This window comes from Arachis stenosperma, chromosome 9, assembly GCF_014773155.1.
Source record: "Arachis stenosperma cultivar V10309 chromosome 9, arast.V10309.gnm1.PFL2, whole genome shotgun sequence".
In the NCBI taxonomy this organism is placed as follows: Eukaryota; Viridiplantae; Streptophyta; class Magnoliopsida; order Fabales; family Fabaceae; genus Arachis; species Arachis stenosperma.
In genome coordinates, this window is record NC_080385.1 from 123,591,699 (window position 1) to 123,648,964 (window position 57,266).

A 57,266-nucleotide genomic window follows, 5' to 3' on the forward strand; every position below is an offset into this window, starting at 1 on the left:
AGCTTGTGCGCGCGCACAACAAAGGAAAAATTGCAACCTGTGCGTACGCACAGACCTGTGCGCACGCACACGTTGGGGAGGCCAGTTTCTTGGGACACTCACACTTGTTGTGCGAGTGAACATATCCTTTTATGTTTTGATACCTGTGCGTACGCACAACCCTGCACACTCCCTGTTTCTCAAATTTTATTTTGTTTTCAACTATTTCACCTTCCCGACGAGGTTCTAAGCTTCTATAACACCTTTTTAAGACTTTTGGGCATATTTTTGGGTGCTCTAACATGGGAAGATGGGCTAAGGGTCTTAGACACTACTATTTGAGAAAATTTAGCAAATGGAGTACTAGGTTTCTATTGTACTGGGGAAGGTTGATGATCTGTGATGAAGGGTTGATGAATGAGATGCGAGATCAAGGAACTGAAATGTAAATGAACAATGGTTGGAAAGAGTCGAGGACTCTGAATGAAGTGATGGATCCATCTTGTGCTATAAATGTTTTGAAAACCATTGTACCACTTTTCATTGAGATTATGAGACGCTATGCGCGCGGCAGGGGCCGAGGTTGGATCCTGTCTGTCGAGGTAGCGGCGGCAGTGTAAGGGCGGTGGTTCGTCCCGCTTGCGCTTAGATGTGAGGTCGGTGGCAATAGATCCCGCTCGCATCCCTTTGGATTATCAGAGCGTACAGGCGCAAAACCCTGGATAGTGATCTGAATACTATATATCGGGGTTTTCCACACCATGAATCCGAAGGGCAACATCTCCATGGAGATGTGTCGGGTTGGCAGTTGAACCGACAATGTGATATCACAGCCAGTAGGGCAGGTATTCATCATATGCATTTTCTATCTGTTTGTATGCTTTGATTACTTGTAATGGCTTGCCTAATTGAATAACATTCTTACCTACTTTTTCATTTAATTACCTTATATGCTTCTACTTGTGCTTTACTTGTATTGTATATACTTGTGCTTTACTGGAGCTGAGGAGGTTCAGAAGGTGGTGGCGATGGGATCGCATAGAGGATCGGGTGGTAAATGCTGTGGGACAGCGGTGTTTGAATAGAGTAGAAATTTCCTAAGATAGATTACCCTTTTATGGTACTATGACTTAAGATGTATTAAGGAATTATCTATTATGCTTATCTGTTTTAGAATGCTTTAATCTTGAATCTTGTGATGGACATGGAGTCTAGGATTGTCTTTGGCGTTCCGGGGTCTTATATCCTACATCATTGGAAACTGTTATCATACTGAGAACCTCCGGTTCTCATACCATATTTGTTGTGTTTTTCAGATGCAGGTCGCAACCCACCTCGGTGAGTTGTCTGGTTGGTGACAGAAGCGGAGGATCCAGATACTTCTTTTGAGTCTTTGATGTATTTTGAATATGTCTCTCACTTTTGTACTTTGTTTTGCCTAGTGGCGTGTATTTGAGAGAACAAAACTTGTATAAGCTATTTTTACTGTCTGGTTTCATACATGGTCTGTATATGGTTAGCCGGCTTAAACTCCACGAGTCGTGGCTAGCGTCTTATGATACTATACTATTATACTATGATGTTTGGTTATTCCATACCTGTTCCTTATGCTTCAAGTTAGTAGCTTGGTTAGTACGTTTTGCGCTTTGAAATCATGTTTTTGAGCTATATCCTTCATCAGGCTTCTAGATTATACTATTCTTTCTATATATATTATATGTATGAGCTTGGAACTGTTGTAATCTCTGATTAACTTTAGCTTTACAATGCGAGGTAAGGCTTAGGCTAATTAGGGTGTTACATTTAGTGGTATCAGAGCGGTTCGTCCTCGTGAGCCTGAGGGATGGACCGATTGTGCTTCATTGCATACTCTGTGTGTCTTTTCTTTGATGCTATTAGGTTATCTGTTTGATATATGCATAGCATGGTTGTTTGTGGGTGCCTGTTTGGGATAAATTGAAGCACTAGGCTTTTAATATTGAGACAGATCACCTTGATATCGATTGTTTGGTGTATACAGAAATCCTACATGGCTACTCGCAGACAAGGTCGAGCATGTTCATGTGAGAGTAGGAACGAACAACCGGCGGACAACCATGCCGAGTTCATGGCAGAAATGGCGAATCTGGCCAACACTATAGAGGCGAATGCTGCTGCGACTCTACAGGCTGTGCAGAGGCTAGGACAGCTGATGAGCGAAAAATTTATACACTTTTTGGCATTGTTTTTAGATAGTTTTTAGTATAATCTAGCTACTTTTAAAGATGTTTTCATTAGTTTTTATGATAAATTAACATTTCTAGACTTTACTATGAGTTTGTGTGTTTTTCTATGATTTCAGGTAATTTCTGGCTGAAATTGAGGGACCTGAGCAAAACTCTGATAAGAAGGCTGACAAAGGACTGCTGATGCTGTTGGATTCTGACCTCCCTTCACTCGAAATAGATTTTCTGGAGCTACAGAACTTCAAATGGCGTGCTCTCAACGGCGTTGGAAAGTAGACATCCAAAGATTTCCAGCAATATATAATAGTTTATACTTTATTCGTGATTAAACGATGTAAACTGGCGCTCAACGCCAGTTCCATGCTGCATTCTGGAGTCAAACGGCAGAAACACGTTACGAACCAGAGTTGAACGCCAAAAACACGTCACAACTTGGCGTTCAACTCCAAAAGAAGCCTCAGCTCGTGTAAAGATCAAACTCAGCCCAAACACACACCAAGTGGGCCCCGAAAGTGGATTTCTGCATCAATTACTTACTTCTGTAAACCCTAGTAGCTAGTCTAGTATAAATAGGACTTTTTACTATCATATTAGACATCCTGGATCTAGAATTGTATTTTTTTGATCCTGTGATCAGGTTTTGGGGGCTGGCCATTCGGCCATGCTTGAACCTTCATCACTTATGTATTCTCAACGGTGGAGTTTCTACACACCATAGATTAAGGGTGTGGAGCTCTACTGTACCTCGAGTTTCAATGCAATTACTACTATTTTCTGTTCAATTCCACTTGTTCTTATTCTAAGATATTCGTTGCACTTCAACATGATGAATGTGATGATCCATGACACTCATCATCATTCTCACCTATGAACGCGTGACTGACAACCACTTCCGTTCTACCCTAGACCGGGCGTATATCTCTTGGATTCTTTAATCAGAATCTTCGTGGTATAAGCTAGATTGATGGCGGCATTCATGAGAATCCGGAAAGTCTAAACCTTGTCTGTGGTATTTCGAGTAGGATTCAGGGAATGAATGACTGTGACGAGCTTCAAACTCGCGATTGTTGGGCGTGATGACAAATGCAAAAAGAATCAAGGGATTCTATTCCAACATGATCGAGAACCGACAGATGATTAGTCGTGCCGTGACAGAGCATTTGGACCTTTTTCACTGAGAGGATGGGATGTAGCCATTGACAACGGTGATGCCCTACATACAGCTTGCCATGAAAAGGAGTAAGAAGGATTGGATAAAAGCAGTAGAAAAGCAGAGATTCAGAAGGAACACAGCACCTCCATGCACTTATCTGAAATTCCCACCATTGAATTACATGAGTAACTCTATCTTTATTTTCTGTTAATTATTTATTATTATTCGAAAACCCAATAATCAATTATTATCCGCTTGACTGAGATTTACAAGGTGACCATAGCTTGCTTCATACCAACAATCTCTGTGGGATCGACCTTTACTCACGTAAGGTTTATTACTTGGACGACCCAGTACACTTGCTGGTTAGTTGTGCGGAGTTGTGACAAAGTGTGATTTATGTTTGAGAGCACCAAGTCTTTGGAGCCATTGTTGATGATCACAATTTCGTGTACCAAGTTTTTGGCGCCGTTGCCGGGGATTGTTCGAGTTTGGACAACTAACGGTTCATCTTGTTGCTCAGATTAGGTAATTTTCTTTTCAAAAAGTTTTAAAAAATTTTTCAAAATTTTTCTTTGTTTTCGTTTTTCCCAAAAATTATTTTCGAAAAAAATAATAATATTTTGAAAATAAATCATTCTATGGCATCGGAATTTTTAAGAATGAATTCTAGAGTTTCATGGTAACAGGTTGAAGCCTGACTGGCTGCAAAGCCATATCCAAATCCTTTTGGATTGAGGCTTCCACTTGTCAACATAACGGGCATGTATATGGAGTTGGATGAAATATCAGCTATTGCATGCCTGATTTATATCTTCTAAAGCTGGCTGGCTATTAAGCCATGCCCAACCCTTAGATTGGAGCTTTAGACTAACATTGAAAGATTCCTGGAATTCTTATTAAAAATTTTGAATCTCTTATTTTCTTTTTCCTATATGTTTTTCGAAAAAAAATAAAAGAAAATACAAAAAAAATCATAAAATCATAAAAACCAAAAATATTTTGTGTTTCTTGTTAGAGTCTTGAGTCAATTTTTAAGTTTGGTGTCAATTGCATATTCATATTGTTCTTGCATTTTTTTGAAAAATTCATGCATTCATGGTGTTCTTCATGATCTTAAAGTTGTTCTTGATAAGTCTTCTTGTTTGATCTTGATGTTTTCTTGTTTTGTGTCTTTTGTTGTTTTTCATGTGCATCTTTGCATTCATATTTTCTAAGCATTAAAGATTTCAAAGTTTGGTGTCTTGCATGTTTTCTTTGCATAAAAAAATTTTTCAAAAATATGTTCTTGATGTTCATCATAATCTTCAAAGTGTTCTTGGTGTTCATCTTGACATTCATAGTGTTCTTGCATGCATCATGTGTTTTGATTCATAATTTTCATGTTGTGGGTCATTTTTATGTTTTTCTCTCTCATAATTTAAAATTCAAAAATGTTTTTCAAAAACCAAATCTTTTTCATTTTTCTTACTAATTTTCGAAAACTTCTTTTTAAAAATGTTTTTCAAAAATTTTTTTCTTAATTTTATCTTAATTTTCGAAAATTATGCTAACAATTAATGTGATTGGTTCAAAAATTTGAAGTTGTTACTTTCTTGTTAAGAAAGGTTCAATCTTTAAATTCTAGAATCTTATCTTTTAGTTTCTTGTTAGTTAAATAATTAATTTTAATTTTAAAAATTAAATCTATCTTATCTTATCTTTTATATCATATCTTTTTCAAAAATTTTATCTTTTTCAAAAAATTGATTTTAAAATATCTTTTCCAACTTCTTATCTTCTTATCTGTTCAAATTTGATTTTCAAATCTTTTTCAACTAACTATTTGACTTTTTGTTTGTTTCTTATCTTTTTCAAAACCACCTAACAACTTTTCTCTCTCTAATTTTCGAAAATACTCCCCTCTTTTTCAAAAATTCTTTTTTTAATTAATTAATTATTTTAAATTTAAATTTAAATTTTATTTCTTATTTTTATTTTCGAAAATCATTTAACTCTTTTTCAAAATTTATTTTCGAAAATTTCTCTCTCTCATCTTATTATATTTATTTATTTATTTACTAACACTTCTCTTCACCTCAGTTCACTGCCTCTACCGTTACCCTTTATTCAGACTATTCATTCTTCTTCACCCATATTCCCTTCCTTCTTCTACTAACATAAAGGAATCTCTATATTGTGACATAGAGGATTCCTCTTCTTTTTCTGTTCTCTTCTCTTTCATATGAGCAGGAATAAGGAAAAAGGCATTCTTGTTGAAGCTGATCCAGAACCTGAAAGGACTCTGAAGAGGAAACTAAGAAAAGCTAAATTACAACAATCCAGAGACAACCTTGCTGAATTTTTTGAACAAGAAAAGGAGATGGCAGCCGAACCTAACAACAATAATGCAAGAAGGATGCTTGGTGATTATACCACACCTACGTCCAAGTTTGATGGAAGAAGCATCTCAATTCCTACCATAGGAGCAAACAATTTTGAGCTGAAACCTCAATTAGTTGCTCTAATGCAATAGAACTGCAAGTTTCATGGAATTCCATCAAAAGACCCTTACCAGTTCTTAACTGAGTTCTTACAGATCTGCGAGACTGTTAAGACTAATGGAGTAGATCATGAAGTCTACAGGCTCATGCTTTTCCCTTTTGCTGTAAGAGACAGAGCTAGAGCATGGTTGGACTCTCAACCTAAAGATAGCCTGGACTTCTGGGATAAGCTGGTCACGGCCTTCTTGGCTAAGTTATTTTCTCCCCAAAAGCTGAGCAAGCTTAGAGTGGATGTTCAGACATTCAAACAAAAAGATGGTGAATCCCTCTATGAAGCTTGGGAAAGATACAAACAGATGACCAAAAGATGTCCTTCTGACATGTTTTCAGAATGGACCATGATAGATATATTCTATTATGGTCTATCTGAGTTCTCTAAGATGTCATTGGACCATTCTGCAGGTGGATCCATTCACCTAAAGAAAACGCCTGCAGAAGCTCAAGAACTTATTGACATGGTTGCAAATAACCAGTTCATGTACACTTCTGAGAGGAATTCCGTGAATAATGGAACGCCTCAAAGGAAGGGAGTTCTTGAAATTGATGCTCTGAATGCCATATTGGCTCAGAACAAAATGTTGACTCATCAAGTCAACATGATTTCTCAAAGTCTGAATGGATGGCAAAATGCATCCAACAGCACTAAAGAGGCATCTTCTGAAGAAGAAGCTTATGATCCTGAAAATCTTGCAATGGCAGAGGTAAATTACATGGGTGAACCTTATGGAAACACCTATAATTCATCATGGAGAAATCATCCGAATTTCTCATGGAAGGATCAACAAGAGCCTCAACAAGGCTTTAATAATGGTGGAAGAAATAAGCTCAGCAATATCAAGCCTTATCCATCATCTTCTCAGCAACAGACAGAGAATTATGAACAGAATACCTCTAACTTAGCAAATTTAGTCTCTGATCTGTCTAAGGCCACTTTAAGTTTCATCAATGAAACAAGGTCCTCCATCAGAAATCTGGAGGCACAAGTAGGCCAATTGAGTAAGAAAATCACTGAAACTCCTCCTAGTACTCTCCCAAGCAATACTGAAGAGAATCCAAAAAGAGAGTGCAAGGCCATTGATATAATCAATATGGCCGAATGCAAGGAGGAGGGAGAGGACACGAATCCCAATGAGGAAGATCTAATGGGACGTCTCTCAAGTAGGAAGGAGTTCCCTATTGAGGATCCAAAGGAATCTAAGGCTCATATAGAGACCATAGAGATTCCATTAAATCTCCTTCTGCCATTCATAAGCTCTGAAGACTATTCTTACTCTGAAGAAGATGAAGATGTAACTGGAGAGCAAGTTGCTCAATATCTAGGAGCTATCATGAAGCTGAATGCCAAGTTATTTGGTAATGAGACTTGGGAAGGTGAACCTCCCTTGCTCATCAGTGAACTAGATACATGGGTTCAGCAAACCTTACCTCAAAAGAGACAAGATCCTGGCAAATTCTTAATACCATGTACCATAGGCACCATGACCTTTGAAAAGGCTCTGTGTGACCTGGGGTCAAGCATAAATCTTATGCCACTCTCTGTAATGAAGAACTGAGGATCATTGAGGTACAGCCTGCCATATTTTTATTACAATTGGCAGACAAGTCAGTAAGACAAGCTTATGGATTGGTAGAGGACGTGTTGGTAAAGGTTGAAGGCCTTTACATCCCTGCTGATTTCATAATCTTAGACACTAGAAAGGAGGAGGATGAATGCATCATCCTTGGAAGACCTTTCCTAGCCACAGCAGGAGTTGTGATAGATGTTAACAGAGGAGAATTAGTCCTTCATTTGAATGGAGACTACCTTGTGTTTAAGGCTCAAGGATCTTCTTTAAAAATAGAGAGGAAGCATGAAAAGCTTCTCTCAGTACAGAGTCAAACAAAGCCCCCACAATCAAACTCTAAGTTTGGTGTTGAGAGGCCACAACCAAACTCTAAGTTTGGTGTTGGGATTATACAACATTGACTTGATCACCTGTGAGGCTCCATGAGGGCCCACTGTCAAGCTATTGACATTAAAGAAGCGCTTATTGGGAGGCAACCCAATTTTTATTTATCTAATTTTATTTTTTATTGTTCTTTTATGTTTTATTAGGTACATGATCATGTGGAGTGACGTTAGGATTTTTGCTAGTAAAGAATTTTATAAAAATAGTCACGTTGTAGATATAGTTTCTAAACCAACAAAAATCCTTTCGTACAAACGTTTTGGTTGTCACAAGTAACAAACCCCTTTAAAATTGATAACCGAGTATTTAAACCTCGGGTCGTCTTCTCAAGGAATTGCAGGGAGGTATGTTCTTATTATTGGCTATGAAAAAGGTAAAATTGGGGTTTTGAGAATGAGGAATAAATGTGGCAAATAATTTAAATGACAATTAAAATAAATAAATACTGTAAAACAAACCCTTTGGCAAGATAGGAGAAATTGGAAGTCCAGACTTAGTTATTCTTATCAATAATAATGAAAGTTGAATCTTAATTCCACTTAGTCAACCTTTGCTAAAGCAAAGGAAAGTTAAGGGACTAATTAGTTGACCTTTGAATCCTATTTATTTCCTAAGAAAAGGTTGGGATTATTGAAATTCAGTTCAATTAGCAAAGATAACAGTTATCAATTATGTTGAGCTAAGATAACTCCTGAGTTACTGATTTCTCAACCAAGACCAAAAGAAAAAGAAATTAAATCTGCTGGAATAAAAATTGTCTTGAGATTGGGAATAATCAATGGTATAAATAAAGAAAGCAATATTAAACTGAAATACCTCAAATAGCATTAAATAAGAAAATCATAACATGAATGTAGCATAAGCCAAATAGGCAACATAACTAATACAAGCAAGCATTAATGGTATCTGAAAATAAGAGATAATTATAAAGTAAAAGAACATTAAACCTGGGATCGAGAGTTACTCCTAAAACTAAGAGAAGTCCTAAATCCTAAATCCTAAAGAGAGAGAGGAGAGAACCTCTCTCAAAACTAGATCTAAATCATGGAAAGTGACTAAAAATTCCGAGACTCCCTGAATGGATGCATTCCCACACCTCATAACCTCTGGTCTATGCCTTCTGGACTTGGATTTGGGCCAAAAAGGGCTTCAGAATCCGCTATAAGCGTTTTCTGCAATTTCTGGTGCGTGGCCTCTGTCATGCGTCCGCGTGGGTCATGCGGTCGCGTCGATTGGAGTTTTCTTTGTCGCGCGGTCGCATCAGTCATGCGGCCGCGTCATAGGTGTTCTTCTTTAGGCAACCGCGTCGCTGCTTCTTCGCTCTTGGCACGCGGTCGCGTTGTCCATGCGGTCGCGTGGATGCCAGTTTCTCCAAAAACTCCGTTTTACGCTTTCCTTCCATTTTTGTATGTTCCCTTTTCCATCCGTTAAGTCATTCCTGCCTTAAAAGATCTGAAACTACTTAACACACTAATCATGGCATCGAATGAAAATAAAGGTAATTAAAATAATTAATTCTAAAGCATAGGAAACATGTTTTTCACATACATCACATAATAAGGAAGGGAAAGTAAAACCATGCAATTAATATGAATAAGTGGGTGAAGGATTGAATAAATCACTCAGATTAAGCACAAAATATATCATAAAATATGGGTTTATCAACCTCCCCACACTTAAGTAATAGCATGTCCTCATGCTATATCCAAGGTAAAAAGTAAGGTTTGAAGTGGTTGAATGCCATGCAATGCAATTCTAATCTAAATGCATGATGCAATTCTAATTTATTCACTCATATATAAAGCTTACATGTAGTTAAATCAATTCACATTCTCAAGGAATCATATATATATAGCCAACCTTAGATAATGGTAAAGCACTTTTACAATTGAGATGGGAGAGAAAAACATTTTATAAACTTGCAAGACAATTAGTAAATTAAGCATAGATATATGTTAATGAGTTATTGAACCCTCACTGGAATTTGTGTTTACTCTCTAATCACTCAGTGTTTATTGGGTTAATCACTCTTATTCTTCTTTTTATCCTTACTTTCTATAACGTTGTTCTTCATCTAATCAATCAACAATTATAAAATATAGACATACCAAAAATCATGAGGTCTTTAATTAAGGTTGTAATGGGGCCAAGGTAAAGGTAAGGGTATATGTATAAGGCTAAGTGAGCTGATAAGTGAATCCTTAATTAGTCTAAGATCTCACCTAACATACATAATTTCTAAAATAAAGCTTCTTTACCTATTTTCCCACATTTTTTTCACTTTTTATGTCACATGCTCATATTTTGTTCTTATACCATGTGCATTTGCTTTAATTTGCACTTTTTTTTAATGCACATGGTAATTAATTATTTTAATTTTACATGAGCATGCTTCCCAAAATGTCTTTATTCTTTTCAACTTTTCTACCTTTGTTTCTATCATCCATGTTCCCAAAAAGTTTCCCCACACTTAAACAATTACAATATTTCTATCTTAAGCTAACCAAGGATTCAACTTGGGATTTTTTTTAATTTGTTTTTCTGCTTAAGGTTAGTAATGTGGTTATAAAACAAAAGGGATTAAAAGGCTCAAGGGGGTTAACAAGGGTGATGTAAAAGGTAGGCTTTATTTGGGATAAGTGAGTTAAAATCAAACAAGACATCAATCACTCTCTTAGTATGTACCTATATTCTATAATCGGACATATAGATTAAAACAAAGCAAAGAACACCAGAATAAAAAAGAAGGGTGGAACACACAGGAATAAGATATTATGGTTTAAATGTAACCATACAATTAAGCTCAAAACTCACAGGCTGTATGTTCTCAAACTCATAAATCATATATCACTCATGTATGTCATGGAGGTTTAGTTAAAAATTCCCATTATTCTCAATGTAAAATATATTAGATGGCTAAAGTTTTAGTGTTCTTCCTTGATGAAATATTGTTAACTTAACTACATGATGTAATACTTCATATACAAACTGTGTGGATTGTTTTGATCTTGTTTAAATTTCCTAGTCTACTCCTTTTATTTTGATCAAATTAAACTATTATATGCCAAAAGGGTAAACTATATTAATTAATCCACCTACTCTATAGCTAATAAGTTAGAACTGCAAACTAAACTAAATGGCTAAAATATGAACTAAAGTGCAAAATGCAGAAATAGAGTAAAAATACATGAAAGTAGCAATGTATAAGTACTCAGAAAATAAAAATAAAAATAAAGAGAAAAATACAAAAAAAATAGCCAAAATAAAAAAAAGAAGGGTCTGTAGTGGTTCACCAAAATAGTATGCCAGAGATGGCGACCTTCCCACACTTAAAATAAAGCATCGTCCTCGATGCACACTCAAGCTGGGTGTGAAGGGGTGTCATCACTGGTAGGGTGGATAACTGGAGTCTCTGTGGTGGTGGTCTGAGGATCTGTTTGCTGCAGAGGAGGTGCTGACTGGATTGGGATCTCAGGATCTGCAGCCTCAATCTGATGTGGAACCTCTTCCTGGGAAGCAGCCTGCTCTGTGCCTGCCTGCGGATGGGTCTCCTCCTCGTACTCATCCGCCTCCTCCTCTGATGGCTCTGATGGTGTGTCAGGCTCGGAGGGGATGTCACTGCCCTGTCGGATCATCAGCTTCAGATGCTCATAGCGTCACTTGCTGCGACGCTCCGATCTCTCATACCGGCGCCGGTGACGGCGCTCCATCTGATCTAGCTGTTGGAACAAGCGGTGCACGAGGCGGTACACTAGCTCTGGGGCAGGTGGAGGTGCAGTGGTGGCAGCAGGGGCAGCTGTGGAGGAAGAGGGTCCGGCAGACGGTGGGGCTGTCTCATCAGTAGCAGTGAAAGGTGGTGGTGTGTAGCCCAAAGCTAGGAAGTTCCTACTGTGAGGAATGATCTTCCTACAGTCCGTGGTCTCTCATCGGCATCCTCCCATGGCACGTCAGCTCGACGGCCCAGCTGTGTCACCAAATAGGGAAAAGGGAGAATGCCTCGGACGTGGACCCTGGCCATATAATGCCGGATAAATCGTGGCAAGTACAGGTCCTTACCCTCCATCACACACCATAGGAGGGTGATCATAGAAGCCGGTATCTCTGTCTCATGGGTACTCGGCATAACATAGTTGCTCAAGATCTGGTGCCATAGTCGAGCCTCATCATTTAAGTAAATACGCTTAAGTCCCTTAGGCATGGTGGTATCCTGACCCATTTCCCACGGAACAGTCGAGTCAAGGGCTATCCTTGCCTTGACAGCATCCCAATCAAACCTCAAGAAACACATGTCCTCCTCAGCCTTTTTGTAACCATCAGGCTGAGCGGACTTAGGTGGGAGCTGTAGAATATCCTCTATGGCCTCTTCAGTGACCAGAATCTGCTTTTCCCTTAGGTGTACTGCATCCAGGGAAGTCAAGAAGTAGTTGCAGTAGAATTCCCTTACCCAAGATGCGTTCTGATGAGCGGATAATTTGTACGCTTTTTGGCATTGTTTTTAGTATGTTTTTAGTAGTTCTAGTTGAGTTCTTAGTATATTTTTATTAGTTTTTAGTTAAAATTCACTTTTCTGGACTTTACTATGAGTTTGTGTGTTTTTCTGTGATTTCAGGTATTTTCTGGCTGAAATTGAGGGACCTGAGCAAAAATCTGATTCAGAGACTGAAAAGGACTGCAGATGCTGTTGGATTCTGACCTCCCTGCACTCGAAGTAGATTTTCTGGAGTTACAGAAGCCCAATTGGCGCGCTCTCAACGGCGTTGGAAAGTAGACATCCTGGGCTTTCCAGCAATATATGATAGTCCATACTTTGCCCAAGATTTGATGGCCCAAACCGGCGTTCAAAGTCACCTACAGAAATTCCAGCGTTAAACGCCGGAACTGGCACCTAATTGGGAGTTAAACGCCCAAACTGGCATAAAAGCTGGCGTTTAACTCCAAGAGAAGTCTCTACACGAAAATGCTTCATTGCTCAGCCCAAGCACACACCAAGTGGGCCCGGAAGTGGATTTTTATGTCATTTACTCATCTTTGTACACCTTAGGCTACTAGTTTTCTATAAGTAGGACCTTTTACTATTGTAATGGATATAGAGAGTCTTTTGATCATGTTTTGATGATTGAACTCACTTTGGGAGGCTGGCCATTCGGCCATGCCTAGACCTTGTTCTTATGTATTTTCAACGGTGGAGTTTCTACACACCATAGATTAAGGTGTGGAGCTCTGCTGTACCTCGAGTATTAATGCAATTACTATTGTTCTTCTATTCAATTCCTCTTGTTCTTTGTCCAAGATATCACTTGTTCTTCAACTTGATGAATGTGATGATTCATGACACTCATCATCATTCTCACTCATGAACAAGGTGACTGACAACCATTCTTGTTCTACAAGCATCTGAGGCTTAGTGAATATCTCTTGGATTCTTTAATCGGAGTCTTCGTGGTATAGGCGAGAACTGATGGCAGCATTCAAGAGAATCCGGAAGGTCTAACCTTGTCTGTGGTATTCTGAGTAGGATTCAATGATTGAATGACTGTGACGTGCTTCAAACTCCTGAGGCCGGGGCGTTAGTGACAGACGCCAAAAGAATCACTGGATTCTATTCCGGTCTGATTGAGAACCGACAGATGATTAGCCTATGCTGTGACAGAGCATCAGGGACGTATTTTCACTGAGAGGATGGGAGGTAGCCACTGACAACGGTGAAACCCTTGCATAAGCTTGCCATGGAAAGGAGTAAGAAGGATTGGATGAAGACAGTAGGAAAGCAGAGAGACGGAAGGGAAGGCATCTTCATACACTTGTCTAAAGCTCTTACACCAATGATATACATAAGTATCTCTATCTTTATCTTTATGTTATTTTCGTTTATCACTATACCCATTTGAGTCTGCCTGACTGAGATTTACAAGATGACCATAGCTTGCTTCATACCACCAATCTCCGTGGGATCGACCCTTACTCGCGTAAGGTATTACTTGGACGACCCAGTGCACTTGCTGGTTAGTTGTGCGAAGTTGTAGTGATCACAATTTCGTGCACCAAGTTTTTGGCGCCGTTGCCGGGGAATTAAATGTCCTAACTACGGTTTCGCATTTGTTCCCTGCAATAACAGTGCCAAGTTTTGATCCGGCAACAACACCAAGTTTTTGGCGCCGTTGCCGGGGATTGTGTTTGTGTATGGACAACTGACGGTTCATCTTGTTGCTTAGATTAGGCATTTATTTTTTTTCGAAATTCTTGAAGATGAATTCTAGAGTTTCATGATGATTTGCTGAAATCTGACTGGCTGTAAAGCCAAGTCTAATTTCATTGGACCGAGGTTTCAACTTATCATCACAAGAGCTTGTTAATCTTGCTTTTGGAGTAGTGATCTGCTAAGGCTTGGCTGGCCTTTGGCCATGTCTAGTGTTTTGGACCGAAGCTTTCTTTGAAAGCTTGGCTGGCTGTGAAGCCATGTCTAATTCCTGGACCGGAGTCTTAGAATAGCATTGCATTGATTCCTGGAATTCTCATTAAGAATTTTGATATCTTTTTCCACTTAATTTTCGAAAATCACAAAAAAATTCACAAAATCATAAAAAACCAAAAATATTTGATGTTTCTTGTATGAGTCTAGAGTCTCATCTTAAGTTTAGTGTCAATTGCATGCATTCATTCATGTGTCTTAAGGATCTTCAAGTAATTCTTGATGATTTCTTACTCTGATCTTTGAACTCTTTTGACTTGAGTGTTTATGTGTCTCATGTAGTGTCAGTAGTATACAAACTGCTAAGTTTGGTGTCTTGCATGCATTGTTATTTGATTCTTGTTGCATTTTGATTATTAAAAATCCAAAAATATTTTTAATTTGTGTCTTTTCAAGTCAATAATACAAAGAATTGAAGATTCAGAACATACTGCAGAGGAATTATACAGAAAAAGCTGGGCGTTCAAAACGCCCAGTGAAGAAGGACAGACTGGCATTTAAACGCCAGCCAGGGTACCTGGTTGGGCGTTTAACGCCCAAAAAGGGTGCATTTTGGGCGTTAAACGCCAGAATGGATACCATTCTGGGCGTTTAACGCCAGGATGGTGCTAGGGGGAAGATTTTGTTTTCAAATCAATTTTTTTTCAAGTTTTCAAAGTTTTTCAAAATCAAATATTTTTCAAATCAAATCTTTTCAATCAAATGTTTTCAAAATCAATTTCTTTCCTTTTTAAAAGATACTTACTAACAATTAATGATTTGATTGAACATTTTTTGCCTTTTCTGTTGAGGAAGGTTTCATGTTTGAATCATATCTTTTCTTGTTAGGCAAGTCATCATTTTTTTTTTAAAAATCAAATCTTCTAAAATTATTTTCAAATCAAATCTTTTTAAAATGTTTTTCAAATCAAATCTTTTTAAAATTGTTTTCAAATCATATCTTTTCATCACATCTTTTTAAAACCAATCATATCTTCTTAACCACATCTTTTTCAAAATAGTTTTCAATCAAATCTTTTTTATTTCTAATTTAAAAATCTTTTTCAAAAATCACTTGGTTTCTTTTCCACTTTTATTTTCGAAAATCAATTAATGTTTTTCAAAAATGTTTTCAAAATATTTTAATTAATTTTCGAAAAATTGCTTCCCTCCTTCTCACATCCTTCTATTTATGGAGTACCACTCCTTCTCAATGCACAATTCGAACCTTATCCAATTAAAGTTCGAATTCTTCTTCTCCTTCTTCTTTCTATTTCTCTTTTCCTCTGACACCTCAAGGAATCTCTATACTGTGACATAGAGGATTCCATATTTTCTTGTTCTCTTCTCTTTCATATGAGCAGGAGCAGAGACAAAGGCATTCTTGTTGAAGCTGACCCTGAACCCGAAAGGACCTTGAAGAGAAAGCTAAGAGAAGCCAAAGCACAACTCTCTTTAGAGGACCTGACCGAATTCTTCAAAGAAGAAGAGGACATGGCAGCCGAAAACAACAATAATGCAAACAATGCAAGGAAGGTGCTGGGTGACTTTACTGCACCTACTCCTGATTTTTATGGGAGAAGCATCTCTATCCCTGCCATTGGAGCAAACAACTTTGAGCTTAAGCCTCAATTAGTTTCTCTAATGCAACAGAATTGCAAGTTCCATGGACTTCCAATGGAAGATCCTCATCAGTTCTTAGCTGAATTCTTGCAAATCTGTGACACAGTCAAGACTAATGGGGTAGACCCTGAGGTCTATAGACTGATGCTATTCCCTTTTGCTGTAAGAGACAGAGCTAGAATATGGTTGGACTCACAACCTAAAGAAAGCCTGGATTCTTGGGAAAAGCTAGTCAATGCCTTCTTGGCAAAGTTCTTTCCACCCCAAAGATGGAGTAAGCTTAGAGTGGAAGTCCAAACCTTCAGACAGAAGGATGGAGAATCCCTCTATGAAGCTTGGGAAAGATACAAACAATTAATCAGAAAATGTCCATCTGACATGCTTTCTGAATGGAGCATCATAGGTATTTTCTATGATGGTCTCTCTGAACTATCCAAGATGTCTTTGGATAGCTCTGCTGGAGGATCTCTTCATCTGAAGAAGACGCCTACAGAGGCTCAAGAGCTCATTGAGATGGTTGCAAATAACCAATTCATGTACACTTCTGAAAGGAATCCTGTGAACAATGGGACTAGTCAGAAGAAAGGAGTTCTTGAGATTGACACTCTGAACGCCATTTTGGCTCAGAATAAAATATTGACTCAACAAGTCAATTTGATTTCTCAAAGTCTGTCTGGAATGCAAAATGCACCAAGCAGTACTAAGGATGCTTCATTTGAGGAAGAAGCTTATGATCCTGAGAACCCTTCAATGGAAGAGGTGAATTACCTAGGAGAACCCTATGGTAACACCTATAATTCTTCATGGAGAAATCACCCAAATCTCTCATGGAAGAATCAAGAGAGACCTCAACAAGGTTTCAATAATAATGGTGGAAGAAACAGGTTTAACAATGGCAAACCTTTTCCATCATCCTCTCAGCAACAGACAGAGAATCCTAAGCAGAACCCCTCTGACTTAGCAACCATGGTCTCTGATTTAATTAAAACCACTCAAAGTTTCATGAATGAAACAAGGTCCTCCATTAGAAATTTGGAAGGACAAGTGGGACAGCTGAGCAAGAAAGTTACTGAACTCCCTCCAAGTACTCTCCCAAGCAACACAGAAGAAAATCCAAAAGGAGAGTGCAAAGCCATCAATATGGCCGAATTTGGAGAGGATAGAGAGGAAGTGGACGCCACTGAGGAAGGCCTCAATGGGCGTGCACCAACTTCCAATGAGTTCCCCAATGAGGAACCATGGGAATCTGAGGCTCAAAATGAGACCATAGAGATTCCATTGGACTTACTTCTGCCTTTCATGAGCTCTGATGAGTATTCTTCCTCTGAAGAGGATGAGTATGTCACTGAAGAGCAAGTTGCTAAATACCTTGGAGCAATCATGAAGCTAAATGACAAGTTATTTGGAAATGAGACTTGGGAGGATGAACCTCCTTTGCTCACCAAAGAGCTGGATGACTTGTCTAGGCAGAAATTACCTCAAAAGAGACAAGATCCTGGGAAATTTTCAATACCTTGTACCATAGGCACCATGACCTTCAAGAAGGCTCTGTGTGACTTAGGGTCAAGTGTAAACCTCATGCCTCTCTCTGTAATGGAGAAACTAGGGATCTTTGAGGTACAAGCTGCAAGAATCTCACTAGAGATGGCAGACAACTCAAGAAAACAAGCTTATGGACTTGTAGAGAATATTTTGGTTAAAATTGAAGACCATTACATCCCTACTGATTTCATAGTCCTAGAGACTGGGAAGTGCATGGATGAATCCATCATCCTTGGCAGACCCTTCCTAGCCACAGCAAAGGCTGTGATTGATGTTGATGGAGGTGAACTGATCATTCAAGTGAATGAAGAATCCTATGTGTTTAAGGCTCAAGGATATCCCTCTGTCATCATGGAGAGGAAGCATGAAGAGCTTCTCTCAAATCAGAGACAAACAGAGCCCCCACAGTCAAACTCTAAGTTTGGTGTTGGGAGGCCACAACCAAACTCTAAGTTTGGTGTTGAACCCCCACATTCAAACTCTAAGTTTGGTGTTGGGAGGTTCCAACATTGCTCTGAGTATCTGTGAGGCTCCATGAGAGCCCTCTGTCAAGCTACTGACATTAAAGAAGCGCTTGTTGGGAGGCAACCCAATGATTATAATTTATATATTTTCTTTTGTTATTTTATGTTTTTTGTAGGTTGATGATCATAAGAAGTCACAAAATCCATTGAAAAAGCAAAAACAGAATGAAAAACAGGAAGAAAAATAGCACACCCTGGAGGAAGAAGCTGCTGGCGTTTAAACGCCAGTAAGCCTAGCAGTTGGGCGTTTAACGCCCAGTCTGGCACCATTCTGGGCGTTTAACGCCAGAAAGGGGCACCAGACTGGCGTTAAACGCCAGAAAAGGGCTAGAACCTGGCGTTAAACGCCAGGAATGGGCATCAGCCCGGCATTTAACGCCAGAAATGGCTCAAAACGTGATTTTGAGCAACATTTGGTGCAGGGATGACTTTTCCTTGACACCACAGGATCTGTGGACCCCACAGGATCCCCACCAACCCCACCACCACTCTCTCTCTTCTTCCCCCATTCACCAATCACCTCAATACCTCTTCCCCAAAACCCCTTCACCTCTCAAATCCCATCTTTCTCTTCACCACTCACATCCATCCTTCATAAAACCCCACCAACCTCACCCTTCAAATTCAAACCACTTTCCCTCCCAAACCCACCCAATATGGCCGAACCCCATCTTCCCTCTCTCCTATAAATACCCTTCTTCACTCCTTCATTTTCACACAACCAAAACACCACTTCTCCCCCTCTTTGGCCGAATACACCACCATCTCCCTCCTCCTCATTTCTTCTTCTTCTACTCTCTTCTTTCTTCTTTTGCTCGAGGACGAGCAAACATTTTAAGTTTGGTGTGGTAAAAGCGTTGCTTTTTCGTTTTTCCATAACCATTTATGGCATCCAAGGCCGGAGAAACCTCTAGAAAGAGGAAAGAGAAGGCAAAAGCTTCCACCTCCGAGTCATGGGAGATGGATAGGTTCATCTCAAGGGTGCATCAAGACCACTTCTATGAAGTTGTGGCCTTGAAGAAGGTGATCCCCGAGGTCCTCTTTTCACTCAAAAAGGGTGAATATCCGGAGATCCGCCATGAGATCCAAAGAAGAGGTTGGGAAGTACTTACCAACCCCATTCAACAAGTTGGAATCTTGATGGTTCAAGAGTTCTATGCCAATGCATGGATCACCAAGAGCCATGATCAAAGTATGAACCCGAATCCAAAGAATTATCTTACTATGGTTCGGGGGAAATACTTGGATTTTAGTCCGGAAAGTGTGAGGGTGGCGTTCAACTTGCCTATGATGCAAGGAGATGAACATCCTTACACAAGAAGGGTCAACTTTGATCAAAGGTTGGACCAAGTCCTCACAATCATATGTGAAGAGGTCGCACAATGGAAGAGAGATTCAAGAGGCAAGCCGGTTCAATTGAGAAGGCATGACCTCAAACCCGTGGCTAGAGGATGGTTGGAGTTTATCCAACGCTCAATCATTCCCACTAGCAACCGGTCCGAAGTTACTTTAGACCGGGCCATCATGATCCATAGCATCATGATTGGAGAAGAAGTGGAAGTTCATGAGGTTATAGCCCAAGAACTCTACAAGGTGGCGGATAAGTCCTCTACCTTAGCAAGGTTAGCCTTTCCTCACCTCATTTGTCACCTCTGTTATTCAGTTGGAGTTGACATAGAGGGAGACATCACCATTGATGAGGATAAGCCCATTACCAAGAAAAGGATGGAGCACACAAGAGACCCCTCTCATCATGAGATCCCTGAGATGCCTCAAGGGATGCACTTTCCTCCACAAAACTATTGGGAGCAACTAAACACCTCCCTAGGAGAATTGAGTTCCAACATGGGACAACTAAGGGTGGAGCACCAAGAACACTCCATTCTCCTCCATGAAATAAGAGAAGATCAAAGAATCATGAAAGAGGAGCAACAAAGGCAAGGAAGAGACATTGAGGAGCTCAAGCACTCCATAGGACCTTCAAGAGGAAGGAAGAGCCGCCATCACTAAGGTGGACCCGTTCCTTGATTTCCTTGTTCTTTATTCTTCTGTTTTTCGAATTTTAGTGCTTGTGTTTATCCATGTTTGTGTCTTGTGATCATTAGTATCTATGCCTTAAAGTTATGAATGTCCTATGAATCCATCACCTTTCTTAAATAAAAACGTGCTTAATTGAAAAAGAAAAGAATTGCATGAATTTTGAATTTTATAACAGTTTAATTATTTTGATGTGGTGGCAACACTTTTGTTCTCTGAATGTATGCTTGAACAGTGCATATGTCTTTTGAATTTGTGATTCATGAATGTTGGCTCTTGAAAGAATGATGAAAAAGGAGACATGTTACTGAGGATCTGAAAAATCATAAAAATGATTCTTGAAGCAAAAAAAAGCAGTGAACAAAAAAAAAAAAGAAGCAGAAAGCAAACGAAAAAAAAGAGGGAAAAAAGAGAAAGAAAGAAATAAAGTTGTGATCCAAGGCAATAAGAGTGTGCTTAAGAACCCTGGACACCTCTAATTGGGGACTTTAGCAAAGCTGAGTCACAATCTGAAAAGGTTCACCCAATTATGTGTCTGTGGCATGTATGTATCCGGTGGTAATACTGGAAGACAGAGTGCTTTGGGCCACAGCCAAGACTCAATAAAATAGCTGTGTTCAAGAATCATCATACTTAACTAGGAGAATCAATAACACTATCTGGATTCTGAGTTCCTAAAGAAGCCAATCATTCTGAGTTCCAAAGGATAAAGTGAGATGCCAAAACTATTCAGAGGCAAAAAGCTAAAAGCCCCGCTCATCTAATTAATACTGATCTTCATAGATGTTTTTGGAGTTCATTGCATATTCTCTTCTTTTTATCTTATTTGATCTTTAGTTGCTTGGGGACAAGCAACAAATTAAGTTTGGTGTTGTGATGAGCGGATAATTTGTACGCTTTTTGGCATTGTTTTTAGTATGTTTTTAGTAGTTCTAGTTGAGTTCTTAGTATATTTTTATTAGTTTTTAGTTAAAATTCACTTTTCTGGACTTTACTATGAGTTTGTGTGTTTTTCTGTGATTTCAGGTATTTTCTGGCTGAAATTGAGGGACCTGAGCAAAAATCTGATTCAGAGACTGAAAAGGACTGCAGATGCTGTTGGATTCTGACCTCCCTGCACTCGAAGTGGATTTTCTGGAGCTACAGAAGCCCAATTGGCGCGCTCTCAACGGCGTTGGAAAGTAGACATCCTGGGCTTTCCAGCAATATATGATAGTCCATACTTTGCCCAAGATTTGATGGCCCAAACCGGCGTTCAAAGTCACCTATAGAAATTCCAGCGTTAAACGCCGGAACTGGCACCTAATTGGGAGTTAAACGCCCAAACTGGCATAAAAGCTGGCGTTTAACTCCAAGAGAAGTCTCTACACGAAAATGCTTCATTTCTCAGCCCAAGCACACACCAAGTGGGCCCGGAAGTGGATTTTTATGTCATTTACTCATCTTTGTACACCTTAGGCTACTAGTTTTCTATAAGTAGGACCTTTTACTATTGTAATGGATATAGAGAGTCTTTTGATCATGTTTTGATGATTGAACTCACTTTGGGAGGCTGGCCATTCGGCCATGCCTAGACCTTGTTCTTATGTATTTTCAACGGTGGAGTTTCTACACACCATAGATTAAGGTGTGGAGCTCTGCTGTACCTCGAGTATTAATGCAATTACTATTGTTCTTCTATTCAATTCCTCTTGTTCTTTGTCCAAGATATCACTTGTTCTTCAACTTGATGAATGTGATGATTCGTGACACTCATCATCATTCTCACTCATGAACAAGGTGACTGACAACCATTCTTGTTCTACAAGCATCTGAGGCTTAGTGAATATCTCTTGGATTCTTTAATCGGAGTGTTCGTGGTATAGGCGAGAACTGATGGCGGCATTCAAGAGAATCCGGAAGGTCTAACCTTGTCTGTGGTATTCTGAGTAGGATTCAATGATTGAATGACTGTGACGTGCTTCAAACTCCTGAGGGCGGGGCGTTAGTGACAGACGCCAAAAGAATCACTGGATTCTATTCCGGTCTGATTGAGAACCGACAGATGATTAGCCTATGCTGTGACAGAGCATCAGGGACGTATTTTCACTGAGAGGATGGGAGGTAGCCACTGACAACGGTGAAACCCTTGCATAAGCTTGCCATGGAAAGGAGTAAGAAGGATTGGATGAAGACAGTAGGAAAGCAGAGAGACGGAAGGGAAGGCATCTTCATACACTTGTCTGAAGCTCTTACACCAATGATATACATAAGTATCTCTATCTTTATCTTTATGTTATTTTCGTTTATCACTATACCCATTTGAGTCTGCCTGACTGAGATTTACAAGATGACCATAGCTTGCTTCATACCACCAATCTCCGTGGGATCGACCCTTACTCGCGTAAGGTATTACTTGGACGACCCAGTGCACTTGCTGGTTAGTTGTGCGAAGTTGTAGTGATCACAATTTCGTGCACCACGTTCACCTCAGCCAAATTTCTCTCCAGAAAGAACCAACCTCTTTGTTTGATTTGCTCAGTGGTGTATTGCTGGAGTTCTCCTGGGATCTTCAGAGTCCTCTCTAGGTATAGGTTCCTGGTGGTTGCAAACACCGGATACTTCAGCTCACAGTACCGGTTTGCGAATTTCACTGGATCATTGGCAGGGAGTAGCTGGTCAGCTTTCTCCTGTTGGGTAAAGTTCTTCTCCCTCCAGGAGGAGTCATGCATCAGATCGATGATGGACATGGAGGATTCTCTTCTTTTATGCTTGCCAGTAGTAGCATTACCTTTTCCTTTCCTCTGGGAGGCAGACATTCTGAAAAATGGAAAACCAGGATATATAAAAATAGGAAAGCAAATAGGCATATAATCAAAGAAAACACAAAGTGGCAAGGGAGAAATAAAATAAGGAAAATGAGTTTATTAAATGTGCATTAAGGATTGTATAGGAGTGAAAAGTTCAAAAGGAAAAATTCACAATCCAAAATGTAATTGAATTCATGTTAAATAGAAAAACTATCATTATGCCATGGTTAGAAGGTTAAAAGAAAGTGAAAAGCTAGAGAAAATGTTTTAAAAGGTTAGTTTGGTTAGTGTTGAAAAAGAGTTCAGAAAATTAGAATTAGTAAGTCAGTAGGATAAAAATTGGGTTAAGGTAAGTGACATAATGAAAAATTCCAAGTAACAAGTATTCACAGGTAGGAACTATAAGTAACTCATAACCAAACGAGGAAAACAGGTTGATGCTGATTCAAGTAGATATAAAGGAATTAAAAATTGGAATCAAACATCACAGATGCAGTTTATGAACCAGGGAATCAAAAAGGATAATGAAGCTTGCCTTGGCATTCATGAAATGGTTTGGGTAAAGCAGAGAAAAACAGAGTTCAAAATGCCAAACCAAAACATGAATGAGAACGTTTTATAGAAATTCGGGCAGCATTCCGGCTAAATTTGGATATTCCCGGAAAATAAACAACAATCAAATAGTTCATATGAATTAAAATTAAAGCTTGCAATTACATATAAGGAATATAATCATGAAAATTCAGTGTAAAGAGCAGCATAAAATAAGAATTTGTAGCATATGAACTAACATCAGAGCAGCAGCAGGATTGGAAAAACATAAAGCAATAAACACGAATGGTGCAAGTAAACAGACCTAAATCCACTAACCACAGCCTAAGCTACCTAACAACCTAAAAATCCACTACAGCATGCATATCTATCTATCCTAATGATGAACAGAAACAGAAGAAAATTTAAAATAACTGTGAAGGATAGAAAGGCGGCGTTCGTCGGAACCTGGTAGGCGTAAGAAGTAGAATGGGGCAAAAAAGCGGCTGGGTGATGGTTGCGGTGGCGTCCGGTGCGGTGGAGGGGGTGGTTTGGCAGTTCGGGCAGTGGCGGGATAGGGGGAATAAGGGGGAAAGGGAGGTGGTGCTGGTGGGACGCGGCGGTTGGTGGCGGCGGTGGGTGGTGGTGATTGCGGAGGGGGGAAGGGGTGGTGGAGGAAGAAGAAGAGGGAAGAAGAGGAAGAATGGGGGAGGGGGTAGTGCGGCGGCGGGGTCTGGGTGGTTGACGGCGTCGGGCGGTGGCAGTGGTGGTGGTTGGGTGGAGGTGGCTGGATTGGAGAAGAAGAGAGGGAGGAGAGGGTTTCGGGAGGGGGCGCGACTGATAGGGTTCGCGTGACAGGGGGATTATAATTCGAATCCACGCGATCGCGTGGAGCACCCGGTCGCGTGGCTGGGGTGAAATGGGGTTGACGCGATCGCTTGGATTGCGCAATCGCGTGGAACGGATAGAAGAGGGGGTGATGCGATCGCATGAGGCATGCGATCGTGTCGCTTGAAATTATGCTAAACGCACGATTTCAGCGTCGTGTCAGCGCAACTCTCTGTCTCCTTTGGGCTGGGGTGAAATGGGGTTGACGCGATCACGTCACTCACGCTGTCGCGTGGGATTAATGTATGTGCATGTGACGCGATCGCGTCAGGGACGCGATCGCGTGGGTCTTTTGTGCGAAACGCACAATAGCTGCACGATTCCAGCCCAACTTTTTGGGCGTTGGATCTTTACACCGATTTCCAAGTCACGCGACCGCGTGGATGACGCGGACGTGTGAAAGATGTTCTGTCGATCATGCGGTCGCGTCGCACGCCACGTTTTTTTTTGTGTGCAGAATAAGATGCAAATGCAGATGCCATGAATGTTATGCAAAATTCCAGGTTCAATCAAAACTCAAGAACAAACAAAATAGACAAAAGTGAAAACTGAAAAAGGGTCGATCATACCATGGTGGGTTGTCTCCCACCTAGCACTTTTAGTTAAAGTCCTTAAGTTGGACATTGGATGAGCTTCCTGCTATGGTGGCTTATGTTTGAATTCGTCCAGAAATCTCCACCAGTGTTTGGAATGCCAGCATCCTCCGGGGTCCCAAACAAAGTACGTAAAGCCCTTGTGTGAGTTCAAACAGGCTTGTAGGCACCCGGAGTATTGAATGTCAGAATAGACTCTAGGATCCCAAACTTTTCTTCTACACCCGTCTTTATCTTGATCTACATTGGTCCAGTCGGTTGATGAGTAATCTGAATTCCCACTGCAGTGACCAAACAGCTTCCGAGATCCTTTAAATTGAGCTTGACACCAATTCTTGCACCTCAAGTTGAAGTGCGAAACCTTATTGAATCTTGCATACCAGCGCTGAGTGCGAGTCATATCCCTTTTTCTCTTAAAACCGCAGAGAGCTCTAAGCTGGCCATCTGTATCAAATAAACCATATTCAAATGGAAAAGTAAAGATAAAAGGCAAAGGTGTTACCCACTTGTAGTTTTTAATTGGTGGTAATGGCCTTGGGATAGGTGTTTCCAATGGTTCTGTAAGTTCTACTCCCTTATAATCTTCTGTGAATTCTTCCACTTCAACCATATCTTGATCAGAGTCTTCAATTTCTCCCTCATCATTGCTCAAGTCATATATTGGAGGTTGAGAAAAATCTAATTTAGCATCATCTTCATATTCACTCAGGGGAGATTCTTCTACATCAGAGAAATCACTTGCGGATGCAAGGTCGTCACTAAGAGAACAGGACTCGTGATCATCATCATCAAGGAAACCTGCGTCCTGGGTTATTCCGTCCAGTTCTTCATAAGATATTTGCATTGGAGGTGTGCAAAATCCTCTTTAGCGTCAATTGTAACATCCTTGACAAAGTTCTCCACAACTCTGGATTCAAGTGGCGGTTCGGCATCTCCTAAATCTTCAACCAACTCTTCTTCTTCTGTAATGACAACTTTCTCTACTTGTTCTAGTACGAAGTTATGCTCTATGCTGTTCACTGGAGCTTCTAGCATCTTCTTTGTACTGCGTTCTTCATTGGATTCTCCACATAAAGCCATGGGAGTCTGTTGAGGGGCTGAACGTATGGAAGATAATTGATTTATCGCTTGCTCCAGTTGATGAAGGATTGCAGTAAGTTGTTTTATTGATTCTTCAAGGCGAACCTGTGATTTTGGCTTTGATGGATATGGGTATAGTGTATGGGGGAGTGGTGGTTCTTGGGAGTAATTGGATTGGTGTTGGGGTGGATAAGGATCGTATGGTGGCGAATGGTGAAAAGAAGCTTGCGAGTGTGGTGGTTCGAGGTTATGTTGAGAGGATGGTCTATAGGCGCGGGGTGGGGCTTGTTGGTAGTTACAAGGTTGTCCACCATATCTCTCAGCTGGGTATGCATTGTAGAATGGTCGTTGTCCATGATATCTTGGAGGGTGTTGTTGCCTAAAGGGTTGATTGGATCCTCTTGACTCCATCCATCCTTGATTGGTCTGACCTTGATGCATATTTCTGCTGTGGTTTCTATTTCCTTCAACAAAGTTAGAACCAAACTCAAAGCGAGAGGGGTGAGAATTCATAGTAGTTATCAGTAATAAGGGGGAAAAAGGAGAAACAAATAAACAAGTAAAAGAAAAAAATATATTTTTTATTTTTCATTTTTTTTTCAAAATATTTACAATAACCAATAATAAGGCACACGTTTGTAATTCCCCGGCAACGGCGCCATTTTGACGTTAGGATTTTTGCTAGTAAAGAATTTTATAAAAATAGTCGCGTTGTAGATATAGTTTCTAAACCAACAAAAATCCTTTCGTACAAACGTTTTGGTTGTCACAAGTAACAAACCCCTTTAAAATTGATAACCGAGTATTTAAACCTTGGGTCGTCTTCTCAAGGAATTGCAGGGAGGTATGTTCTTATTATTGGCTATGAAAAAAGTAAAATTGGGGTTTTGAGAATGAGGAATAAATGTGGCAAATAATTTAAATGACAATTAAAATAAATAAATACTGTAAAGCAAACCCTTTGGCAAGGTAGGAGAAATTGGAAGTCCAGACTTAGTTATTCTTATCAATAATAATGAAAGTTGAATCTTAATTCTACTTAGTTAACCTTTGCTAAAGCAAAGGAAAGTCAAGGGACTAATTAGTTGACCTTTGAATCCTATTTATTTCCTAAGAAAAGGTTGGGATTATTGAAGTTCAGTTCAATTAGCAAAGATAACAGTTATCAATTATGTTGAGCTAAGATAACTCCTGAGTTACTAATTTCTCAACCAAGACCAAAAGGAAAAGAAATTAAATCTACTGGAATAAAAATTGTCTTCAGATTGGGAATAATCAATGGCATAAATAAAGAAAGCAATATTAAACTGAAATACCTCAAATAGCATTAAATAAGAAAATCATAACATGAATGTAGCATAAGCCAAATATGCAACACAACTAATACAAGCAAGCATTAATGGTATCTGAAAATTCTCAAAACTAGATCTAAATCATGGAAAGTGACTAAAAATTCTGAGACTCCCTGAATGGATGCATTCCCACACCTCATAACCTCTGCTCTATGCCTTCTGGACTTAGATTTGGGCCAAAAAGGGCTTCAGAATCTGCTATGAGCGTTTTCTGCAATTTCTGGTGTGTGGCCTCTGTCACGCGTCCGCATGGGTCACGCGGTCGTCGATTGGAGTTTTCTTTGTCGCGCGGTCGCGTCAGTCATGCGGCCGCGTCATAGGTGTTCTTCTTTAGGTGCGCGGTCGCGTCAGTCATGCGGCCGCGTCGCTGCTTCTTCGCTCTTGGCATGCGGTCGTGTCATCCATGCGGTTGCGTGGATGCCAGTTTCTCCAAAAACTCTGTTTTACGCTTTCCTTCCATTTTTGTATGTTCCCTTTTCCATCCTTTAAGTCATTCTTGCCTTAGAAGATCTGAAACTACTCAACACACTAATCATGGCATCGAATGGAAATAAAGGTAATTAAAATAATTAATTCTAAAGCATAGGAAACATGTTTTTCACATACATCACATAATAAGAAAAGGAAAGTAAAACCATACAATTAATATGAATAAGTTGGTGAAGGATTGAATAAATCACTCAGATTAAGCACAAAATATATCATAAAATATGGGTTTATCATGGAGTCACGAAAAAATATTAAAATTAAAAATAGAATAAAAAACAACAGAAGAAAAATCACACCCTGGAGGAAGGACTTACTGGCGTTTAAACGCCAGTAAGGAGCATCTGGCTGGCGTTCAACGCTAGAACAGAGCATGGATCTGGCGTTGAACGCCAGAAACAAGCAACACCCTGGCGTTCAAACGCCAGGAATGCACCCTGAGGAGAGCTGGCGCTGAACGCCAGAAACAAGCATGGAACTGGCGTTCAACGCCATAAACATGCTGCAGATGGGCGTTGAATGCCCAGAACATGCATCACTTCGGCGTTTAAATGCCAGAATTGCATGCAAAGGCATTTTACATGCCTAATTGGTGCAGGGATGTAAATCCTTGACACCTCAGGATCTGTGGACCCCACAGGATCATCTCAGGATATCTGGACTCCACAGGATCCCCACCTACCATATTCTCCCCTCTTCTTAACATTCATCCTCTCTTCCCCATAAACACTCTTCCCCACCAATCACCTCAATCTCTCTTCCCAATTACCCCCTTCACCACTCACATCCATCCACTCTTCCCCATAAACCCCACCTACCTTCAAAATTCAAATTTCTTTCCCACCCAAACCCACCCTAAATAGCCGAACCCACTCCCTCTCCCCTCCCTATATAAACCCCTCCATTTTCCTTCATTTTCACACAATACAACCCCCTCTTCTATACCTAGGCCGAATACACCTCCCCCTCACTCTCCTCCATATTTTCTCTTCTTCTTCTTCTTTTCTTTCTTCTTTTGCTCGAGGGCGAGCAATATTTTAAGTTTGGTGTGGTAAAAGCATAGCTTTTTGTTTTTCCATAACCATTAATGGCACCCAAGGCCGGAGAAACCTCTAGAAAAAGGAAAGGAAAGACAAAAGCTTCCACCTCCGAGTCATGGGAGATGGAGAGATTCATCTCTAAAGCCCATCAAGACTACTTCTATGATGTTGTGACCAAGAAGAAGGTGATCCCCGAGGTCCCTTTCAAACTCAAGAAAAATGAGTATCCGGAGATCCGACATGAGATCCAAAGAAGAGGTTGGGAAGTTCTGACCAACCCCATGCAACAAGTCGGAATCCTAATGGTTCAAGAGTTCTATGCCAATGCATGGATCACTAGGAACCATGATCAAAGTATGAATCCAAACCCAAAGAATTATCTTATAATGGTTAGGGGAAAATACTTAAATTTTAGTCCGGAAAATGTGAGGTTGGCATTCAACTTGCCCATGATGCAAGGAGATGCACGCCCCTACACTAGAAGGGTCAACTTTAATCAAAGGTTGGACCAAGTCCTTAGGGACATATGTATGGAAAGAGCTCAATGGAAAAGAGACTCCAAAGGCAAGCCGGTTCAATTAAGAAGATTGGACCTCAAGCCTGTGGCTAGAGGATGGTTGGAGTTCATCCAACACTCCATCATCCCCACTAGCAACCAATCTGAAGTTACTGTGGATCGGGCCATCATGATTCATAGCATCATGAATGGAGAGGAAGTAGAAGTTCATGAAGTTATCTCTCATGAATTCTACAAAATAGCCGATAAGCCCTCTACTTTGGCAAGGCTAGCTTTTCCTCATCTTATTTGCCATCTATGTTACTCAGTTGGAGTTATCATAGAAGGAGACATCCCCATTGAGGAGGATAAGCCCATCACTAAGAAAAGGATGGAGCAAACAAGAGAGCCCACTCATGAATCCCAAGAGACGCATGAAGAAGCTCATCACCAAGAAATCCCGGAGATGCCTCAAGGGATGCACTTTCCTCCCAACAACTATTGGGAACAACGCAACACTTCTCTAGAAGAATTGAGTTATAATATGCATCAATTACGGGTGGAACATCAAGAGCACTCCATCATTCTCCATGAAATTAGAGAAGATCAAAGAGCAATGAGGGATGAGCAACAAAGACAAGGAAGAGACATAGAAGAACTCAAGGACATCATTAGTTCTTCAAGAAGAAAACGCCACCATCACTAAGGTGGACTCATTCCTTGTTCTTAAATTTTTCTGCTTTTCGGTTTTTTTATGTTAAATGTTTGTCTATGTTTGTGTCTTCATTACATGATCATTAGTATTTAGTAACTATGTCTTAAGGCTATGAATAAATTCCATAAATCCTTCACCTCTCTTAAATGAAATATGTTTTAATTCAAAAGAACAAGAAGTACATGAGTTTTGAATTTATCCTTGAAATTAGTTTAATTATATTGATGTGGTGACAATACTTTTTATTTTCTGAATGAATGCTTGAACAGTGCATATTTTTTATCTTGTTGTTTATGAATGTTAAAATTGTTGGCTCTTGAAAGAATGATGAACAAAGAGAAATGCTATTGATAATCTGAAAAATCATGAAATTGATTCTTGAAGCAAGAAAAAGCATTGAAAAAGCAAAAGCTTGCGGAAAAAAAAGTGGCGAAAAAAATAATAATAATAGAAAGAAAAAAAAGAAAAAGCAAGCAGAAAAAGCCAATAGCCCTTAAAACCAAAAGGCAAGGGTAAAAAGGATCCAAGGCTTTGAGTATCAATGGATAGGAGGGCCCAAGGAAATAAAATCCAGGCCTAAGCGGCTAAATCAAGCTGTCCTTAACCATGTGCTTGTGGCATGCAGGTCCAAGTGAAAAGCTTGAGACTGAGGGGTTAAAGTCGTGATCCAAAGTAAAAAGAGTGTGCTTAAGAGCTCTGGACACCTCCAACTGGGGACTTTAGCAAAGCTGAGTCACAATCTGAAAAGGTTCACCCAGTCATGTGTCTGTGACATTTATGTATCCGGTGGTAATACTGGAAAGCAAAGTGCTTAGGGCCACGGCCAAGACTCATAAAAGTAGCTGTGTTCAAGAATCAACAAACTTAACTAGGAGAATCAATAACACTATCTAAAATTCTAAGTTCCTAGAGATGCCAATCATTCTAAACTTCAAAGGATAAAGTGAGATGCCTACACTGTTTAGAAGCAAAAAGCTACAAGTCCCGCTCATCTAATTAGAACTAATATTCATTGATATTTTGGGATTTATAGTATATTCTCTTCTTTTTATCCTCATTGATTTTCAGTTGCTTGGGGACAAGCAACAATTTAAGTTTGGTGTTGTGATGAGCGGAAAATTTATACGCTTTTTGGCATTGTTTTTAGATAGTTTTTAGTATAATCTAGCTACTTTTAAAGATGTTTTCATTAGTTTTTATGATAAATTCACATTTTTGGACTTTACTATGAGTTTGTGTGTTTTTCTGTGATTTCAGGTAATTTCTGGCTGAAATTGAGGGACCTGAGCAAAACTCTGATAAGAAGGCTGACAAAGGACTGCTGATGCTGTTGAATTCTGACCTTCCTTCACTCGAAATGGATTTTCTAGAGCTACAAAACTCCAAATGAGGCGCTCTCAACGGCGTTGGAAAGTATACATCCAGAGATTTTCAACAATATATAATAGTTCATACTTTATTCGTGATTAAACGACGTAAACTGGCGCTCAACGCCAGTTTCATGCTGCATTCTAGAGTCAAACGCCAGAAACACGTCACGAACCAAAGTTGAACGCCAAAAACACGTTACAACTTGGCGTTCAACTCCAAAAGAAGCCTCAGCTCGTGTAAAGATCAAGCTCAGCCCAAACACACACCAAGTGGGCCCCGGAAGTAGATTTCTGCATCAATTACTTACTTTTGTAAACTCTAGTAGCTAGTCTAGTATAAATAGGACTTTTTACTATCATATTAGACATCCTGGATCCAGAATTGTATTTTTTTGATCCTGTGATGACGTTTTGGGGGCTGGCCATTCGGCCATGCCTGAACCTTCATCACTTATGTATTCTCAACGGTGGAGTTTCTACACACCATAGATTAAGGGTGTGGAGCTCTGCTGTACCTCGAGTTTTAATGCAATTACTACTATTTTCTGTTCAATTCCACTTGTTCTTATTCTAAGATATTCATTGCACTTCAACATGATGAATGTGATGATCCGTGACACTTATCATCATTCTCACCAATGAACGCGTGACTGACAACCACTTCCGTTCTACCCTAGACCGGGCACATATCTCTTGGATTCTTTAATCAGAATCTTCGTGGTATAAGCTAGATTGATGGCGACATTCATGAGAATCCAAAAAGTCTAAACCTTGTCTGTGGTATTCCGAGTAGGATTCAGGGATTGAATGACTGTGACGAGCTTCAAACTCGCGATTATTGGGCGTGATGACAAACGCAAAAGAATAAAGGGATTCTATTCCAACATGATCGAGAACCGACAGATGATTAGTCGTGCCGTGACAGAGCATTTGAACCTTTTTCACTGAGAGGATGAGATGTAGCCATTGACAACGGTGATGCCCTACTTACAGCTTGCCATGGAAAGGAGTAAGAAGGATTGGATGAAAGCAGTAGGAAAGCAGAAATTTAAAAGGAACACAGCACCTCCATGCACTTATCTGAAATTCCCACCATTGAATTACATGAGTAACTCTATCTTTATTTTCTGTTAATTATTTATTATTATTCGAAAACCCAATAATCAATTATTATCCACCTGATTGAGATTTACAAGGTGACCATAGCTTGCTTCATACCAACAATCTCTGTGGGATCGACCCTTACTCACGTAAGGTTTATTACTTGGATGACCCAGTACACTTGCTGGTTAGTTGTGCGAAGTTGTGACAAAGCGTGATTTATGTTTGAGAGCACCAAGTCTTTGGAGCCATTGTTGATGATCATAATTCCATCCACCAACAGCCGGCCGGGAACGGGAACGGGAACGTGAATGGCAACGGAAATGTGAACGGCAAAGGGAATGCTCATGCTAACGCTGAAGGAGACGGAGATAACATGGGAGGCATTCCAATGACTTTGGCAACCTTCCTCAAGGTTCATCCGCCAACATTCGGAGGATCAACTAATCCTACTGAAGTGGACCACTGGTTCCAAGCCAGGGAGCATGCCTTACAGGCACAACATGTTCCATACAATCAGTATGTGGAGTTTGTCGCTTATCAGCTTGCGGGAGAGACCCAGCCCTGGTAGCAAGTAGAGTGTCGCTTGCTACAGCTGCAGAATGCTGAAGTTCCATGGGATGTGTTCCGAACGACCTTTTACAAGAAGTACTTCCCTGAGTCTGCAAGGGAAGCGAAGGAGATGGAGCTAATGCAGCTGAAGCAAGGTTCCATGTCTGTGGCTGAGTACACCAACAAGTTTGAAGAGCTTTGTAGGTTTTCTCAGGTGTGTCAGGGTGACCCGGAGACCTTTGAGAGCTAGAGGTGTATTAAGTACCAAAGGGGTTTGAAGGATAGCATTATGACTGCTGTGGCTCCTATGGAGATCCGTGTCTTTTCTGACTTGGTGAACAAAGCAAGGGTGGTAGAGGAATATGCCAAGACAGTGGCTGCATCCAAGGACACTCAGGGAGGAGGCAGTAGCAAAGGGCGTGGCAAGTATTACCATCCGAGGGGTCAAAGCTTTAAGAGAGGAGGATATGCGCGTCAAGGTCCAGGAGGCTTCAGAAAGAATGCTCATAATCAATTTCAGCGTGGCAAGAGGAGAGGAAGTCAAAGTGGTTGCTTCAACTGTGGCTTGCCTGGTCATATTGCGAGGGATTACACTCGGGGAAAGAACCCGAATGCGGGTCAAAGTCAGCACCATGGGTGAGTTTTTGCTGTGAATGCCAAGGATGCTTCCAAGGCGGATCCGTTGATGAGAGGTAATTGTTTATTTGGTGATAAGACTTTAATTACATTATATGATACTGGGGCATCGCATTCATTTTTCTCGTTTGCTAAAGTTGAGGAACTAGGCTTGAAAGTGTCAGAGTTACCCTTTGATCTGCATGTACATACTCCGCATCAGACAGTTATGACTAGATCAAGTTATAGACAAGTAGATTTCAAACTTGAGGATATAGATTTTGTACATGATTTGGTCTGTTTACTTATGGTTGGGTTGGAGATGATTTTGGGGTTTGATTGGTTGTCAAAAAATCGGGTTTTGTTGGATTGCTTTGAACGGACAATTCGATTTATGCCAGAAGGAGAGAGTGGAGCAGTAGTAACTGCGGGATACTACCTGAACTCTATAGTGGTGTGCTGTAGTGGCAAAGAGTGTCAGAGTTACATCTTGTTAACTGCTAATGCTTCGGGCGATACCCAAGGCTTAGACCAGATTCCGGTGGTTAGGGATTTTTCGGAGGTATTTCCGGAAGATATTCCTGAATTTTCACCTCAAAGAGAGATCGAGTTTGCGATTGAATTGGTGCCGGGAGCCGGACCAGTGTCAATTGCACCGTATAGGATGGCTCCGAAAGAACTGGCCGAGTTAAAGGTTTAGCTGGAAGAGCTTCTGACCAAGAAGTTCATTCGACCGAGTGTATCACCGTGGGGAGCGCCAGTTTTATTGGTGAAGAAGAAGGATGGAGGGATGCGACTGTGTGTGGATTACCGTCAGTTGAATAAAGTGACGGTGAAGAATAAATACCCACTGCCAAGGATAGATGACTTGATGGATCAACTGCAAGGAGCTGGAGTGTTTTCCAAGATTGATTCGAGATCTGGTTACCATCAGATAAGGGTGAAAGAGGATGACATCCCTAAGACCACGTTTAGAACACGTTATGGACACTACGAATTTGCGGTGATGTCCTTTGGGTTAACGAATGCACCTGTTGTCTTCATGGATTATATGAACAGAGTCTTTCGTCCCTTTCTGGACAAGTTCGTGGTGGTTTTCATAGACGACATCTTAGTTTACTCCAAGATGGCAAAGGAACATGAGGAGCATTTGAGGATTGTGTTGCAAATCCTGAAAGAGCGAAAGTTGTATGCTAAGTAGTCGAAGTGCGAGTTTTGGAAGGAGGAAGTAAAGTTTCTAGGTCACGTGGTGAGTAGAGGAGGAATAGCAGTGGATCCCTCTAAGGTAGAAGCAGTGATGGAATGGGAAAGACCGACGACGGTGACAGAAGTTAGGAGTTTCTTGGGATTAGCCGGATATTACCGGAGATTTATCGAAGGATTCTCTCGAATTGCACTACCAATGATGAAGTTGACAAGAAAAGAAGTGCCTTTTGTTTGGACGTCAGAGTGTGAAGAGAGTTTTCAAACTTTGAAGCAAAAATTAACTTCAGCACCTATTTTGATCTTGCCGAAACCGCATGAACCGTTTAAAGTGTACTGTGACGCTTCCTTGAAGGGTTTGGGTTGCATGTTGATGCAACACCAGAACGTGGTGGCTTACGCATCGCGTCAGCTGAAACCGCATGAGGTGAATTATCCAACCCATGACTTGGAATTAGCGGCTATTGTGTTTGCATTGAAGATTTGGAGGCACCATTTGTACGGAGTGAAGTTTAGTGTCTTTTCTGATCATAAGAGTCTCAAGTACATCTTTGATCAGAAGGAGCTAAATATGCATCAAAGGAGGTGAATGGAATTGCTTAAGGATTATGATTTTGATTTGAGTTATCATCCCGGAAAGGCGAATGTGGTAGCAGATGCTTTGAGTCGGAAGTCCTTGACAATAGCCTGGATGAGAATCAAGGAAGAGGAGCTGATGGAGAAGTTTGGGGATCTAAAGCTGGATATGGATGAAGTTGCTAGAAGAGCTTGCCTGAATCAGTTACAAATCTCAAGTGGCTTTAAATCCAAACTTCTGAAGGCTCATCAGAACGATGACGTGTTACCAAAAGTATTGCCAGCTATCGAACAAGGGAAGCAGTGGAGAGTATCATGGGATCAAGACAGATTGTGGAGATTCAAGGGTAGAGTTATTGTGCCAGACGTGGGGACGTTACGGCAGGATATATTGAGAGAAGTGCACAAGAGCGGATTCTCCATTCACCCTGGATGTATTAAGATGTAAAATGATCTAAAGACTATGTTCTGGTGGCTTTGTATGAAGAAGGATGTAGCAGAACATGTCTCAAAGTGCCTGATATGTCAGAAGGTGAAGATAGAATATCAGAAACCATCGGGAATGCTTTAACCACTTGAAATTCCTCAGTGGAAGTAGGAAGGAATCGCAATGGATTTTGTGACAGGTTTATCGAGGACTAGGTCGGGATTTGATGCGATTTGGGTGATCGTGGATCACTTAACCAAATCTGCTCATTTTCTACCTATTCGAGTAAACTGTTCTATGGAAGAGCTAGCAAGGTTGTATATAAAGGAAATAGTAAGGTTGCATGGTGTGTGATAAACCCATATTTTATGGTTTATCTTATGCTCAATTGAGTGGATTTTATCAATTCTTACCCACTTATTCATACAATTTGCATGTTTTACATTTGCCTTCCTAATTATGTGCTTTGATTGAAAACATGCTTCTTTGATCTTATATTTGCTTATTATTAATCCTCTCTTATGATCATTAGATGCCTTGATATGTGTGTTAAGTGTTTTCAGATATTATAGGGCAGGAATAGCTTGGAGGATGGAAAGGAAGCATGCAAAAGTGGAAGGAATACAAGAAGTTGGAGAAACTGCAAAGCTGTCAGCCTGACCCTATCGCACTAAAACGACCATAACTTGAGCTACAGAGGTCCAAATAACGCGGTTCTAGTTGCGTTGGAAAGCTAACGTTCGGGGCTTCGATTTGATATATAATATGCCATAGTGGCCCTGACGCTAGGCGATGTGGCCGCATGCACGCGGTCGTGTCGCAGTGACGAAAAACCAGCGTGGCAGATTTCTTCTCCAGCGATTTCTGGGCTGTTTTCGACCCAGTTTTCGGCCCAGAAAACTCAGATTAGAGGCTATAAAGTAGAGGGATTGCATCCATTTAGATTATGCTTTCATAATTCTCTTTTTATTATTTTAGATGTAGTTTTCAGAGAGAGAGGTTCTCTCCTCTCTCTTAGCATTAGGATTTAGGATTTCTCTTAGTTTTAGGAGTGACTCTCAATCCCAGGTTCTTTATTTTTATTTATCCCAATTTAATTTATGAACTCTTTTCTGTTACAAATTACTCTTTTAAATTAATGTTATTTGAGATATTTCAGATTGATGATTGTTGTCTTTTATTTATATAAATAATTTGGATTTTCCTGTTGCCCAATTGGCTTATGAATATTATTAGTTTTAGATTTTACTGCTTTGAATGAATTGAAGGTATTTCAGATATTTATGATTTTAATTTAGCTTTTTACATTCTTGGCTTTGGTTAAATAATTGGTGACTCTAGAGTTATCAAACTCATTGTTGATTGAAAATTGAATTTCTTCATTTCATTAATTCAAGTTCCAATAACTCTAGTCTTTCCCAAGGAAAGACTAGGACTTGAGGAATCAGAATTAATTCATCCACTTAACTTACTTTCATAGTTAGAGGTTAACAAAGTGGGAGAAAAATTCAATTCTCATTACAATTGATAAGGATAACCAGGATAGGACCTCCAGTTCCCATACCTTGCCAAGAGTTTATTTTATAGTTATTTATTTACTTTTATTGCTTTGAAAATATAGCTGTGCCCATTGCCCAACTAACCTTTTACCTTGATCCAAAAACCCCAAACACACTTTTTCATAACCAATAATAAGAACATACTTCCCTGCAATTCCTTGAGAAGACGACCCGAGGTTTAAATACTCGGTTATCAATTTTAAAGGGGTTTGTTACTTGTGACAACCAAAACGTTTGTACGAAGGGATTTCTGTCGGTTTAGAGACTATATCTACAACGCGACTGTTTTTATGAAATTCTTTACTGGCAAAAATTCCGACGTCAAAATGGCACCGTTGCCGGGGAATTGCAAACGTGTGCTTATTATTGGTTATTGTAAATATTTTCAAAAAAAAATAAAAAAAATAACAAAAATATTTTTCTTTTACTTGTTTATTTGTTTTCTCTTTTTCCCCCTTATTTCTGATAACTACTATGAATTCTCACCCTTCTCGCTTTGAGTTTGGTTCTAACTTTGTTGAAGGAAATAGAAACTACAGCTGGAACGTGCATCAAGGTCAGACCAATCAAGGATGGATGCAGTCAAGGGGATATAATCAACCTTTTAGGCAACAATACCCTCCAAGATATCATGGACAACGACCATTCTACAATGCATAACCAGCTGAAAGATATGGTGGACAACCTTGTAACTACCAACAAGCCCCACCCCGTGCCTATAGACCATCCTCTCAACATGACCTCGAACCACCACACTCACAAGCTTCTTTTCGCCATTCGCCACCATACGATCCTTATCCGCCCCAATGCCAATCCAATTACCCCCAAGAACCACCACTCCCCCATACACAGTATCCATATCCATCAAAGTCAGAATCACAGGGTAGCCTCGAAGAATCACTAAAACAATGTACTACAGTCCTTCATCAACTGGAGCAAGCAATGGTGGAGAGGCTAAAACAATTGTCTTCCGGACGCTCAGCCCCTCAACAGACCCCCATGGCTTTATGCGAAGAATCCAATGAAGAGAGCAGTACAGAGAAGACGCTAGAAACTCCAGTGAACAGCATAGAGCATAACTTTGTATTAGAACAAGTAGAGGAAGCTGTCACCGCAGAAGAGGAAGAGTCGGTTGTTGTGGAGAACTCCGTTAAGGATGTTACAATTGACGCTGAGGAGGATTTTGCACCACCTCCACTGCAAATATCTTATGAAGAACTGAACGGAATAACCCAGGACACAGGCTTCCTTGATGATGATGATCACGAGTCCTGTTCTCTTAGTGACGACCTTGCATCCGTAAGTGATTTCTCTGAAACAGAAGAATCTTCCCTGAGTGAACATGAAAATGATGCTGAGGTAGATTTTTCTCAACCTCCTATTTATTACTCAAGTGACAAGGAAGATATCAATGACTTTGATCAAGACATGGGTGAAGTTGAAGAAATTTGCAAAGAGGTGGAGGAATTCACTGAAGACCACAAGGGAGTAGAGCTTGCAGAGCCACTAGAAACACCCATCCCAAGGCCGTTACCGCCCACCACAAACTACAAGTGGGTAAAATCCTTGTCTTTTATCTTCAATATTCCACTTGAATATGGTTTGCTTGAAACAGATGGCCAGCTTAGAGCTCTCTGTGGCTTTAAGAGTAAAAAGAAAATGGCTCATACTCAGAGCTGGTGCACGACGTTCAATAAGGTTCCACGCTTCAACTCGAAGTGCAAGGATTGGTATCATGCTCAATTGAGTGGATCACGGAGAACGTTTGGTCACCGTGGTGAGAATCTAATTTCCAAACCTCCCAGATGGAAAAGTATAGATCAAAACGAAAGCAGATTTGGAACCAAAGTTTGGGATCCTGGAAAATATTCTGATATTCATCACCCCGGGAGCCTGAAAATCTGTTTGAAGCTGTTCAGAAGCTTCACATGCCTAGTTTGGGACCCCGGAGGCCATTGGCATTCCAAGCATTGGTGGAGATTTCTGGATGAATTTAAACACAAGCCACCATAACAGGAAGCTCAACCAACGTCCAACTTAAGGACTTTAACCAAAAGTGCTAGGTGGGAGACAACCCACCATGGTATGATCGTTTCTTTTTCATTTTTATTTAGTTTTATTTGTTTTCGAGTTTTATTTTATTTTATTGTATTGAACCTGGAATTTTGCATAACATTCATATCAGCATTGCATTCTGCATACTGCATTATTAAAAAAAATGGAAAAACACGCACGCGACGCGGCAGCGTCGCTGACGCGTCCGCGTCACTAGTACGCGGGGAAGAAAAGCGTTGAACAGAAAGTCACGCGAGAGCGTGGCTGGAGGCGTGCCAATGGCACAAAGCGACCCACGCGATCGCATCGCTGACGCGTCCGCGTCACATGGGCATAATGGCCTCCCACGCGACCGCGTGCCCTGATTTTCGACGTCAAAAAGGTGCATGGCCGAAAGTTGTGCTGAAATTGGGCTGGACTCGTGCTAGAAGCCCAAGCCCTCCCGCGCGACCGCGTGTCCCACGCGGCCGCATCGTTTTCCAAAAATGGCCATCCACGCGATCGCGTCACCCAAAATTTGGCAAAATAAGATTTTGAACAGAGAGTTGTGCGAGCGCGAGGCTGCCCTCGCGCCAGTAGCATAAATTGAGTCACGCGACCGCGTGACCGACGCGATCGCGTCGAGTAACTTACAGCGCAAGTCGCGCGACCGCGTGCCCCACGCATCTGCATCGCTTGCGCCGCACAGCTTACCCTAGTTTGCCAAATATCTTATCTTTTCTTCCCCAATCCTAATTTCTTCTGTCTTTTCTTCTTTCTTTCTTACTTTACTTCTTTCCCTTCTCATTCTTCTTATCTTTTATTTTATTTCACTTAATTTATTTGCATATCTCATTCATCGCATCTTAATTTTGTGCATATTATTTTTATTTTCTTTTCTGAATTTTTTATTTTTCCATTGGTGTTAAAAAAATTATTCTACTGTTGCATCTTTTCTTGAATTTATTTTGGTAACTTGTTTTACACTGTGGGATGATATTAATTATCTGCCAATGCCAATCTTTTAAGATACTTGCACTCCATTTGCATTGGCATGAACTTGTATTGATACTTCCATTCCCAATTCTCCTCCCCTATGTTACACATTTTTATACCACTGGTATGCCATGGCTTCTATTATTTTCTCACTTACATGTAGTAGCTACCATGTAATTGACACCCTTATTATTTGGCATTAACCCATCCATACTTTATTTATTTTCCTATCTTTATTTCTGGGTTACTTTTTCTTCCCTTTTTTTTCTTTCAGGATGGCCACCCGGAGGGAAACCGGAAGACGTTTACATGGGGAGACAAACAAGTCCATCTGCACAATCCTTGAAGAAAAGCATCAGTTGGAACCACCCGTCCACCTGCACATCTCAGCAAGCACCGAGGACGGTGCATTCTTTAAGTGTGGGGAGGTCGATACCGATCTCCAGGGGTTAGTTATTTCCTATTTCAACACCAATGTTTTATTTTATTTGTTAGTTCATTGTTGCATTTGCATATTTATTTGATTTTGTGCATTTAGTTACTACTTGGTTGATGTAATATTTTCTTTTTCAAGAAATTTTTATAGTATTTCACTAATTTAAATTGAAAAAAAAAATTTGTGTTAAACTTGTTTTGAAGTTGTATTTGGAACATGGTTTTTGAGCTAAAGAACACACAACCTGTGAGATTTGGAGCTTATTTATATGGTTACATTATTTAACCATAAATTTTTATTCTTGTGTGTTTTCTTATCTATAATTGTAATCTTTGCTTTGTTCCATTCTAGATGTCCAATATTTAATATATTTACATGCTTGCATATGATTGAGGCCTTGTTTAATTTTAACTCACTATCCCAAATAAAGCCTACCTTTTATGCCATCCTTGTTAGCCCCTTTGAGCCTTTTAATCCCTTCCTATTCTATAAACCACAACACTAGCCTTAAGCAGAAAAACAAATTTAAAATCCCAAGTTGAATCCTTGGTTAGCTTAAGATAGAAATTGTGTAATTGTTTAAGTGAGGGAAACCTATTGGGGACATGGATGATAAAAACAAAGGGTAAGAAGTTGAAAAGAATGAAATAATTCAAAATAAAAATTTTGGGAAGCATGCTCATGTGAAATCAAAATAATTGAATTACCATGTGCATTAAAAAATAATAATGAATAAAGGGGATACAAAAGAATTCTCCAAATGCAAAATAAAGCAATGCACATGGGACAAAATTAAAACTAATACATGAGCATGTAACATCAAAAGTGGGAAAAATATGGGAGAATAGGTAAAGAAGCTTTGCTTTACAAAGTACGTATGTTAGGTGAGATCTTGGACTAATCAAGGATTCACTTCACTAGCTCACTTAGCCTTATATATACCCTTACCTTTACCTTAGTCCCATTACGACCTTGGAAAAGACCTCAAGATGTTTGCATTGGTACATTAAATATTTGTTGATTGGTTAGATGAAGAACAAGGTTTAGAAAGCATGATTAGAGAAGAGTAGAGTGATTACCCCTATACACTTGAGATATTAGAGTGATATACACTACCAGTGAGGGTTCAGTGCTTAATTCTATGTTCCCTGCTTTCATGAGCTACCTTCTTACAAGTTTACTTGTCTTTATTTTATATGATTTGAATTAGTGGAATTTGAATTATTTTTGTCTTGGAGAACTTATTTACTTTTAACCAAGTAGGTAGAAACATCTTAGCATGTAGTTGCATTTATAGGTTGCATTTCATACATTCTACCATTCCTCTTCATCTTTATAGTTCTCTTGAGCTTAGCATGAGGACATGCTATAGTTTAAGTGTGGGAAGATTGATAAACCCATATTTTATGGTTTATCTTATGCTCAATTGAGTGGATTTTATCAACTCTTTACCCACTTATTCATACAATTCGCATGTTTTACATTTGCCTTCCTAATTATGTGCTTTGATTGAAAACATGCTTCTTTGATCTTATATTTGCTTATTATTAATCCTCTCTTATGACCATTAGATGTCTTGATATGTGTGTTAAGTGTTTTCAGATATTATAGGGCAGGAATGGCTTGTAGGATGGAAAGGAAGCATGCAAAAGTGGAAGGAATACAAGAAGTTGGAGAAACTGCAAAGCTGTCAGCCTGATCCTCTCGCACTAAAACGACCATAACTTGAGCTAAAGAGGTCCAAATGACACGGTTCCAGTTGCGTTAGAAAGCTAACATCTGGGGCTTCGATTTGATATATAATATGCCATAGTGGCCCTGACGCTAGGCGACGCGACCGCGTGCTCCATGCGGCCGCATCGCAGTGACAAAAAACCAGCGTGGCAGATTTCTTCTCCAGCGATTTCTGGGCTGTTTTCGACCCAGTTTTCAGCCCAGAAAACTCAGATTAGAGGCTATAAAGTAGAAGGATTGCATCCATTCAGATTATGCTTTCATAATTCTCTTTTTATTATTTTAGATGTAGTTTTCAGAGAGAGAGGTTCTCTCCTCTCTCTTAGCATTAGGATTTAGGATTTCTCTTAGTTTTAGGAGTGACTCTCAATCTCAGGTTCTTTATTTTTATTTATCCCAATTTAATTTATGAACTCTTCCCTGTTACAGATTACTCTTTTAAATTAATGTTATTTGAGATATTTCAGATTGATGATTGCTGTCTTTTATTTATATAAATAATTTGGATTTTCCTGTTGCCCAATTGGCTTATGAATATTGTTAGTTTTAGATTTTACTGCTTTGAATGAATTGAAGGTATTTCAGATATTTATGATTTTAATTTAGCTTTTTACATTCTTGGCTTTGGTTAAATAATTGGTGACTCTAGAGTTATCAAACTCATTGTTGATTGAAAATTGGATTTCTTCATTTCATTAATTCAAGTTCCAATAACTCTAGTCTTTCCCAAGGAAAGACTAGGACCTGAGGAATCAGAATTAATTCATCCACTTAACTTATCTTCATAGTTAGAGGTTAACAAAGTGGGAGAAAAATTCAATTCTCATTACAATTGATAAGGATAACCAGGATAGGACCTCCAGTCCCCATACCTTGCCAAGAGTTTATTTTATAGTTATTTATTTACTTTTATTGCTTTGAAAATATAGCTGTGCCCATTGCCCAACTAACCTTTTACCTTGATCCAAAAACCCCAAACACACTTTTTCATAACCAATAATAAGAACATACTTCCCTGCAATTCCTTGAGAAGATGACCCGAGGTTTAAATACTCGGTTATCAATTTTAAAGGGGTTTGTTACTTGTGACAACCAAAACGTTTGTACAAAGGGATTTCTGTCGGTTTAGAGACTATATCTGCAACACGACTGTTTTTATGAAATTCATTACTGGCAAAAATCCCGACGTCAGTGTGCCGTCAAACATAGTATCGGACCGTGATCCCCGATTCACATCAAGATTTTGGGGAGCTTTTCAAAAGTCCTTCAGAACGAGACTATGTCTCAGTACGGCGTATCATCCACAAACAGATGGACAGTTGGAAAGGACTATTCAGACGTTGGAGGATATGCTGAGAGCGTGTGTTTTGGATCAACCCGGAAGTTGGGACCGCTACATGCCATTGGTGGAGTTTGCATACAACAATAGCTATCATGCGAGCATTGGGATGGCTCCATATGAGGCTTTGTATGGACAGAAGTGCCAGTCTCCACTTTGTTGGTATGGATCGGGTGCAGCAAGTGTATTGGGTCCAGATGTGGTAGCAGAGACTACGGAGAAGATTAAGAAAATACGAGAAAAGATTTTGACTGCTTAGAGTCGACAAAAGAGTTATGCGGATCAAAGAAGGAAACTGTTAGAGTTTGAAGTAGGAAAGCATGTGTTCCTCCGAGTTACACCCACAACTGGGATTGGAAGAGCAATCAAGACCAAGAAGTTGAATCCAAGGTATATAGGACCGTTTGAGATCCTAAGGAATTTCGGGCCGGTGGCATACCAAGTGGCTTTGCCACCTCACCTATCTAACCTACATGACGTGTTCCACGTGTCACAACTCCATAAGTACATGTCGAACGCGGCTCATGTGTTGGAGTCTGAGACGGTCGAGTTGAGGGAGAACTTGACTTTCCAAGTGACACTGGTTAGAATTGACGACACCAGTGTAAAGAAGCTGCGATGAAAAGAAGTTCAGTTGGTTAAAGTTGCTTGGAAGCAAACAGGAGTCGAAGAGCATACTTGGGAATTTGAATCCGAGATGAGAAAGGATTACCCCGAGCTTTTCTCAGGTAATTCAAATTTTGAGGGCAAAATTTCTTATTTGGTGGGGAGAATGTAAGAACCGCAATTAATCGAACCGGTTAATTAAGTGGTTATATTGCCCAAATTTGATTCCGAAAAGTTAGAGTGAGAATTTGAGGTTTTAAACATCATTTTTGGACTTATTGAGTCGTTCAGAGTCAGGAAATGTGCTTTTTTGCAAAAAACCGTACAAAATTACAAACCGACAGTGAACCGGTTAAACCAGTTCAAGTCTGCTCGGTGCTGCGCAAGAAAAAGTTGAAATAGTAAAAAACCTTAGAAAAATATTAGAAATAGAAAACCGGACGTTAATTTTAAAGGTTTGGCCCGAAGATAGGCCAAACGGGCAAAAAACACTAACGGGTTGAACCAGGCCCAACTGTCCAACATATATAAAGGTTCATTTAATGAACCCTAGCCTCCATAAACACACACACACTTCAAAAATTGAGAAGGGGAGGAGAGGAAGAAGAAAACCATTTTCACCTCAAACTTCTCAAGCTCATATCTTGAGTTCTAGAGTTCCGATTTGCGTGCCGTCAGCGGTTACGCGTTCCTTGAGAAGAGTTCTACAAAATTCATCCAAGAACTCTAGAGGTAACTCGAAATCCTTCCAGTTCTTCTCTCCAAAATTTCGGGTTACATTAGGGTTTTGGGGTTAAAATGGGTTTTTGTGATTTTGGATGTTTAGGTTTGCTCTAATCCTTGCTTAACCTTGGATTGTGGCCATCAAATCTGTTGGAAGAGGTAAGAGATACTAAACCCTTGTGAAATTATGTTTATGTTGAACCCTAGGTTGATCTTGTGGTGATTTATATGTATATAGCTTGATTATTGTGAGTTTAGGGCTTGTTGGTGCTTGTTGGAGCTACATTGGTGGTTGAATTTTGGTTGAAAGCTCAATTGGTTTATATTGGAAATCGGCCAAGGTATGGTTTTGGGTCCCTCTATGTAGTATATAATATTCATGGACACTTAGACTAGTGACCCAAAGGATAGGATTGGATTTGAATGGTTGATGAGTTGTTGGATTTAATTGTATGATGATGATTGATGAAATGAGAAATTTTGAGTTGATAATGATGATTTATAGTGATATGTTGAGGATGCATGATTTGTGAAGTTGAGTAGTGGACTATGTTGATAAATGTGATATTGGTGTTGATCTATGGGTAATATAGTTGGAGAATTGTTAATGAAGTTGAATATATGAGATATATTAATATTGATGTTGTGGATAAGGAAAAATGTGGTATGTTGGTGTAATCTTCCATACAGTGTTGAATTTAATGAGAATTTGAGTTTTGGAATGGTTTGGGTTGGTTTGGTTGTGTTTTGTGAAAGAATTGTGAAAATTGTGATTTTGGGTAAAAGTGGAATTTTTTGTAAACTTTGTTCGGTCATAACTTTTGCCTCGATTTTCAAAATTAGTTGAAGTTGGCTTAGAGTTAAAGATCTCTGAAAACCCTTTTAATCGATATAAAGTTTTTGAAATTTGGAATTTCATAGAGGAAGTTATGATCATTCAAAGTTGGTATTAAAAATCTGAAAATCTTGCAAAGTTACAGAATTCTGTGTATTTTGGTGTGTGCACCCGCACAGCATTGTGCGCACGCACACTCTGCATAAATGGTGATCTGTGCGCACGCACAGACACGTGTGCATCCGCACACGCAGAGGCAGGCAATCTGCCTGTAGCGTTGGCACAGCTTGTGCGCACGCACAACAAAGGAGAAATTGCAACCTGTGCGCACGCACACGTTGGGGAGGCCAGTCTGTTTGGGGTGCTCGCACGGGATGTGCGAGTGAATAGATCCTTTTATGTTTTGATACCTGTGCGTACGTGCGCACTCACACCTTTAAAAATTTACTGGGCGTGCGCACGCACACCCTTGTGCGGACGCACACTCTCTATTTCTCAAATTTGTTTTTGTTTTCAACTATTTCACCTTCCCGACGAGATTGTAAGCTTATATAATAGCTTTTTGAGACTTTTGGGTATATTTTTGGGTGCTCTAACATGGGAAGATGGGCTAAGGGTCTTAGACACTACTATTTGGGAAAAGTTAGCAAATGGAGTGCTAGGTTTCTGTTATACTGGAGAAGGTTGATGATGTGTAATGAAGGGTTGATGAATGAGATGCGAGATCAAGGAACTAAAATGTAAATGAACAGTGGTTGGAAAGAGTCAAGGACTCTAAATGAAGTGATGGATCCATCTTGTGCTATAAATGTTTTGAAAACCACTATACCACTTTTTAATTAGATTCTGAGACGCTATGCGCCCAGCAGGTGCCGAGGTTGGATCCCGTCTGTCGAGGTAGCAGCAGCGGCGTAAGGGCGGTGGTTCGTCCCGCTTGCGCTTAGATGTGAGGTCGGTGGCAATAGATCCCGCTCGCATCCCTTCGGATCATCAGAGCGTACAGGCGCAAAACCTTGGATAGTGATCCGAGCACTATATCTCGGGGGTACCCACACCATGAATCTGAAGGGCAACGTCTCCATGGAGATGTGTCGGGTTGGCAGTTGAACCGACAATGTGATATCATAGCCAGTAGGGCAAGCATTCATCATATGCATTTTCTATCTGTTTGTATGCTTTGATTACATGTAATGGCTTGCCTAATTGAATAACATGCTTACCTGCTATTTGACTTAATTGCCTTATATGCTTCTTGACGATCGGATTTTTTATCGGTGAAGAATTTATAAAAATAAGTTCGCGTTGTACGTATAGTTTCTAAACCAACAGAGAATCCTTTTGTACAAAAGTTTGGTTGTCACAAGTAACAAACCCAGTAAAATTTATAACCCGAAGTATTCAAACATCGGGTCGTCTTCTCAAGGAATTGCAGGGAAGTATGATTTATTATTGGTTATGGAAAAAGATATATTTTATTTTGGATTTTTGAAATATGGAACAGGTAATTTAAATGACAAGAAAAATAAATTAATAATTAAGAAAACTCTTGGCAAGGTATGAGAACTGGAATTCCTATCCTAGTTATCCTTAGCAGGTGTGATGAAATTGGGTTTTAATCCCGCTTGGTAAGCCTTTACTAAACAAAGGAAGGTCAAGTGGACTAATTTGCTTGATCCTCAAGTTCTAGTCAATCCTTTGGAAGGACTAGCTTTAGAGTGATCCAGATCAATCAGTAATTCCAATTTCAATCAACAGCTGAGTTTGATAACTCAAGTGTCTCCAATTAATCAACCAAAGCTAAGAATGTAAAAAGCTAAATAAAATCATAGATCTGAAATACCTCAAATTGCATTAATAAAAGAAAATCAATTCAAACATAAAAAGTTCATAAACCAAATTGAGAAAATAAGTAAAAGAAACATTGAACCTGAAAATTGAGAAGAAGAAACTATAATTTCTTTAAGAGGAATCCTAATCCTAAATCCTAAGAGAGAGGAGAAAACCTCTCTCTCTAAAAACGACATCTAAATTATGAAAAGTGAATTATGAGTCATCCCCCTTCATTCCTCCACTTTACAGCCTTTAATCTGTGTTTTTTGGGCTTAAAACTGGGCCGAAAATAGCCCAGAAATCGCTGAAAACGAATTCTGCCACGCTGATTTTCTGCATTGCGATGCGTCTGTGGAGCACACGTTCGCATTGCCTATATGTACGGCCACTATGATAAATTATATATCAAATCGAAGCCCCGGACGTTAGCTTTGCAACACAACTGAAACTGCATCATTTGGACCTCTATAGCTTAAATTATGACCGTTTGAGTGCAAAGAGGTCATGCTGGACAGCTTAGTAATTTCTTCAAGTTCTTGTATTCTTTCCACTTTTGCACGCTTCCTTTCCATCCTCCAAGCCATTCCTGCCCTGTAATCTCTAAAATCACTTAACACACATATCACGGCATCGAATGGTAATAAGAGGGGATTAATATTAGCAAACATAAGGCCAAAGAAGCATATTTTCAATCATAGCACAAAATCAGGAAGGAGAATTGTAAAACCATGCAAATAATATGAATAAGTGTGAGACTATTGAATAAAATCCACTTAATTAAGCACAAGATGTACCACGAAATAGTGGTGCATCAAATCTCCCCATAGTTAAACATTAGCATGTCCTCATGCTAAGCTTAAGAGAAGCTATAAAGAATGAATGGGAAAAGTAAGACTCATGAGATGCAACCTATGAATGTAACTATATGCTATGATGATTATGTCTACTTGGTTAAAAGCAAATAAGTTCTTTAAGACAAATATAAATCAAATTTCACTAATTCAAATTATACAATGAAAACAAGTAAACTTGTAAGAAGATAGCTCATGAAAGCAGGGAACATAGAATCAAGCATTGAACCCTTACTAGTAGTGTATATCACTCTAACTCTCAAGTGTCTACGGTCAATCACTCTACTCTTCCCTAGTCATGCTTTCTAAACCTTGTTTTTCATCTAACCAATCAACAAATATTTAGTATACGAATGCAAACATCATGAGGTCTTTCCAGGGTTGTAATGGGGCTGAGGTAAAGGTAAGGATACATGTATGGCCAAGTAAGCTATAATATGAATCTTTGACTAACCTAAGCTCTTACCACACTTATGTAATTCTAAAATCACACCTAGCTACCCATAATTCCCACTTTTGTATAATTCCCATACTCATGTACCAAATTTTTTATATTTCTTTATTTTTATCACATGTGCATTAATCTTTATTAAAGCTTAACATTGGGGTAATTTTATCCCCTTATTCACTTACTTTTTTATCTTAAATATAACTTATCAATGCACATGGCTTTTTAATTTTTCTGGTTTTACATGAGTAGGTTCCCAAATTCCCAATATTAAAATAAATTAGAAACATGATACATTCTCTTATTAACCCATGTTCCCACAGTTTTCCCTCACTTAGTTGATGCACAATTGATGAGCGGATAATTTATACGCTTTTTGGCATTGTTTTCATGTAGTTTTTAGTAAGTTTGAGCTACTTTTTGGGATGTTTTCCTTAGTTTTTATGTTAAATTCACATTTCTGGACTTTACTATGAGTTTGTGTGTTTTTCTGTGATTTCAGAGAAATTCTGACTGAAATTGAGGGATTGGAGCAAAACTCTGAAAAAGGCTGACAAAAGGACTGCTGATGCTGTTGGATTCTGACCTCCCTGCACTCGAAATGGATTTTCTGGAGCTACAGACCTCCAAATGGCGCGCTCTCAACGGCGTTGGAAATTAGACATCCAGGGCTTTCCAGAAATATATAATAGTCCATACTTTGTTCGAAGAATGACGACGCAACTTGGCGTTGAACGCCAAGTACACGCTCCTTTCTGGAGTTAAACGCCAGAAAAACGTCATTATCCGGAGTTGAACGCCCAAAACACATCATAACTCGAAATTCAACTCCAAGAGAAGCCTTAGCTCGTGGATTAATCAAGCTCAGCCCAAGCACACACCAAGTGGGCCCCGGAAGTGGATTTATGCATCAATTACTTACTCATGTAAACCCTAGTAGCTAGTCTAGTATATATAGGACGTTTATCTATTGTATTAGACATCTTTGGTCTCAGTTTTGTTTTATTCTTCATCCTAAGAGACTATTGATCACGTTTAAGGGGGCTGGCCATTCGGCCATGCCTGAACCTCTTTCACTTATGTATTTTTAACGGCGGAGTTTCTGCACACCATAGATTAAGGGTGTGGAGCTCTGCTGTACCTCAAAGATTAATGAAGTTCTACTTTCTTTTATTCAAATCTCTATCTTATTCTTATTCCAAGATATTCATTCGTACCCAAGAACATGATGAATGTGATGAGTTAGATAACCCTCATCATCATTCTCATTTATGAACGCGCGTGATTGACAACCACTTTCGTTCTACATGCAACAAGGCTTGAATGTGTATCTCTTAGATTCCCCAACAGAATCTTCGTGGTATAAGCTAGATAGATGGCGGCATTTATCTGGATCCGGAAAGTCCAACCTTGTCTGTGGTGTTCCGAGTAGGATCCTGGGAATCCGGAAAGTCTCACCTTGTCTGTGGTATTCCGAGTAGGATTCCGTTCATGAATGACTGTGACGTGCTTCAAACCTGTAACCTGCTGGGCGTCAGTGACAGACGCAAAAGAGGGATTCTATTCCAGTAGGGGAGGGAACCAACCGGTGATTGGCCGTACTGTGACAGAGTGCGTGAGCATTAGCTTTCACTGCGAGGATGGGATGTAGCTATCAACCATGGGTGATGCCTCCAGACTGGTTAGCTGTGCGAGTGACAGCCGCACAGGATATTTCCCCGTGAGGATTGAAAGTAGCCACAGCTAATGGTGAACCCCTATACAAAGCTTGCCATGGAAAGGAGTAAGAAGGATTGGGTAGAAGGAATAGGAGAGCAGGCGTCCGAGAGCTCTACAGCATCTCCATTCCGCTTATCTGAAATTCCCACCAATGAATCTGCATAAGTATTCTATCCTTTTTATTTATTTTCTTATTTCTATTTTCGAAAACCATAAACTATTTTAATCCTCCTGACTGAGATTTACAAGGTGACCATAGCTTGCTTCATACCAACAATCTCTGTGGATTCGACCCTTACTCACGTAAGGTTATTACTTGGACGACCCAGTACACTTGCTGGTTAGTTGAACGGAGTTGTGAATTCCAATAAAAGAAAACCTCACACAGGTGCTGCCCCTTAGAAGCCTTCATCTCAAAATAATTAGAACATGGCAGTGCCGTAAATAAGCTTTCATTCAAAATCCAAGAAACATATAATGTGATCACAATTTCGTCCACCAAGTTTTTGGCGCCGTTGCCGGGGATTGTTCGAGTATGGACAACTGACGGTTCATCTTGTTGCTCAGATTAGGTAATTTTCTTTTCAAAAATCTTTTTCAAAATTTTTCTTTTATTTTTCGTTTTTCTACACTTTATTTTTGAAAATAATTAATAAAAATACAAAAAAATCATAAAATCATAAAAATCAAAAATATTTTGTATTTCTTGTTTGAGTCTTGAGTCAAATTTTAAGTTTGGTGTCAATTGCATGCTTTAAAAATTTTTTCTTGCATTTTTCGAAAAACCCATGCATTCATAGTGTTCTTCATGATCTTCAAGTTGTTCTTGATAAGTCCTCTTGTTTGATCTTGATGATTTCTTGTTTTGTGTTATTTCTTGTTTTTCATGTGCATTTTTGCATTCATATCTTCTATGCATTAAAGATTTCTAAGTTTGGTGTCTTGCATGTTTTCTTTGCATCAAAAATTTTTCAAAATTATGTTCTTGATGTTCATCATGATCTTCAAAGTGTTCTTGGTGTTCATCTTGACATTCATAGCATTCTTGCATGCATCTTGTGTCTTGATCCAAAATTTTCATATTTTGGGTCATTTTTGTGTTTTTCTTTAAAAATTTAAAAATCAAAAATATCTTTTCCTTATTTTCCTCCAAATTTTCGAAATTTTGGGATTGACTTGGTCAAAAATTTTCAAAATTATTTGTTTCTTACAAGTCAAATCAAAATTTCAATTTTAAAAATCTTATCTTTTCAAAATCTTTTTCAAAAATCATATCTTTTTCAATTTTTTTTCTATTTTTCGAAAATTTTAAAAATCTTTTTCAAATTATTTTCAAAATCTTTTTCTTATCTTTATATGTAATTTTCGAAAATTAGCTAATAATTAATGTGATTGGTTCAAAAATTTGAAGTTTGTTACTTTCTTGTTAAGAAAGGTTCAATCTTTAAGTTCTAGAATCTTATCTTCTAGTTTCTTGTTAGCTAAATAATTTTAAAAAATTAAATCTTTTTCAAAATATCTTTTTCTTAAAAAATCTTTTTATCTTTTATTTGATCTTTTTCAAAAAAAAAATCTTATCTTTTTCAAAAATTGATTTTAAAATATCTTATCTAACTTACTATCTCCTTATCTTTTTCAAATTTTGATTTCAAATCTTTTTCAATCAACTAACTAACTTGTTGTTTGTTTCTTATCTTTTTCAAAACTACCTAACTACTTTTCCCTCTTCTATTTTCGAAAATATCTCTCTCTTTTTCAAAAATTCTTTTCAATTAATTAATTGTTTCATGTTTTAAATTTAATTACAATTTATCTCTAATTTTCGAAAATCACTAACTCTTTTTCAAAAATTAATTTCGAAAATTCCTTTTTCTTTTCTTCTTCTATTTAATTATTTAATTACTAACACTTCTCTTCACCTCTCTTCATCCAAAAACCGAATCCATTCTTCATTCTTCTATCCCCTTTCTTTTTCTACTAACATAAAGGAATCTCTATACTGTGACATAGAGGATTCCTCTTCTTTTCTTGTTTTCTTCTCTTTCATATGAGCAGGAACAGGGATAAAGGCACTCTTGTTGAAATTGATCCAGAACCTGAAAGGACTCTGAAGAGAAAATTAAAAGAAGCTAAATTACAACAATCCAGAAGAACCCTTCTTGAAATTTTCGAACAAGAGAAAGAGATGGCAGAGGAAAATAATAATAATAATAATGCAAGGAGAATGCTTGGTGACTTCACTAAGCCAACATCTAAGTTTGATGGAAGAAGCATCTCCATTCCTGCCATTGGAGCCAATAACTTTGAGCTTAAGCCTCAACTAGTTGCTTTAATGCAACAAAACTGCAAGTTTTATGGACTTCCATCTGAAGATCCTTATCAGTTTTTAACTGAGTTCTTGCAGATCTGTGAGACTGTAAAGACGAATGGAGTTGATCCTGAAGTCTACAGACTCATGCTTTTCCCTTTTGCTGTAAGAGACAGAGCTAGAGTATGGTTGGATTCACAACCCAAGGACAGCCTGGACTCATGGGATAAGCTGGTCACTGCCTTCTTGGATAAATTCTTTCCTCCTCAAAAGCTGAGCAAGCTGAGAGTGGATGTTCAAACCTTCAAACAAAAAGATGGTGAATCCCTCTATGAAGCTTGGGAAAGATACAAGCAGCTGACCAAAAGATGTCCATCTGACATGTTTTCAGAATGGACCATATTAGATATATTCTATTATGGTCTCTCTGAATTTTCGAAAATGTCATTGGACCATTCTGCAGGTGGATCTATTCACCTGAAGAAAACGCCTAGAGAGGCTCAGGAACTCATTGACATGGTTGCAAACAACCAGTTTATGTACACCTCTGAGAGGAATTCCGTGAATAATGGGGTACCTCAGAAGAAAGGAGTTCTTGAAATTGATGCTCTGAATGCCATATTGGCTCAGAACAAAGTGTTGACTCAACAGGTCAACATGATCTCTCAAAATCTGAATGGATTGCAACATGCATCCAACAGTACTAGAGAGGCAGCTTCTGAAGAAGCTTATGATCCTGAGAACCCTGCCATGGCAGAGGTTAATTACTTAGGTGAACCTTATGGAAACACCTATAACTCATCATGGAGAAATCATCCAAATTTCTCCTGGAAGGATCAACAAAAACCTCAACAAGGTTTTAACAATGGTGGACGTACTAGGCTGGGCAATAGCAAGCCATATCCATCATCTTCTCAGCAACAGACAGAGAACTCTGAACAAAATACTTCTAATTTAGCCAATGTAGTCTCTGATCTGTCAAAGGCCACTTTCAGTTTCATGAATGAAACAAGATCCTCCATTAGAAATCTGGAGGCACAAGTAGGCCAGCTGAGTAAGAAAGTTATTGAAACTCCTCCTAGTATTCTCCCAAGCAATACAGAAGAAAATCCAAAAGGAGAATGCAAGGCCATTGACATAGTCAATATGGCCGAATGCACAAGGGAGGAGGAGGACGAAAATCCCAGTGAGGAAGACCTCCTGGGACGTCCCTCAAGCAAGAAGGAGTTTCCTATTAAGGATCCAAAGGAATCTGAGGCTCATCTAGAGACCATAGAGATTCCTTTAAATCTCCTTCTGCTATTCATGAGCTCTGAAGAATACTCATCCTCTGAAGAGAATGAAGATGTGACTGGAGAGCAAGCTGCTCTATATTTAGGAGCTATCATGAAGCTGAATGCCAAGCTGTTTGGTAATGAGACTTGGGAAAGTGAACCTCCCTTGCTCATTAGTAAACTAGATACTTGGATTCAGAGAGCTTTACCTCAAAAGAAACAAGATCCTGGCAAGTTCTTAATACCTTGTACCATAGGCACCATGAGCTTTGAAAAAGCTCTATGTGATCTGGGGTCAGGGATAAATCTTATGCCACTCTCTGTAATGGAGAAGCTGGGAATCATTGAGGTACAACATGCTTTGTTCTCATTACAATTGGCAGATAAGTCAGTGAGGCAAGCATATGGAATAGTAGAAGACGTGCTAGTAAAGGTTGAAGGCCTTTACATCCCTACTGATTTCATAATCCTAGACACTAGGAAGGAAGATGATGAATGCATCATCCTAGGAAGACCTTTCCTAGCCACAGCAGGAGCTGTAATAGATGTCAACAGAGGTGAGTTAGTCCTTCAATTGAATGGGGACTACCTTGTGTTTAAGGCACATGGCCATCCCTCTATGACAAAAGAGAGTAAGCATGAAGAGCTTCTCTCAGTTCAGAGTCAAGAAGAGCCCACACAGTCAAACTCTAAGTTTGGTGTTGTGAGGCCACAACCAAACTCTAAGTTTGGTGTTCAAACCCCATATCCAAACTCTAAGTTTGGTGTTGGGAATACCACACTTAAATTGACCTGATCACCTTGTGGCTCCATGAGAGCCATTGTCAAGCTATTGACATTAAAGAAGCGCTTGTTGGGAGGCAACCCAATTTTATTTATCTAATTTTATTTTATTTTGTTTCTTTGTTATTTTTGTGTTTTATTAGGTACATGATCATGAGGAGTCACGAAAAAAATAAAAAAAATTAAAAACAGAGTCAAAAACAGAAGAAAAAAATTTTTCACCCTGGAGGACGCACGGGCTGGCGTTCAACGCCCAGAAGGTGCATCTGGCCGGCGTTCAACGCCAGAACAGAGCACCATTCTGGCGCTGAACGCCAGAAACAAGCAACAACCTGGCGTTAAACGCCAGGATGGTGCACAGCAAGGACAAACTGGTGCTGAACGCCAGGAACAAGCATGAAACTGGCGTTCAACGCCAGAAACATGCATTACATGGGCGTTGAACGCCCAGAACATGCACCAATGGGCGTTTGAACGCCAGGATGATGCATGAAGGCATGTTACATGCCTATTTGGTGCAGGGATGGAATTCCTTGACACCTCAGGATCTGTGGACCCCACAGGATTCACACCTCAGGATCTGTGGACCCCACAGGATCCCCATCTACCATATTCCCACCTTACCTCCTAATCCTAGTTTTTGTGATGACTACTCCCCATGTCACACTTAACCAACACCCATCACCAATCACCTCAAATCCTCTTCCCAATTACCCCATTCACCATTCACATCAACCTCATCTTCCCCATACACCCCACCTACCCTCATAAAATTCAAATACAATTTCCCACCCATTCTCACCCAAAATGGCCGAACTCCCACCCTCCCTCTCCCTATAAATACCCTTCCATTCTTCTTCATTTTCACACAACACAAACCCCTTCTTCTCTCACATAGCCGAACCTACTTCTCCCCCTCTCTACCATATTTTCTCTTCTTCTTCTACTCTTCTTTTCCTTTTTGCTCGAGGGCGAGCAATATTTTAAGTTTGGTGTGGTAAAAGCATAGCTTTTTTTGCTTTTTCATTACCATTAATGGCACCTAAAGCCAGAGAAACCTCAAAGGGAAGACAAAAAGCTTCCACCTCTGAGTCATGGGAGATGGAAAGACTAAAAGTATAAGCCGTCATAGCTCAGTGGTAGAACATGTGGCTGTAAATCAAGAGATCCCTGAGATACCTCAGGGGATATGTTGACCTCCACACAAATATTGGAAGCAACTAAGGGGAGGAACACGAAAATTACTAGGAATCATTCAACAGAAGCAAGGAAGAGACATAGAGGAGCTCAAAGAGCACCATTGGTTCTTCAAAAAGGCGCCACCCTCACTCAGGTGGATTCATTCCTTGATTCTTTATTTTTTTTCTGTTTTCGGTTTTTAATATTATATTTATCTATGTTTTGTGTCTTTATTTCATGATCATTAGTATGTAACCATGCCTTAAAGCTATAAATAAAATCCATTAGTCCTTCACCTCTCTTAAAAGAAAAATGTTTTAATTCAAAAGAACAAGAAGTACATAATTTTCGAAATTATTATTGAATTTAGTTTAATTATATTGATGTGGTGACAATAATTTTTGTTTTCTGAATGAATGAATGAACAGTGCATATGTCTTTTGATCTTGTTGTTTATGAGTGTTTAAAATTGTTGGCTCTTGAAAGAATGATGAACAAAAGAGAAATGTTATTGATGATCTGAAAAACATCATGAAATTGATTCTTGAAGCAAGAAAAAGCAGTGAAAAAAAAAAAAAAGCAAAGGATCCAAGGCTTTGAGCATCAATGGATAGGAGGGCCCAAGGAAAATAAATCCAGGCCTAAGCGGCTAAATCAAGCTGTCCCTAACCATGTGCTTGTGTCATGAAGGTCCAAGTGAAAAGCTTGAGACTGAGTGGTTAAAGTCGTGATCTGAAGCTAAAGAGTGTGCTTAAGAGCTCTGGACACCACTAAC

At 39.5% G+C, this 57,266-nt stretch overlaps 1 protein-coding gene and 2 non-coding genes across 3 annotated transcripts; 1 reads left to right on the forward strand and 2 right to left on the reverse strand.

Moving 5' to 3' along the window:
* Positions 1 to 6,118: 6,118 nt before the first annotated feature.
* Positions 6,119 to 6,222, reverse strand: LOC130953072 (small nucleolar RNA R71). The gene has a single exon (XR_009075246.1). It is a non-coding gene; the product is annotated as a small nucleolar RNA R71 (small nucleolar RNA).
* A 9,974-nt stretch (positions 6,223 to 16,196) lies between these two features.
* Positions 16,197 to 16,300, reverse strand: LOC130952225 (small nucleolar RNA R71). Its single transcript, XR_009074405.1, has one exon. It is a non-coding gene; the product is annotated as a small nucleolar RNA R71 (small nucleolar RNA).
* Positions 16,301 to 33,305: 17,005 nt separating this feature from the next.
* LOC130949895 (uncharacterized) lies at positions 33,306 to 34,331 on the forward strand. The gene is made up of 2 exons (XM_057878500.1): positions 33,306 to 33,639; positions 33,790 to 34,331. The coding sequence occupies exons 1-2, from the start codon at positions 33,306 to 33,308 to the stop codon at positions 34,329 to 34,331; spliced, it is 876 nt and encodes a 291-aa protein (XP_057734483.1).
* Positions 34,332 to 57,266: the final 22,935 nt, after the last annotated feature.

Coding starts and splice junctions, on each gene's coding strand:
- LOC130949895 (XM_057878500.1), top strand. CDS start 33,306: ATGACTGCTGTGGCTCCTATGGAGATCCGTGTCTTTTCTGACTTGGTG. Junction 33,640..33,789: donor GAACCCGAATGCGGGTCAAA/GTCAGCACCATG, acceptor CGTTTGCTAAAG/TTGAGGAACTAGGCTTGAAA.